General features: G+C 39.6%; 1 protein-coding gene across 2 annotated transcripts; it reads left to right on the plus strand.

Annotated features, from left to right (window-relative positions):
• The first annotated feature begins 4361 nt into the window (after positions 1–4361).
• Positions 4362–60129, plus strand: kcng4a (potassium voltage-gated channel, subfamily G, member 4a). 2 transcript variants are annotated; one of them, XM_055009271.1, is made up of 4 exons: positions 4362–4491; positions 25536–26218; positions 26311–26952; positions 58387–60129. In XM_055009271.1, the coding sequence occupies exons 2-4, from the start codon at positions 26111–26113 to the stop codon at positions 59263–59265; spliced, it is 1629 nt and encodes a 542-aa protein (XP_054865246.1). In that variant the 5' UTR covers positions 4362–4491; positions 25536–26110; the 3' UTR covers positions 59266–60129. The 2 variants fall into 2 exon arrangements, with proteins under 2 accessions (XP_054865246.1, XP_023153300.1); XM_023297532.3 differs by lacking the exon at positions 4362–4491 and adding an exon at positions 20947–21547.
• The last annotated feature ends 11960 nt before the right edge of the window (positions 60130–72089 follow it).

Raw genomic sequence — 72089 nt, forward strand, 5'->3', positions numbered from 1 at the left:
GATTGAGACGTGTCCTCATCGCTATAACTACAGCCAAAGGTGCATCTAATAAATACTGCCTTTAAGAAGGTGAATACTGATGCAATCAGTATTATTTTGTTTGTATTTTTTTATATTTCATATTTTTGATTAATTAGCATTGCTTTGTAGAAATCTATTTTCCAGTTTGACATTAAAGAGTCTTTTTTGTAAATTCTTGTCAAATAAGCCAAATTTAATTGATGAGGTTTTAATGTGTAAAAGGAAAAAAAAAGAAGAGGTAAAACTTGGAAGGAGTTTGGATCATTTTTACAGACACTGTATGCACATATTAAATATAGAATAGAATTAGATATACTAGCTTTATCAGCTCCATACAGGCTCTGAGCTGAGCTGGGAGTCGAGGCCACAAACTGCAAACACTGCATTTACTGCATGTCTCATTGAGCCACCGATTCAGAGAGCGGAAATTATTTGATCATCTGATTATTATGGATCCCTAGTTCCTTTCAACATATCATTTCAGGCGTGTGATATGTGACTCCTCTCCGTTTCACTGATAGCCTCTAACAGTCGCAGAGGGCTGAATATAGACTCCAGACAGGGATGAGGAAGTTGGACGCTTGAGTTTATGAACGGTCACTGGGGTTTTACTGTAAGGGCAGAGGTTTAGTGTTTTCAGCGTCTGAGATTTCTGTTAGCAACACATAACGCTGGATGGGAACAGACTAGATTAAACGGCTCTCCAGCGTGTTGCTAGGACAGAGCAGTTCATCTGTGGAGCAGCTTCCACCACTGCAGGACGTTTACCTCACCCAGGTCACACAGAGAGACCACAACATCACCAAGGACCACACCCACCCACAGAACACTGTTCACACCTCAGACTACATGAGGGTGAAAACAGCGACCACCAGACTAAAGAACAGTTTCGATCCACAGCAGGCACTAAATCACTGACTCACCTGCAACATCTTATAAATAACATTAATAATAATATTTTGCACGTATCCCTGTTTACATATGACAGTAGTGCAACATCGCCAACATTTGCACATAGAGTTTATTTGTAACTATTTTTTTTAGCTTATTTTATTTTTGTTTGATTCTATTTATCATTATTATTATTATTATTATTATTATTATTATTATTATTATTATTATTATTATTATTATTATTATTATTATTATCTAATTTTATTTCTTATTTCAGTTGTGTGAAGGGAACTCACAGAATAGGAATCTCATCCCTCAGGGTAACCGCCGTGTTTCTGTCGTATGACAAAGTTCTTCACTCTTGAATTTTGACGTGGATTATTCACAGAAAACGAGATATTTACTGTATATGTAACAGGATCAGTAATGCAGCAATGGTGTTATTATTAATTGTGGTATTAGTGATGTATAATATACCATATATGTTTTTTATTTTATTGCTCTTTTGTTATATTTACACAAAGTTTGATCTGCCTCCCACTTGTGTGGAATCTTTGCTGGGGGTTCCTGTACTCCTACGTGCACTTTTACCCGCCCCACAGCGCCCTATAAATGTGTTTTTCAAACCTTAGCACTCGCCTTTTGTTGTGTGTTCTGAAGGAGAGGAGCCCAAATTTATAAGTAGGATGATTTAGTGTTTTTTGGGTTTTTTTTTTTTTTTTTTTTTTTGTCTGGTGTAAAGAATAAACAGAGATCACCTCCAAAGGGATTTATGTGTCGGAGAGAAGCCACCGGTTGCATATACACTGTTGCATTTGTAATTAATTCCATTGCTTTAAGCACCAAAAAGAAAACTACAGTCACCTCCACTGTATTGGAGCAGAGGCAGATGGTTCACTTTGACAGAAAACTGCTGATTCTCCAGTGCAGCTGTGGTTGTTCTGTTTCTCACTTGTGATTAAATGTCTCGGTAATCTTTGCATAGTGAAGTTGTTCTCACCGATAAATTACTTTGAGAAAACAAAGAGTTTAGACAGCATTTTCTTGAGATAAACACCTGCCTGCTACCATTCTTATTTCCAGTAGATAGACACGTATAAATCATGGTTTTTGGTAGGGCCACAGTTTACGGGAAATACACCACATTAATATGAACTGGAATTATTCTTTAGGTGAACCTAAAGACCTGTAAGGTCTTAGTTTGTTCATATTCTGGAAATGCCTTTGAAACTACCAGCAGGAATGTTTAATGAAACTGCTTTAGATTTACAAAGATAACAAAGCACTGATCATGGTTTAAATGTAATGAATGACACATATTGGGACCTGGTGAGATAAAATGACATAAACTACATATGCTACATATGATTATGAAAACTGTACACCACTGTACTCTAATCAGCCACAACAATAAACCAGCAACTGAATATCCTCCAGTCATTTATGTTGATATAAATGCTGTTTATCTGTTTGTACATAAATAGTAAAAAGCTGTTTATATGGATATTTTGTATTCCTTAATCGTATGCCTCTACTGAGAAGGATAAGTGACATTAGTAATAGCGGCATGCCTACATTCTTAATGAAGTCTCATTCCATTGTAACACTCTGACAGTCTGCTCATGCAAGATTAACATTGCTCCAGAACTTAGATTATAACTGCTCTGGAAAGGCTGTTAAACTTCTCTAGACTAGCTTGCTTTGAGATTCTTTTCAGCAGTTGTACAGAGAACGTTTCTGTTGTTTTTGTTGCTAATGCTAATTTCCTCAGGTTTCTGGAGAGGTGATGCGATGAGAGAGAGAGAACTGTAATATCCCAAAAGATGTGACAAGATGTGACGAAGCCACCTGCCTAATATCATGTAGGTCCTTCTCATGCTGCCCAAACAGGAACCAGGATGCTGGTTGTGGATCCTTTAGGTCCTCTGGGTTTGGAAGTGGAACCTTTTCTGCTCCAGTTCATCTCACGGATGCTAACTTGGATTGGGATCTGTGTGGAGTCTGGAGACCAGGTCAATGCTTGGGCTTTTTGTCATGTTCCTTGAGCTGTTCTGGAGCAGTTTTTGTCTTGCTAAGGAGGGCAGATGGCATTAAAAAGGTGCTTTTAGCTATGGGGGCTGGTGTTCCTGGAGTGCAGCGACGTGTAGGTGGTGATGTGTGTCGAAGCAACATCCACATGAACGCAGGGTCCCAAGATTCACCACCAGGACATTGCATTTATGACAAGATGAACTAATGATTGTGATTTAGATAAAGCTGCATGTGTAGTTTGTGTAAGTTTTGTGTTGTGCTGCTGTTTGTTTGGAGTTTCTGGTCTATGAGGATCCAATCGTGCTGTTTTCCAGTTGACATTTTTTTCATGTTACAGCAGGAAAAGCTCAGGTGTTAATTTAAACAAAGAAAAAAATACACTGATGTCTTAATTCCATTTTAGTTTCAGGGTCTTTGCATTGTGCATCATCGCTCACTGAGACACCTGAACAGAACAGACTCAACGTTCCTGGTTTTAGTACTTCCTGGGCTGTTTCTGCTGAGAGAACGGCTGTTAGAATATGTTCTATCCCACACTCACCTTTACCTTACAGTTGCTTTTCAATAATAAACATCCAAAAAATAAACATGTACTGTATATACAGTATGTGTGCTGAGAACTTGTTTGGCTGAAACTGACTCCTGTCTAGCTAACGATGACACACTCAGCCTGATGTAGTTGAAGCTGTAGGAGGACAAACCTGTTCAACATGGCAGCCAACATCAGCTTTTGTTTTTACAATTACTCATTCCCTGCAATCGTGGCTCATTTCTTCTGTTGCTAACATGCTTCCTTGTGCCTCGAGCGAGATGTTTGTTCAAGGTAGACAGCTTATCAGGATGACTGACAAACGCTGGGGCAGAAACTTGGCCATCTGTGGGGGAGGAGGGCAGGGCTATATATACCTCCTTCTTCAAAGTGAAAAGTCGCAAATCACACGTTGAAAGAAATTCAAACATGGCCTTCAGCCAGCTCATTTATTATTCAGATAATATTCTCAAATCACCAGCTGAGAACTAAAATTAAAAAAGCAGGGAGTGTACTCGTTAAACTAGAGCGATGCTGGACATTATTTTGCATTTGCATGTCCTGATGGCTGCATGAGAGCAGCTTTTGTTTTCCAGAGGAAAGAACACGAAGCACAAGAATGCAGATGTGAACCAGAAAAGTTACAAATGAGCCAATTAGTGTCGTCTGCAGGTTTTATTCTCAGATATTGTTTACTCGTGTGTTTGGAAGAGGAACTAGAGCTCGTTTGTTTTGTGAATAAGAATGAAGAGATTAAAAATCATGGAAACCGGGTGAAAAAAAAGCTGTTAAATATTCGGTGAGTCATTAAAAGTTTCTCTTTCTTGTCACTGTTCTCTTTTTTAAGAACCGATTGTGCTGACAGGATGTCCTCTTCTGCCTGCAGTCCTCTCTTCCCTCGTATGGAGGTTTGCGTGACGATTAGAACAGTTGGCCTATTCTGCCTCCCAGAACAGCTCTGCCCATCCATATGCTGAAGCACCTCACAGCATCTCGGCACCATTCAGCAGTGAACAGTGAGTGTGGGTTAACTGTAATTTAATATGCCCTGTTCGTGATGTGTGCACGGCATAATCTGAGCAAATGAGAGCGAGAGGAGAGGGAGTGAAAGGTGGTAGAAGAGAGAGAGAAAACCCTAGAAAGAGGGAGGGAAGAGATGGACTGTGTGATCAAAGGATTGCCCTCGCTACTGTATGTTTTTTCTCTTGGCTTTCCTTCAGGCGGCTACAGAGTTCAAGTGAATTTAAGTCGTGTTTCATCACTCTTTCTCCCTCTCTGCACACACATACACACACTTTTTTTTCCTTTTTTGCTCCGGCAAGCTTTGAACACTGTTTCCTCTATGGTTTCCAGCACCACAGGTCAAAGAGCACACTTCAAACCTGGCAGAAATAACGATCCCCTCCCTCACAAGCTGCTGGGATGCATAGAAACACACATGTGCATGAATAGAAACGTCAAAATCACCAGAGAGGAGTCATTTCTGCAATTCATTTCACTGTCCAGGAAACTGAACAAACTCGCTGTCGGATAAAATCACCACGTTTTGGCAGGAATAGTTTGATATATTGGGAAATCCACTTCTTCATCATCTCGTCGGTAGTTGGATGTGAAAGCTGATGCCTGTATTTGAAATACGAAACTAGAACCAGGAGCTGAGCAATGCACTTAGACGGAGGCTGGCTCTGCAAATGAACACATGATACAAACAAATGCATTTCCCAACTTACTCCTTTGACCTCCATCCACTAAACCAACATTTAGTCACAGGGATCTGGAACTGAGACACAAAACGACAAAAGCAAGAAACAAAATGACAAAAACATGAGACAAACGACACGAAACAAAACCAAAAAGAGACAAAGAATTAGACAGGAAAGTTACAAAGCAAAAAAAAAAAAATGAACAGACAACACAAACGAGACAAAAAATGACCAAATCGTGAAACAAAACGATATACAAAAAAGGTGAATAAAGCAACACAAAAAATGACAAAAACACAAGTGAGACAAAAAGAGACACAAAATGACAAAAACGTGAGGAAAAACGACAAGGCAGACAAAGACAAAACGACAAAAACAAGACAAAATATTACAAGACAAAAAAATGACAAAAATGAGACACAAAATGACAAAAGCAAGAAACAAAATGATTAAAAAATGAGATACAGAACAACATGAAACAAAACAAAAAAAGACAAAAAAGTTACAAAGCGACAAATAAAACAAGTGACAATAAAATGAACAGAATGGGGAAAAAAATACAACACAAATGAGACAAAAAAGAAACACAAAATGACAAAAACATGAGGCGACAAGTCAGCCAAAAAAGACAAAAAAAAAACCAAAAAAAACCAAAATCAAGACAAAATATTACAAAAATGAGACATAAAATGACAAACGAACAATCTAGTATTTTACTTTATGACTGTCATGGTCTAGAAATTATTTTCAATTTGTAGTTTTACAAATTTATAATTTGCAGTTAATGTCTTCTCTGTAATTTTTACACTTTGAGACATAAAAGAAACTGACAAAAACGACAAAAATGAGACACAAAATGACAAAAGTGAGAAGCAAAAGGACAAAAACGATGTGTGAAAAGGTGACTAAAGCAAAACACAAACTGACAAAAATAAGACAAAAAAACACAAGTGAGACAAAAAGGAAACACAAAATTACCAAAAAGAGAAGCAAAACGACAAAAACATGAGACAAACGACAAAAATCAGACAAAAAAACCCTGACAAGAACAAGACAAAATATTACAAAAATGAGACACAAAACGACAAATGAACAATCTAGTATTTTACTTTATGATCAAAACTACTTGTCATGGTCTAGAAATTATTTTAAATTTATAGTTTTACTAATTTACAATCTGCAGTTAATGTCTTCTCTGGAAGGGCCTCATGTTGGACACCTCTGTGCTAAATTAATGTCTCTAAACCCAAACTTCCATACAGTGGAGGAACACATCAGAGGAAGAAGTGCTTGCTCAGGCAGATTGTGCATATAGGCGACTCTGGGATCAAATGTTTCCGCTCCCAGCTCTTTGTTTACTCCATTAATCTGAATCAATTGAGGAACAGAGCTACAGATGTTAGTTATGATGCATTATTGATGGCCTGTTCATGAGGGACCCCACAACATATGTTTCTCTCCAATGGAAACCCAGAGTGGTGGATGTTCATCAGTAGATGGTTTGTTTCGCTACAAACGCTTAATTATCGTCCACATTTCTGTCAAAGTCGCAGTTGATTCGAGAGTTTGTGCGAAAAGCCATCGGGGTTATGGAGAAAGCTGAAGGCCGATGGAGAGATGGAAATCTGTATGGTTTTTCTTTTCTTTCTTCCCACTTATGTTTGCCTGTAATTCTGCTCCATCCTCTCCTCACTTTGTGCTGTGTGGAGGGAGTTGATTGGTGCTGGAGCCGAGGATGCAGATGGATTCCATGAGAACGTAGAGATGTGGATGCAGATGTGTGTCTTTTCCACATGCGATGCCAGTTAGCTGACTCGCCACAGTCAGGTTCATTTAACCCTCCTGTTGTCTTCATTTACGGGCACCAAAAAATATGGTTTCCTTGTCTGAACAATATCCTAAAATTCAGCAAAAAAATCCCCCAAATTTCTGAAAATTTGCAAAACCTTCAGGAAGAAAATTCCAGTAATTCCTGAAAAGTTTCCCTTAAAAGTTTTATTTTAAAAAAATCCCCCAAATTTGGCAAGAAAATTCTTGTAAATATTTTCAAAAAATGAGGAAAAATCTTCCAAAACAATCTTAAAAATATCTAAAGTGATTCCATATATATCAGTAAAACTTCTATTTTCTTTAAGAACATTCGTAAAAAAAATCAACCAAAATCCAGTGAAATTCGCTGGATTTTGGTTGATTTTTTTGTGAATGTTCTGAAAGAAACATTTTTAACATTTCTTTTTTCCACCAAACAATATTCAAAGATTTCCCAAAAATGTTGAAAATGTGGACATCAGAAGTTTCACTGAGAAAATATATATTTTTTCCACATTTTCAAACTAAAACGGGTCAATTTTGATCCACAGGCCGACATGAGGGTTAAATTCTATTCTTGATCTTACAGCGAGCCAATGAAGAGAAGCTAATATGATCTGTCTTGTTAATTCCTGTCAGTCGTCTCGCTGCAGTATTTTTAGTCACTGGGAGTTAGTGGAACCTCCTGATATTTAGGAATTACATCAGTCCAGAGTAGAAGTACAAATGCATACTCTAGTTTTTCAGCATCACTTTCAAACAAGATTATAAAATCCACTGACAGCCTATTAACATTCTACCTAGCACTGACAATTGTTTTTGGCACCACTAAGGCTTCCATTAATAGTGTTCTGCCCCTGGCGTACTGGCACTCTCCTCCATCCATGCATGGGTCCTGTGTGCTGAAAACCTGTCCAGATATAAACAAAAAAAGTTGTTTGTAGGGGGAATATGGGGACAGTTGTCTCAGTTTTGTGTAGCGTGCTGTAGATAGGTAGCTCCAAATATCCTTCTGTAAGTGCAGCAGTAAATGCAGCAGTAAGTAACCCTTTAGTAACGTTTTCCTCTCTCTCAGCTCTGTAAAAGTATTTTGTATTTACTGCTTCACTGCTTCCTGCTCTTTCATACACTATCCTTTCAGTCTGATAGTGAATGCTGCCCTGTCATGATGCTCTTTGAGGTCCAGTCTTTGTATTTTGTTGGGTTTTTACGGTACACCTAAAGTTTAGAGGGAGCTGTGAGTTTCTTTGTCTCTATTTTCTTCCCTCCATGGTCGCCCTGCCGAGGCTCCACTTGTTTCTGTTGTGGCCCAGGCTCCTGTTCCTAAGGAGCAGTTAGCCGTCCAGGTCGAGTCCAAATGAGCAACGAGTGCACGAGCTACACCACCGCCAAGCCTCCAACATAGGAGAGGATCAGCCTCCAAACTGCTTCTGTGGAAACACTTTCTCCCCTCTTTTTCCTGATGTAAAACGCTTCAAGATTCTACATAAAAAGAATGATTTCAACCAAGTATCATCACCCTCCTGATGACTCTGGTGGCGTTGCTTTCTCTGATGACTCACCTCCTTGTTGTATCTTTGTTCGTTGCTCCTCAGACAATAGGTAGGTGTTTAACACAATCAAATCAGAGCAGAAGTACTAAACGCAGGCTGTTCGGTAGCAGCAGAAATACACACTTTTTGTGCATCGCGTTGGTGCAAATGAGAGAGGAAGAAGGCAGAGGGACAGACTGATGAGGCTGTCAGAGATGATAACAGACGCATTGTTGTCATAGTGAGGCAGAACGCGAGCCAGCTAATCCATTTCAGCCTGAAACATCAGATGAGTGAGAGCTAACAAGCTGCTGTGTGTTTGTGATCGGTCTCCTGCTAACCAGCCGTGAGCAGATGCTCTGCTGATGGCCACTGATGGAAAGATTTAATAAACCCAACCTGTCCCCGTCCTCACCTCCTGTTAGCACATTCTCAGCGCCCTCGCTCATTTTTTTCCCGTTTTCTCCCCTCTTGTCATGGAGACTGATTGCCTGCGAGCTCCAGGCTGTGAAAACATGGCAGCATTCGCTCGGCCCTTAAAAACCCTGCGGGGGGTGGCGGGGTTAAAGAACCGCTGCTGGACCTGCATTCTAACGTGCTTACATGTTTAGAGGGGACGGTCTGATTAGCAATGAGGGCAGCTCGAGCTCACACACTAGGCTGTCCAGATTAAACAGGGAAAAATGCAAACACACCCCTGGCAAGACACAGCGGCACGCACTGCAGCAGATCATGCTCACATAGGAGCAACATGTGCAGAAAGACGAGGCTGCATGCATGAACTATTCACACCGTATATCTGCAGCAAAAACAGACGAATCAGGCACTAAAATAGTCGATTTGTACCAGAAACTAATGACAGCTGACCACGTTGTTTTGCATTACATTCAGCAAAAATGAGGCATGTTTGTTTATTGATTTCATAACTGTCATGCAAGCAGAAACCAGCATCTACCCTAATTAGGAGTAAAGGATCAGAGGAATCTGAACTCTCCAGGTAGATTTCTCACTTATTTCTCCACCATGCAGGTTTCTGATTGGCCTTTTTCATGCCTGCATGTTCAAAGAGAAGCTTCGGTGTGTGTTCGTAGCCCACAGAGGCCCAGCAAGCTGTCACAGGTGGAAACAGAATTATGATAATGACTTTAATGCTGGATTTCCAGATGATCATCGTCAAAGAGAACGGAATGCAAATTTGTGGAGCAAAGTTCGTCTTTGTTTACGGCAGAGTGCAGATGCTCATCTGTATAGAATGGTTTTTGCCAATTATTGGCGAGCTCATGTATAAAGTACTGGAGTTTCTGAATTACCTGGTTCCTGCAGTGTCAGAAAGACCGATTTTTTACTTAAAAATGTTCTCAGTAATCAGATTACTCAAGGGCATGTGTGTGTTGGTGTGTGTCGATGACCACAGATCATAGGCCTACCTGCTGTTACTCTGTGATTTAGTCATACAGAATTCCACACAGAAGCCTTAGTGGGCAAGTCAAGATGTCATTTTTCTAGACGGAAAGCCAAAAGTTAAAACCAGTATTTCCACAGACTGCACTGTAGATGAAATCAAAGGTCACAAATGTTGGATTTGTTCTGAATCAAACCCCTAGAAAACCTCCTAGGATCTGATGTGAGACTCAATCTGAGGGTAACAGCCAAACCAGCAAGAACAGAACTGAGCATAACAGCAGCTCAAAATGTGCTGAAGCCAAAGAGACCCAAAAAGTAGAACACAAACACCAGCAGCAGCGATTAAAGCTAGAGTAGGCAATGTATTTTAGAAGGATTTTTCTTAAGGTCATCCGTGGTCTGATAAATGGCATCCATCTTATCGCATCCCTCCTTTAGAACAGAGCTGGTATAGAACACTGCAGCATGAGCCCGCATGGTCTTCTGCATGTTGAGCCTGATCTCAGAGGTTCTCAGACTTTCATTGGCAAACCTCAGCTTATCCAGGTTGGCCACAGACTCGTCTCCTGCACTGGGCTTCAGTGAGGAGTTTCTCTCCAGGTTTGTACTCTGAAGCAATTATGAGAGCGCAGGCTCTGCCAAACACCACCAGGTCCAGCAGTGAGTTAGCACCTAGCCTGTTAGCACTGAAAGTGTTCACATTTAAGAGCAGTGAGTTAGCACCTAGCCTGTTAGCACTGAAAGTGTTCACATTTAAGGAGTGATCCTTTTACAAAACATTATGAGCAACCTGAAATTTGTTCAGAAAAATAAATTCAAATTTCAGCAACATTCAGCCTCAGTTTATCATTTCCACATTACAACTTCCAGATCACAGAGTGTCTACAAAGGAACACAACATTTAGTCACAGCTATCTGGAACTGATGATATAGCATTTTACTTTATGATCAAAACGACAAAGTCAGACTAAAAAAAAGACAAAAAAACAACAAAAGCAAGACAAAATATTACAAAAATGAGACAGCAAACAACAAAAATGAGGCACAAAACAACAAAACATGAGACAAATGACAAAAGTCAGACAATAAAAGACAACAAAACAAAGACAAAATATTACAAAAATTAGACAAAAAAATGTCAAAAATGAGGCACAAAATGAAGAAAATGAGACACAAAACAACAAAAATAAGACAAAATGATGAAAATTAGACACAAAACAACGGAAGCATGAGACAAATGACAAAAATCAGACAATAAAAGACAAAAAATAACAAAAACAAGATAAAATACTATAAAAATGAGACAAAATGACAAAAGAAAAGAAAATAACAAAAGAATGAGCAATCTAGTGTTTTACTTGATGATCAAAACAACTTGTCATGATCTAGAAATTATTTTAAATTTATAGTTTTCCTAATTTACAATCTGCAGTTAATGTCTTCTCTGGAATTTTTACACTTTGAGGGCCGGATTGGAGCCTCTGGAGGACCACTTTTGGCCCACAGGCCTCATGTTGGACACCCCTGACCTCATGCATCACAAGAGTCTTCTACAGACTAAAGAGACACACCAAGCAGCTATATCTCACAGTTCCACCTGAACCTACGACATCCTGCTCTGCTGAACAGATCAGATTTGTGTCTTTCGGTGTTTTATGACTCTGTTCCCCTCCAGTTTGACTATTATATATTATAAATTTACATTTATCTGTGACCATCTGTCTGTGAGGCTTCAGAGGGAACGTTCTACAGATGTGGGGATGTACCCCATTTGTGTATTTCCAGACATGAAGTAGCTTTAATTCTCCACTCTCCTACATCAGTTGTGGATTAGTCCTCCAGCTGTGTTTTGGAGGCGTGGCTTTGGGAGGGGTGGAGCTATGAAGGGAGTGTTTGTGTTTATTTGTTTTCCGTTTGTCTGCTTTCATAATCTTCTTCCTGTTTCTGTGACCTCTCATACACTTTAATCCATTAACTAAGTCGATCAAGCAGCTGTTGTAAGAAAGAGGATCAATGTAAGAAGGAGGAGAATTAGTTTACATGGATGAAAAACGAATGGAATAAAAGTCCTGTTTCCACTCCCTACTGCCAGCTGCGATGATGGAACAGGAGCTGAAATGGAAGGCTTTGGGTCCATTTTATCTATATAAACGGTGTTTACAAGAGTTTTGATAGTCTCTATATCTCTACACAAAAAAGATTTGGAAATTAGAGGTAGATTTCAGCGCATGTTACTGGGATGATAGCAGCTTGAAAAATGAAAAATATCTAGTGATAAAGCTATTTAAAGTCAGTCAGGTTTAGCCTGATGTGCAGATTGGTGCATTGCATCACTCTTCGAATGTATAACATATAAATTAAAATGGTGATACCAACCAGAGCAGCTGAAACAAGTGAAGCAGCACCAGCTTTTGTAATTAATTCCACATCCGACTGATCGCCGGTCACTGAAGCTTTGCATTGACTTCTTTACAGGGATGTGTTAATCTATGCGGCTCTGTCGAGTATTCCAGATCCAATCATCAAGAATCCAAGTAACTCAAACTAGATCTGGTCAGCAACATTTAACTGAAAAAGAGGGGACTGTCTGCACTATATCTGCCCATGTTAGCTTCTGTTTGTGTGGCCGGAGCCATGATTTAAAATTACAGAATTAGAGTTTTACTACGAAAACACACACAGATCTGATGTTATCAAACAGCTGGTGGACTGCATATCTACACGTGTATGGTTGCTGTGTCCTGATAAACACGTTACATAAAGACATCCAAACACACTATCACATGCAGCAAAGACTCACATGCAGCAAAGACTCACATGCATGGGAATGTTAAGTAAGAGCCGCAACGTGCTGCGCTGTGAAACCCACAGAGTTCAAGCCAGTCCTTTAAGAGAATCAATATCTATTCAGTCACCGTAATGCTGATGAATTGGTGGCTGGAACTGATCACCTGGCTAGATTAGGTTCTTCTGCTTCTCGCTGGCGATATTATGAAGAGCTCTATTTAGATCCCAGAGCTGGGCTGCTGTGTGTTCTGTTACCTGTAACGAGAGAACTTGAGAGCGTAACGAGAGTTGGCAGGGATTGTGTTTCTAACTGTCCTGCTAGTGTTTCTTTTGTCTCCCGATAAGAAGAGAAACTTCCGCCGGGATCAGATCAGGGCCACGTGGAGGAAACAACGTTCGACCAGACATCTGAGGAGTCGCAGAAACGTCGCTTCATTGAACGCTCGGAAACTTTCAGACTTCTGAGTTGCACAGAAATCACTCTTCCAGCTCTCATGAATAAAATAAACGGACTCCCCATATGCGTTCATGAGATTTATTATGATCTAAACTAGGGGTGTCCAACATGGGGCCCATGGGCCAAAAGTGGTCCTCCAGAGGGTCCAATCCGGCCCTCAGAGTCTAAAAATTCCAGAGAAGACAGACAAACTGCAGATTGTAAATTAGCAAAACTATAAATTTAAAATCATTTCTAGACCATGACAAGTTGTTTTGATCAGAAAGTAAAATACTAGATTGCTAATTGTTCTTTTGTCATTTTGTGTCTCATTTTTGTAATATTTTGTCTTGTTTTGGGGGTTTTTTGTCTTTTTTTTGTTGTTTGCCTCAGTTTTTGTCGCTTTGTGTTTCGTTTTTGTCTCTCTTGTGTCTATTTTTTGTAATTTGTTCATTTTATTGCCATTTTTTGTCTCATTAGTGTCCATGTTTTTGTCGCTTTGTAACTTTTTTGTCAAATTTTTTGTATCTTTTTTGCTTTGTTTTGTGTCATTTGTTTCATTTTTGTCATTTTGTGTCTCATTTTTGCAATATTTTGTCTTGTTTTTGCTGTTTTTTGGCTTTTTTGATCTGACTTTTGTCATTTTGATCATAAAGTAAAATCCTCTATGGTTCAGTTCCAGATGACTAAATGTTGTGTTCCTTTGTCGACACTCTGTGATCTGGAAGTTGTAAAGTGGAAATGATAAACTGAGGCTGAATGTTGTTGAAATTGAACTTACTTTTCTTAAGAAATTTCAAGTTGTTCATGATGTTTTGTAAAAAAGATAATTCCTTAAATGTGAACATTGTCAGAATGGACTTTTTTGCACTAAAACAAAGGAAAAAACTGGAGTTATTTATAGGTTATTATGCTGTGGTTTTACTGGTCCGGCCCACTGGAGATCAAACTGAGCTGACGGTGGAACCTGAACTAAGATGAGTTGGACATCCCTGCTCTAAGCGATCTGGAACGTAGCAGTAATATTACATGTAGTGCTGATCCAAGATTTGACGAACAGGTCAGAAGTATTTTCTAAGCTTTGCCTTCTTTGGCTGAGAATCTCTCCAGAATGAGATCATTCATCTCACTCGGCCAGAAACATCTCTGCTCTTTTCTATCTGCTCTTTATTCCTGCCGTAGTAAAGAGCCCCTCACATCTTCAGGCTCTTACAAAATGCAGCAAAGCTTTCAGCCAACAGCTGAAGACACAAATTGAGTGTTGAGTGTTTTTCCAGTGGTTGCCTGATAGTCCGGGAAGAGTGTCCTTAAAGATACCTGGGCTCTGAGAGGGAAAGACAGCAGAGTGGATGGCTTCTTATTTTATTTCCATTTATTTCATTAACACTCGTGTTGTCCTGCGGGTCAAAATTTACCTATTTTAAAGTTTGAAAATGTGGGGGAAAAAAATATATATTTTCACAATGAAAATTTTTGACTTTATTGAATTATTGGAATTTTCTTCTTGAAGGTTTTGCAAATTTTCAGAAACTTGGGGAATTTTTCTGCTGACTTTTTGAATTTTTTTTCAGACAATGAAACAATATTTTTTGGTGCCCATAAATGAGGACAACAGGAGGGTTAATTAGCTGCTCAACTTCAAATCCTTCCTTCAGGAATCTGTTTGGGTAATAAGTGATATGTGCTGCGTCCAGAAGAAAACAGACACACTGAGAGATAGCGACCGGCTTTGTCCACCTGGTAGCTGCTGTATAGGATTCCCTTTTATGCTGGAAGGGATTTTGAAGTCAGCAGGGAGCCTTGTTGATAAGCTGGGAACCTGCTTTGAATGTAAATGATTTCACCCTGAACAGACGACACAACGCCGGCTCATTTCTGAGTGATTCGGCCCACTGGAGGGTGTGCAAGTTTGAATATTTTTCCATTAGATTCTATAAATCAGCCATCAGTCATCATTATGAAGACGGAGCTCACTAATGATTGCTGGATTTATGATTGGCGTTGGAGCCCCAGCTGAATGCTACAACTTTATTTAACGCAACAGTAACAAACAGTGGACTTCATAATGTGACACATATTTAAAATTTCATCACTAAAGAAAGCACAGCTGGTTCTACTCTATGTTGTTTCATGAGGCAAACTGTGTTATTTATTAGTACATCACCATAGGTTCCTTAAGAGGTGTAATGGAAACATAGAGCTCTATCTAACTTTAATGTTGGTGATGCTTCATATAGAAAGTCAGCATGTCTGTAGATTCTCATTAATTCTGGTCATAACTGCAGGAGCTTCAACTGGACTTCTTTTATAGGTTCTTGAAAGCGTTTCACATCTCATTCAGGAGCTTCTTTTGTTGTGTGGGTTACAATAGGACACAATCATGTAGTTTGGCAGCTACATTTTCATTTATAAGAATCCCTGATAACGCAGAGGTCGGTTCCCTGAAGTATTATGTTGTCACTGCTGTGAAATGTCAGATGTTAGGGGATGGAATTGACATTGTATAAGAATATAATATCGTTTTGTAACAGACTTTGCCCAATCCAGATTTGTTTTCAAGAGCAGCAATCAGCAAATCACATTATTAACCAGTCAGTTTATCTATTAACATGGCTTTCCATTACGTTCTGTCCCTTTCTGGCTCTTTTCATCCCCTCAGCCGCCTCTCTCTCACCTTTTATTCCATCCTGGGTGCTGAGAGTTAATCTGTGTATTCACACCGTCCGCTGAGAGGGCAATTAACCTGATCAAAACTCGCTAGCACCAAGATCAAACAAACTTCAGCAAGGGAGGGAATCCACAGAGAGATGCTGGGAAATCAGAGGACAGACAGTCACAGAGAGGTGGGTTTTTGTCATCAGGTGAGGCCTTCATGTGGCCATCGGTGTGAAAGTGTGTTTTCAGATGGTTTTTAAATAGCTGAGTGACTCATTGCCTCCCTCCTCATCAGGTCTCGGCACGCTGGCTGCTGCGATCTCATCTCAGCCCCTCTTGCCTGTGAGGGATTAAACTGTTAATCCGCCGGGCTGAGGCTTGCTATTAGTACCGACAGGGCTGCAGCTATCTTTGTGTTTTCTGGTGCATGTCTGTGTCGGCTTCTGGTGTGCTGCATTGTGGTGTTTGGAAGTGATGGAGGGGTGGGCAGCTGCAGGTATGACATTAATAATTCTTTAAAAAAAAAAAAAAAAACACACTAAACAATGACGCAGTGAAAAAAGAGAACATTCAGTCCAGTCTGATCTCCAGTGGACCGGACCAGTAAAATCACAGCATAATAACCTATAAATAACCACAACTCCTAATGTTTTCTTTGTTTTAGTGCAAAAATGTACATTCTAAAAATGTTCACATTTAAGGAATTATCTTTTAACAAACATCATGAACAACCTGAAATTTCTGGAAAAGAAAATAAATTCAATTTCAGTAATATTATACCTCAGTTTATCATTTCCACATTACAACTTCCAGATCTGTGAGTGTCAACAAAGGAACACAACATTTAGTCATCTGGAACTGAATGATGAAGTATTTTACTTTAAAATCAAAATGACATAAGTCAGACAAAAAACAACAAAAACAAGACAAAATATTACAAAACTAGACACAAAATAACAAAAAAATGCGACAAAAAAGCCACACAAATGACACAAACAAGACCACAAATGACAAAAGCGAGAAACAAAACAAAAAAGTAGACAACAAAAGAGACAAAAAGACACAAAATGACAAAAATAAGACAAAACAACACAAGCGAGACAAGAAACACAAAACGGCAAAAACATGAAACAAACATGTCAGACAGAAAACAACAAAAACGAGACAAAATATTACAAAAATGAGACACAAAACAGCAAAACAATGGATAAAGAACACAAGCGAGACAAAAAAACACAATGACAAAAACGATGCACAAAACAACGAATAAAGCAACACAAAATGACAAAATTAAGACAAAAAGGAAACAAAACAACAAAAAAGGAAGCAAAAGGACAAAAATATGAGATGAACGACAAATGACAGACAAAAAAAGACAAAATATTACAAAAATGAGACACAAAACGACAAAAAAAGCCAAAAAAGACAAGAAACTAAACAAAACAAAAAGACAAAAAATTAGACAAAAAAGTTACAAAGGACGACAAAAACGAGGCAAAAAAATTACACAAATGACACCAAAAATGACCAAAGTGAGAAACAAAACAACAAAAAAATGGACAAAGAACACAAGTGAGACAAAAAACAAAAAACACAACTATGCACAAAACAAGAAATGAAGCAAAATACAAAATTAAGACAAAAAACATGAGAGACAAAAAGGAAACACAAAACAACAAAAATAGGAAACAAAAGGACAAGAACATGAGAGGAACGACAAATGACAGACAAAAACAAGACAAAATATTGCAAAAATAAGACACAAAACGACAAAAGAACAATGAACAATCTAGTATTTTACTTTATGATCTAAACAACTTGTCATGGTCTAGAAATGATTATGAATTTATGGTTTTACTAATTTACAGTCTGTAGTTAATGTCTTCTCTGGAATTTCTACCCTTTGAGAACCAGATTGGACCCTCTGGAGGACTGCTTTTGGCCCGCGGGCCTCATGTGGGACACCCCTGTGTTAGAGGACTGGCACCTGTGCCAAATCCAGTCTGAAAAAACTCCATGTGAAGAGTGTAGCATTAAAAAATGACAGACAGAATTAAAAATGCGTATTACTGTCACACTGAGGCTCCATCATGTTTCCCTCCACAAGGACAACCAGCTGATTGAGAGCTAACCGCCCAGCATGTGTGATCAGTCTCATGTTGCATCCACTAACCAGCCCTCCTGCTCTGTAGGTTAATGAATAGTGATGGAGGGAACGCTCCTCGGTTTCCATCTCTACCTTCACTAATGTTCTGTCAGCTCCGTTAGCCGCCAGAAAGGCCCCGGACAAAGTGTTTGCTTGTTTTAGCAGCTCCCTCAGGCACATGCGGCCTAATGAGCTGCTACTTAAGGACAAAGTGGGCGTGCGTTGGACCAGCGATCCGGATAAATCTGCAAACATGACCATGTTCTACCTGCTGAACTTTCACCTCCTGCAGAATTGGGTTCCGTGGTTGCAGCGGTTGGCGTGAAGCTGCACACTGGAAAAAATGCCCCTCTTAAAACAAGAAAAATATACTTATTTCAAGGAACTTTTACTTTGAAATAAGTGGAAAAAAAATCTGCCAATAGAACAAGTGAAAAATGGCTTGGTAAGATTTCTAGAAATAAAATATGATATTTAGAATTTTGAGATCTTAAGATTAGCTGGTAAAACTTATTTGAAGCTATATTTTACCAGGATTGTCGAGCTTAGGTGTCTTAAAATAAGCCAGACATGCTTAAAAAAAAATAGCAGTTTTTCACTCAAAAATAGATTTTTGCTTTCATGCAACCTCCTAATTTGAGATGTAGTAAACTTATGAGTTTTCTTGTAAAATTCAACTCAAAACAAGATAATTTTAAGATTGTTTGACTTAACAAGAAATTTAAGATGCATTGTCTTAAAACAAGTCCCTCCATCTGCTGAAATGTCTCTTGTTAAGTGAATTTATCTTCAATCAATTGGGATGAGACATTTTGACTAAAAATAAGACAAATAGACTTGGTAAGATTTAGAGTTTTTGCAGTGCATGAGTAGAGCTGGAACGAGTCGGAGGTTTCCAGAGTCAGAGTGAACGCTGAGCTCTGTTTACTCATGATGCAGACAAAAGTTTGGCCAGTTGTTCAGTGTCACTTAGATTTATCTGTGAGTTCCTCTCCTCTGCTGTCAGCTGGTTCTTAGTTCTGTGTCGTTCCAGCTAGGATGAGAAAGTTCTGCCATTATTTTCACTGAGATTGTTCTTCTTAAATGTATGAGGACTAAAAATGTTCTCATAAAGTTTGGTGAAACATTGTCCCTAAAGTTCCCAAAACTCAATGCTGCACTGAGAATGTTCTTTCTTGGTTATAGTGAAACATTATGGGAACATCTACATGATTGTTCAAAAGTTTGGGGTCACCCAGACAGTCTCATGTGTTCCATGAACTCTCCCACTCCCAGTGTAATAAAATACCTTAAAATACAGTAAAAAAAAAAAAAAAGGAAAAATATAGTACAATACAATAAATACAATATATATCGTACAATACAATAAAAATATAGCAAAGATACAGTAAAAATATAGAAAAAATATAGTAAAAATACAGTAAAAAATCATAAAAATACAATAAAAATCTCATAAAACATAGTAAAAATACAGTAAAAATATAGTGCAATATAGTAAAAATACACTAAAAATATACACTACTCTTCAAAAGTCTGGGGTCATCCAGATAATTCCATGTTTTCCATAAAAACTCCAACTTTTATTCATGTACTAACATAACTGCACAAGGGTTTTCTAATCATCAATGAGCCTTTCAACACCATTAGCTAACACAATGTAGCATTAGAACACAGGAGTGATGGTTGCTGGAAATGTTCCTCTGTACCTCTATGGAGATATTCCATTAAAAATCAGCCATTTACAGCTACAATAGTCATTTAGCACATTTACAATGTCTACACTGGATTTAGCATTCATTTCATGTTATCTTCATTGGGGGAAAAAAACAGTTTTCTTTAAAAAAGGACATTTCTAAGTGAACCTACATTTTTGAATGATAATGTATAGATAACATGTTGCATCAACAACATCCCCAAAACATTGTCAATATATTACAGGAAGAGTATTCCATCTTTGTTCATAAATGACATTACAGGATCGTCTAATAAAAGAACGTTCTTTCCTCTGAGGATTCAATAGCGTTTTCCAAACATTGGATTGAGAACATACTTCCTTTTTTTTATCATTAATGAACGTTTTATAGAAGAACGTTCTATAATGTGTTCCCTCAACAACATCCCCAAAACATCTTCAAAACATTGGAGAGAAGAATGTTAATGTCACATTACAAGAATGTTTCAATAAAATAAAAATTATAAATCACCTGAGGCCTCGATAAAGTTTGAAGAACATTTTTGAAATGTTGGTTTGAGAAAGTTTTCTCAAACACATAGTCTGTGTTTCTAATGGTCTCTGAATGTTGGTATAAGATCAATATATTAACTACAGAGGAACATTATTGGAAATGAAAATATTCCTAAAACATTCTCTGAACTTTTGATTAAAAAGTTTTCTTCAAAAACTTGCTGTAAAGTTAGCAAATGCTGCAGGAACTTCCCAAAACATTCAGCTCATCCCAAGAGGATTACCAGACAGTTATTTAACACGGCTTGTATTTTCCAAAATTACACATAATGAAAAAGAAAAGCATTAACAACTGAATATCCAAAAACTTAATGTGCTTCAATTTAACATAATTAAGTAGAACAATCCTGACTTATCAAACTGAAAACATCTGCTGATCCGGATAAATGATTTTTGTTGATTAAGTGGATAATAATAGTGTTTCATTTTTGAACAATTTTACAGCATTCCATACACTATTCATAAAATGTATTTCTGTTTTTCTGCCTCCAAACAAAAGGTGGAGCAGTATCTGTTGAAAAGAGACAGGAGAAAACCAAACAATTTAATTTCAGTTGGACTAAATTAGTGAATCTCAGCGGGTTTTATATCGATCCCTGCTTTTCATGCAATGTGTGTTTTCTTTAATGGCACGATTTCACCATTTTCTTCTCATGTCAATTATAAGAGACCCACTGCTTGCAAACATTTTCCTGCGGGAGGGAACCGCGCCCCCTGTTGCGCGTCGAGCATCAGAGTCGGAAACATGGAAGGTCTCGTCTCCTCGGTGTCCTTGAATTCCACACTATCTTAAAGCAAAAAGGGAGACGAGTCTAGCGGAGACTCAGAGCTTTACTCCTGCCTGCAGTTCTGTTAAAATGTCCGTTTTCTCTCTACTTAAACACACGGTTTCCTGCGGCCGCCGCACCTCGCGTCACCTTTGCGCAAACTTGAACTTAAGCTACCCGGAGTCTTCTCTGTTGCGCACCGCGGCTCCGACTCCCCCCCTCCTCCTCCCCTGCTCTTCCTCCTCCTCCCCTGCTCTTTCTCCTCCTCCTGCAGCACCACTAGTCGAGCTGTAACGGGACACTTTTCCAGTGCACCAGACCTTCACCCGCTCCCCCTCATCCCCGGTTCGTTCACACCAGTCTGCGCGCCTTCCACCGGCTCGGATGATGCCACAGACGTGTCCCTGTGGTGTGGGTCCCCCCCCCCCCCCCTTTTTTTGGACATGTGGCTGCCGAGGATGGTCGCTGACAGCCTGATGTGCTGCTGAATGATCATCGGAGGGACGGCGAGGCGATAGAGAGGGATTTTTATTTCATTTTCTTGTTTTTCTGAGAGCTGGTCTGGAGACAAGTGAAGGGCTCAGGATGGTAAGCAGCGCTTCATAAGTTCTAATGATGTCTGCAAGGTATCTGGCATTTATGTGAAGTTGGAATATGATGGTGGAATACTTAAAAAGGAAGATCACTGGTGCCTTCTCCTCTCAGCAGTAGTGCAGTAAACCGTAGGATGAGACAAACTGTTACTGCCTGAGCGCTTATTTGGAAGTAAAATACTTGCCAGGTTTGAATTCATTGGAAGTTAAGGGCTGTGAAATGCCCTTTAACACACATTTGACTTTGACTTCAGGCATCCCATTATTTGTTTTCCTTCCCACAAGATTATCTAACCACGATTTGGTTCTATGATCTTAATTAATCGCCCAATTTAACCGAGTTTAATTATGAGGGCGCAAAATTGTGCTTTATAAAGTGTGTGTGTGTGTGTGTGTGTGTGTGTGTGTGTGTGTGTGTGTGTGTGTGTGTGTGTGTGTGTGTGTGTGTGTGTGTGTGTGTGTGTGTGTTTGTGCTTCTTCAAGTTGGTGGGAGATGAAAAGACAGAGAAGGAGATAGAGAGAGGAGAGTTTCCTTATGGTACATTAAAGCAGCTCAATCCATTGGAAATGCAGATCTCTCAAACAGCTCCAGACAAATGCAGTCACTGTTGACTGAATGTCCTGAATACAGAAAGTCATAGAAAACATCTAATCTCGACATAATAAAACAAATATATTATGAAAAGCAGTAATTTTCATGTACTTTGACAGATTTCTGATTCATTCATAAAGTAGAACCTCTCATAAATTCCAACCGTCACATGGAGTTAAACTCCAAAAGACCAAAAAAAGAGACAACAGTCTGGATTTACTGTCCACCACTGTCTGTGTCAGAACTTATTAGTGGTCCAGTCCAGAACCGAAGTAGCTCAGGATGGTCTGATAAAAACACATCTTTCAAATTAACTTTCCACCTGGAAAAAGCAGCCACTTCCACAGGGGAAAACGAATCGATTAATAAATAGTTTATCATGCTCTCTGCTCCCTGTGAGGTGGAAATGGAACACCAGCATCGTGACAGAAGTGATTTGTTGGTTCCTTCAGTGGAGGATCTTATCCTCCAGGATCTGAATTAATGACGCATGTTGGTGCGATCCGTGCTTCAAACCAGCAGCTCTGTTCAGACACACATTCAGTCAGCCTGTGGATAGATACCTACCGACTGTCTGCTGGTGATATTCATGTATTAGTGAGCTCTGACAACCCCACAGCTCCTGTACGGCCGTGGGGCGGTATTAGTCGTACAGGACATCATGCTGTGCCAAGCATCAGAGCTGTGAGTCAGGACTAGTCACACTGACAAATGAGGGTTGGAATTATGCAGAGAATCCTTCACCTACATGCCTTTTTAAACACATTTTTAGAGATGGCTATGGAATTGAGATGGAGATTCTGGCTTGCTTAACCCTCCTGTTGTCTTCATTTACAGGCACCAAAAATATTGTTTCCTTGTCTGGAAAAAATCAAAAAATTCTGCAAAAAAATTCCCCAAATTTCTGAAAATTTGCAAAACCTTCAGGAAGTAAATTCTGATAATTCCTTAAAAGTTTCCCTTAAACATTTTATTTTAAAAAATCCACCAAATTTGGCAAGAAAATTCTTGGAAATATTTTCAAAAAATGAGTAAAAATCTTCCAAAAAAAATCCTAAAAATATCTAAAGTGTTCCAAAAAATGTTCAAAAATTTCCAAAAAATGTTGAAAATGTGGACATCAGACGTTTCACTGTGAAAATATTTTTTCCTCATCTTTTCAAACTTTAAATTTGCAAAACCTTCAGGAAGAAAATTCCAATAATTCCTTAAAAGTTCCATTTAAAAAGATACCCCAAACTTGGCAAGCAAATTCTTGTAAATATTTTTAAAGATGAGTAAAAATCTTCCAAAAAATCCTAAAAATATCTAAAGTGATTCCATGCATATCAGTAAAACTTTTAATATTTTCTTTAAGAACATTCACATAAAAATCAACCAAAATCCAGGGCGCCCGTATAGGTCAATGATTTAAGTGGGTGACCTGTGTCCAGGGGCTGGTCCCCGATGCAGCGGCCCGGGTTCGATTCCCGCTTGTGGCCTTTTGTTGCATGTCTTCCCCTGACTCTTCTCCCACGTTTTCTGTCTGTCTCTCACTACGCCTATCCAATAAAAAGCTGAAAAAGGCCAAAAATAACTTTAAAAAAATAAAAAAATAAAAATCCAGCTGGATTTTGGTTGTTTTTTATGTGGCTATTCTTAAGAAACATTTTTAACATTTCTTTTTTTCCACCAAAAAATGTTCAAAGATTTCCCCAAAATGTTGAAAATGTGGACATCAGAAATTTCACTGTGAAAATATTTTTTTCCACATTTTCAAACTTTAAAATGGGTCAATTTGACCTGCAGGACGACACGAGGGCTAAATTCCTGTTACATGTGTAGAAAATATATTCCAGCATTGTATTCACGGCTAGAAGCTGGCAGGAGGAGAGAAGAGGGCAGGCGTCCAAATGTAAGTCAGCTTTATTGTCAGTAACGGGATGGAACAAGCAGCAAACAGTGTCTCAGAGGATGATTCCAGATGTTTCATCTGAGATCCATTCTTTCATCTTTCGCTCGGCATTCGATACTAAAAACATTCTCACCTGCGGATCTTTACAGGAAAATCTGTGCACTGAAGAAACACCTTCAAAAGTGTGGAATTATGTGATTTTAACAGCAAATTAATAGTAAATAAAGAGCTGAATTTAACTGCAGACTTCCCAATGCAGAAGAAAGTGGCTCATTAGAACACAGTCATTATTAAACACATCTGCACTACTTCTGTTGTCAAAAAATGTCAAGAAGTCCATATTTTGTCTTTGTCAGAGGTTTATTGACAGCCTTCTAGCTGCTGGTTTTAATGCATTGAACTGCTGCAGCTAATAAATGTCAGATAATGTGATAATAGAACCCACAGCTCAGAACCATTACTATTAAATGCTTTGATATCAAAGCCATCCTGGGCATCTCTAACAACTGACCGTGCCAGTAAGATTCAAACCAGTCGTATTGCCAAGAAAAACATTTTGGACCCGGTGTCTCTTACTGGGATTGTCGCCCATTTATGACAGCCAATAACTTATTCCAAGTGTGAATAACGCCATGCAACCTGAATGTTCTTTTCTGCAGTTATGTCTAACTAAAGCAGCCAGACCATCCTTATTGGATGTTGATTTGGGTGTAGATTCCTTTGCCATCTGTTCCTGACCACTGACGGGTCATTTATAGCTGTAGCGTTAACCTTCCTGTCATCCTGCGGGTCAAACTGACCTGTTTTAAAGTTTGAAAATGTGGAAAAAAATATATTTTCACAGTGAAAACTTCCACATTTTAAACATTTTTGGGAAATCTTTGAACATTTTTTTGGTGGAAAAAAAATCAACCAAAATCCAGCGAATTTCGTTGGATTTTGGTTGATTTTTTTTCTGAATGTTCTTAAAGAAAATATTAGAACTTTTACTGATATATATGGAATCACTTTAAATATTTTTAGGATTTTTTTGGGAAAATTTTTATAAAGTTTTTGAAAATATTTACAATTTTTATGTATTTTTTTCTTTTTTAAATTTTTATTGCCAAATTTGGGAACTTTTTTTGAATAAAACTTTTAAGGGAAACTTTTAAGGAATTTTTGAAATTTTCTTCCTGGAGATTTTGCTAATTTTTAAAAATTTGAGGATTTTTTTTTGCTGAATTTTTGGATTTTTTTCAGAGAAAGGAACAATATTTTTTGGTGCCCATAAATGAGGACAACAGGAGGGTTAAAGTGTCCGTCTGGTTTCTCATTGAAAGCAGGAGAAAGAGGAGGGAGGAGCTTACAGTGCTGCAGTCCCATTTAGGTCTGCTGTTTCTCACTCCTGTTTTCTCACCATTCTTCGCCCATTCTTGCTCTGTGTTGTGGCACCTGCCTCAATCTCGGTCCATCCTTACTCCCGTTCTGACATTTCTCTCTCTGCTTCCCTGACAGTGCCTGCATGATGCCACCATGTGTCTCGGCCCTCCCTAATCCTGTTGCAGCGACACAGAGGATCCCCTTCAGCCCTCGGACGCCTCGCTGCTACACATTTGGCTCCTTGACTCATCCAGTTCATCCTCTGCAGCCATAAAGCGCTGATCAATCCTAACCCCCTTTCTGTAGACAGGCTTTCCTTTTCTGTTCTCTGGAATTACCTCCTGATCTCATGCTAAATCCTAAAACACTAACCCTGCATATTGTGGACCTTTGACGAGGAAACTCATATTCAAATGGGTTTTTGGTTGTTGTGTGGGAGCCAAAGCCATAGCTGGTTTGTTACTGAAAGAAAAGAAAAATTTGATACCAAAAAAGACTGAAGGCCACAGACCTTATTTGTTCAGCTCCTCTACAGTCGATGTGGGTCGCAGCAGGAAAACTTTTCTCAGGCACAACTTTTAATGTAAGTTGTTGCAGGCTGGACTTCTCCAGACTGAAAAGGTTAGCAGGGCACCGTCTGTAGACTCTTTTGTCTTCATTACTTGCTCTGAGCTGCCCTTTCAGGAGTAGCGTGTTTTCCAAATGCTGCCATGCCCATCATCAGCAACGCCAACCATGACTTCAGCAACCTGTCCGTCAGCGATGACAGCAGTCTGGACCGCATCTTCACCGAGATCCCCGAGACTGAGACCATCAAGGTATGGATAAGACCGCCAGTTGTTGAAAACTCTTTGAGAACTGTGTCTTCTCCAGCTGCTTATGTGTTGAATTTTTCATTTTTACGCTCCAGGGTGTTTACTACCAGAGGGCTCAGTTCATCCGCCGGCCAGAGGACCTGGTTTCCATTGACCATGCCCTGTTGGCGGTGATCAACGTCGGGGGAAACCGCTACACCTTCCCCTGGAGCACGCTCGAACAATTCCCCCTCACGCGTCTTGGCCGACTCTGCGACTGCCGATCGCCCGAGGACATCGCCAGCGTCTGCGACGACTACGATGAAGCCCGCAAGGAGTTCTTCTTTGACCGCTCGCCATCCGCCTTCAGGGTCATCCTCAACTTCCTGGCGGCGGGGAAGCTCCGGCTGCTGCGGGAGATGTGCATCCTCTCCCTGCACGACGAGCTGACCTACTGGGGCGTGGAGATGGCCTACATGGAGCGCTGCTGCAAGAGGAAGATGTACACCCGCATCGAGGAAGTGCACGAGCAGGAGAGGCGGGAGGAGGAGTGCCGGCAGAGGAACGCCATGCAGCGGGTGCCGGTGGAAGAAACACAGTGGCGGAAGGTGATGAACTGGCTGAGAGATATGGTGGAGAATCCACAGTCGGGCTTACCGGGGAAGATCTTCGCCTGCATGTCGGTGATCATGGTGGCAGTGACGGTCATCAGCTTGTGTATCAGCACCATGCCGGACCTCAGAGAAGAAGAGGACAGGGTGAGTGACCTAGAGTGTGTTTGTGAATGAAGTCTCTGAACCAAAGTCAGATTAACACGAAACTATCAACTGTAATCCCTAAACTTAAAATAGGGGCCATAAATCTGAGGGTTTTTTTGTGAGATGTCTGCAGCAGCTCTGTCTGTCTGGGAGATATATCTCAAGTGGTGTGAGTGATTACAGCTCCTCTGTGACTAAAGGTGATCAACAAGTAACAGAGCTGCTCATTACTTATCAGGACCAACTGAAGGCTCATTTAGACATTACCTCCAACGTTAACTTTGTTTCCTGAAAACTACCTTTAAAGGTTGAGTGTCCACTGAGTAATATGTTGGAGTTTTAGTAGGTTTTTAGTAAAACCCTGCAGTTTGTACACAGGTTTGTCCAGATGTCTCTAGTCTGACTAACCAGATGTAAACCTCAGGTATTGGCCTGCGATTTCCACCACACATTTCGTGCAGCTTTCTTCTCCCTTTCTACTGTCCGTATGTCACAATTTTCCAAATCCCTTTCCTTATGAGTTGCAACAAGCAGCAAACTACATGCTGAAAATGGCAGTTTTCTAAATTTTTGGATTGTGCAGTAAGACACCCCTGCTTTTTTCCTGTGAATTAGTAATTTTAAAGACTTTCCTGCATGCACATGTTCCCAGTCATTGTTATGAAGGGACACCAGTGCTACATACTGGGCTTAGCACCAGCCAAAACAGCTGTGATTGTTTTAAAGAAATACAAACAAGTCAGAGAATGATAATAAGAATGGAGGTATGAAGGCAACCAGACTGTTCTCCAGCACTGTGGAGATGAGTGAAGCCACACTAAGACTCACATTATGCGAATGTAGTGAAGACTCTGACAGATTAATAGATTAGTGTCACAATCTTCCCTTCTGCTCCTGATTTATGGCATGAATAACGGATGGGGAAGTGTTGCACAACAATATGATGTCATGTTTTGGATATTAAATGTCTTCATGACATCATTTTATTCTATTAGACGTTTGTTGTCATAATTAGGGAGTGAAATTTCGAAATTTTCGTCATAACCAGGAACACATCCTCTGAGGGCACAGTGACCTTTGATAACAAAATCCAATCAGTTCATCGTTGAGTTCCAGTGAGCGTTGGTGCCAAATTGGAGGAAATTCCATCAAGGTATTCAGCCAGCTGGACCGACATACGTGCACGGACGGTCAACCTGAAAATATACTGCAGCTGTCGCCAAGCATTAAATCAAACCTGTAAGAGTCCTGTTTTATTCATTTCAGATCAGGGCAGACACTGTTCTCCAAAAGAGACAAAATTCTAAAATGTAAAACTTTGTCACACCGTCTTAAAAATCCCAGCAGGGATGCTGCTGTGCACGTGTGTGTCCTGTGATCTGTGTCTACCGATAGCAGGATGAGATAATGAAGCTCGAGCTGCTCACCGAGGCCTGTCCACTATCTGAAGAATAAAAACACTGCAAAGAAGACACACGAATGTGCATCAGTAGACACATTTACGGGTTCACACACATAAAAAAACGTACACATACATGCACCGCCGGTCACATCCCTGCACGTGCACATGTGGGCATTTGCACATCCGACAGTAATAAAGTCATCCACTGTAACCGATATGGTTCTCTCTGAATTATGCACACATTTACTCTCTAGTCTGCTGTTCTCCTGACTGCAGCACATCCACTCTTTAACCCTCCTATTTTCTTCATTTACAGACACCAAAAAATATTGTTTCCTTGTCTGAAAAAAATCCAAAAATTCAGCAAAAAAATTCCCCAAATTTCTGAAAAATTGCAAAACTTTCAGGAAGAAAATTCCAATAATTCCTTAAAAGTTTCCTTTAAAAGTTTTATTTAAAAAATTAAAATCCCCCAAATTTGGCAAGAAAATTCTTGTAAATATTTTCAAAAAATTAGTAAAAATCTTCCAAAAAAATCCTAAAAATATCTAAAGTGATTACATATATATCTGTTAAACTTCTAATATTTTCTTTTAGAACATTCACAAAAAAATCTACCGAAATCCAACGAAATTTGCTGAATTTTGGTTGATTTTTTGTGAATGTTCTTAAGAAACTTTTTTGTAACATTTCTTTTTTTTCCACCAAAAAATGTTCAAAAATTTCCCAAAAATGTTGAAAATGAGGACATCAGAAGTTACACTGTAAAATATTTTTTTCCACATTTTCAAACATTAAAACGGGTCAATTTGACCCGCAGGACGACACGAGGGTTAGTAATGGATTGTTTTCATCTACTTTAATGATAGTACCTATATATTTATTACCTGTGGATGATGATTTTATTCTTTTTTCTATATTTGCAGCAACTTTCCTTTGTCTGTTAACCGCTGCATCAGAAAAGGTTTCCCATTCTGCTCTTACATAAAAATAAAAAAGCTTCTCCAGGCGTCTTCCCGCAACCTTTTGCCCTTAGATAGGAATTAACAGGTAGATCTAGGTTGTATATGTGCACAGAGGCTGGTTGCTGCAGGAAAACTCCACTCACCTGTGCAGCAGAGAGGCTCCCTGAAAAGTGGTGAACAGCAGCGTCCTTGTATCGATTTTGATATGAGCAGTCACAGGCAGCCAAAGGATCGAGTGCAGGAGGGTGTTATACTGGAGAATTTAGTGAGGCGAGAGCGTCAGTTGCAGAATACTTGATGAGTTGTAAAGGAGAGGATTGTGAGAGGCCTGTCAGGAGGAGTCCGGTGGCTGGTGGCAGTCACAGGAACACAGATGGAGGAACTCTCTGACTCACTGGCTGCTTGTAAACTTGCAGGATTGACTGATGGTTCTGATGTGGGCATTTTACAGCATATGATAGGCCGAGTCTCAGCATTAGCCTGGAGGGAGAAAAAAAACTCACATAGTGGCGTCGGATGCTGTTGTAGATTGATTTTCTGTGCAGTAGCAACGCCCAGTGAAAAGGTTTACAACAAAAGAATGTGATGAATACAGCAGGATACACAAGAAAGCAGATATTCACGAAGCAGAAGCAGAGAATGCATGGAAGGAGATTGTGTTTCCGGATGTATAGCATCATGGTTGCATTTTGGATGTAAATAGGTAAATGGGTTTTGCTGCTTGTCGTTCTCTCAGGTGAACACAGACACAGAGAAGCTCCATGGGAGAAATCACACTTCAGGAGGGGATTCACATTTCTGCAAACTCAGCACACATCCAGACCTCGAACAACTCTGGCCTTTAGTGTTTTAGGAAAAAGCAGAGATTTGTGAAACTCTCATGACAATCCCTTGTGACAACAGGTCATCTTAGGTGTATTTAATTGTGTCCAACATAAGGACTGCCCAGTGTGGGTTTTTAAGGGCCAGTACCATTGCTGATTATTGATGGTTGTGTTACGCCCAGCCTAGGGGTTCTCGAACGGAACATGAAGTGCCGTCTTTCACTGAAGTGCTGAACAAAGGATGTGGTTGAACAAAAGAACAAAGGAGTGGTGATGTTTTGGCTTCAATTCAGTGAGCAAAATAACAGACAAAAACCCCACTAATCTGTGAAGAAAGACTGGTCTCAGTCAGTCAGTCAGTTGCATCCGACGGAATCGGTGACGTGAATAAAGTTCTTCCTCCAGCTCCTTCTGTCCAGCATTGCAGTCAAAGGATCTTTGCCTTCCAGACCAGTGTCTTCTCCTAGAACCTTCCTTAATGTTGTGCTCGGCCTGCCACCCCTTCTGATAGTATCTGGTTTCCATAGCAATGACCAGCTGCTTCGTTGTGTCTCACCACATGTCCATCCAGGGCTGGTCTACTTTTCCTAATGATGGATGACGTTGGTGAGGTGTAATTTCCAGGAGATGTTTTGTACCATCCGTAGCAGTCTGGTATAAGTTCCATCAGTTCTTTTTGTGAGAGTCTTCCTTAGTGACCAGGAGTCAGATCCATAGAGTAAGATGGATTCCACTGAAGCCTTGAATCCTCTCATTTTGGTTGTTGTTTTAATAGGAGATACCCATATTTTTGACAGTTTAATGCTCCCCAAGCTTTACCAGTTTCTATTTCTATATCATGTGCTGTGTTGGTGGACCCTCCAAGATCTAGGAAATCAGCAACTTTTTCGATTTCAGACCCATCTAGTTCTGCAATGTCTCCTCAGATGTTGGGTTAAGGTGCATGAAGTTCGTCTTTCCAGAATTCAGGAAGATACCAATCTGTCTTGTTTCCACCCAACTCGATGCAGAAGGTCTTCTGCTTCACTGAGGGTGTTTTCCAGGAGGGTGATGTCATCTGAGAATGCAAGTTCTGGGAGGACTTCTTCTTCTACTTTGACGGTGAGAGATCTTGAGAGACATTTTTGACCACAGAGTGACAGCAGACAGAGAGAGGAGATGAAGTAGTGCATGTAATTTATTAACCCTCCTGTTGTCCTCATTTACGGGCACCAAAAAATGTTTTCTTGTCTGAAAAAAATCCCAAAAATCAGCAAAAAAATTCCCCAAATTTCTGAAAATTTGCAAAGCCTTTAGGAAGAAAATTCCAATAATTCCTTAAAAGTTTCCCTTAAAATTTTTATTTGAAAAAAATCCCCCAAATTTGGCAAGAAAATTCTTGTAAATATTTTCAAAAAATGAGTAAAAATCTTCCAAAAAATAAATCCTAAAAATATCTAAAGTGATTCCATGTATATCAGTAAAACTTCTAATATTATCTTTAAGAACATTCACATAAAAATCAACCAAAATCCAGCAAAATTCGCTGGATTTTGGTTGATTTTTTTTGCATTTTTAACCTTTCTTTTTTCCCACCAAAAAATGTTTAAAGATTTCCCAAAAATGTTGAAAATGTGGACATCAGAAGTTTCACTGTGGAAATATTTTTTCCACATTTTCAAACTTCAAATTTGCAAAACCTTCAGGAAAAAAATTCCAATAAATCCTTAAAAATAATTTATTTTAATTTAATTTAATTTAAACAAATTTAATTTAAACAAATTTAATTTAAAAAAAAGTTTCACTGTGAAAATATATTTTTTTTCCACATTTTCAAACTTTAAAACGGGTCAGTTCTGACCCACAGGACAACACGAAGGTTAAAAATCAGTCGATGGGCACCCGTATAGCTCAACGGGTTAAGCAGGGTGACCCATGTACAGGAGCTGGTCCCCGACGCAGCGGCCTGGGTTCCATTCCCGCTCGCGGCCCTTTGCTGTATGTCTTCCCCCAATTCTTCTCCCCTGTTTCCTGTCTCTCTCTCACTGCGCCTATAAAAAATAAAGCCGAAAAAAGGCCAAAAAAAACTTAAAAAAAAAAAATCGGTCGATAAAAATACAGATAATCAGAAAAATGCCAAATATCAACCACAATAATTGCCCAGCATTCATTCACTCATCTTTTTGCGTGTCTTTGTGAATTCTTGGAAAGACGATGTTCACTCCGTCCACATGTAAACACATCCATCTGCTACTTTCCATGTCTCTTCATTCTCTTGAGTTTCAAACTATCCTTCGACTTTCAGCCGCTGAGCTCCATCCTCAGCGTCGGCTAGCGAGCCCAGGCAGCAGCAGCAGGACTCCTGTCATCTTTAATTCACATGGCCCTGCAGTTTGTCTCTCTGTTCTGCTTTGTGCTGGAGCTGGCCAAAATTCCCTCGTCCACTCATCATTCATCCTGCTGCTCTGCCTGCCTCTGTTTGGGTAGAGAGTGTAGAAAAGGAGAGGTAAAGTCAGTGAAAGACGGAGGAATAGGTGGGTAAACAGAGGGAGGTAGAATTAAAAAAGGTGAATGGATGAGAAGAAGGAGAAGAAAAGCAAGCGACAAACAGGGCTTCATTCTCCCCTCTGTCTAGGTAAGTTGCTGCTGCTCATCCTCAGCTGATCCCGTCTATCAGGCTGGATATCTCCATGAGCTAAATGCTTTGGGAGGGGCCTTTATCTTAAGGCTCAGTGTCAAACCCGCTGATAATAAGCGCTCTTTCATCCCTCCGTCTCCTGCTGAGGATGTTTGTCTGCCCAGCTCTTTATGCAGAGGAACTTCATGTAAATGGGGAACCTCTATTGCTCCTTCAGGCCACGTACAGTTGCGACATTTTGACAGAATGCACAACGCTGACTTGTTTCAGCAACGCAGGTCGATGCATGAAATATTCAGTTTTTCATCCCTGCGGACGTACCTCAACAACAGCCTGATTGCCTTAAAGTAAGAAACTGGACTACAGGGAAATTTCAGTGTCTTATGCACAAAATAGACCGATTTGCTTTCTGTCATGGGAACATTAAGAGAACAGCAAGATGTGGACTAAAGCTGAATGCATAAAACAGCCATTTATTACATGAGTTTATTGCACTTACACTAGCATCATTTTATTTGTTGGCCAACGAGGAACGACAATTCTCAGTACAAAACACCAAGCTAGCTGTCTCCAGAACGATGACTTCTGAAACATTCTAAATCTAAATATCATTATTGAAAATATACTACCAAATACCAGTATTGTTTTGGATCTGAAGAATCCAGAATTGATTGCAATCAAATTTTATTCTTATTTCATCTACATATGATGTAAAATTTTGTAAGATTTTGGAGATACATTTTTTTGGGGGGGAAATTTTCTTTTGTCTTTGATGGTTTTAAACATTCACAACATGGTATTTTGCCCATTTAATATAAAAAAAAATCACTGAGGTACTTGTGTAACTACTATTATATAGAATGTTCTGTAACTTCTGCAAATAATCTGTCAGTAGGATTGTATTTTAGGATTCATGTGTTTTACACCACATGGAGATATAGCTGCTCCTGTTTAACGCGGCGTCACTTCGTAAGAGAAGATAAAAATCCAGCACGTTGTTGACTCAATAGAAAAGATGATTGACAGCCACTTTCCCCGGTAGGAGAAATAAGATCTTTGTGGTCAGGACTAAGAATCTTCCTGTTTAGCTGCAGTATCTGACTTTATTTCTCAGAAATAGCAACAGGAGAAAAGCACAGATTAATGCTACAGTCCACTAGATGCGTTTTTCCAGCATGTAAACGTGCCGCATCTGAAAGTCGTCCTCTTGGTGGGCATGTACTTGAGGCCAGTAGCCGGTGTTCAACTCCTGCTTCCTTCTTCTCCAACTATCCTGCCCCTGATTGGATAAACTCACCAACATGGCAACTCGGTCACAAACTTTCCCTTTTATTACGAAAACAGTTCAGCAAAAAGTATTTCTGAAAGCATCTGAGGCCAGAAATAATCTGTGCAGCAGCTGAAACTGTCCTGGTTTAAGTTCACTGACGGCTAGTTTAGATGTTTGACTAAAGCTTCACGTTGGACCTCCGGACACCGTATTGAATTTGCATAAAGTAGAAGTTGAGTCTATTTTATGCGAATGAGCTCCGGTTAGACACATTGGATCACAGCTCCAAACGCACCGCAACCGGACCAGCATGCAACGTGGTACGTTTCACATAGATAATGAATGGGAAGCAGGAAAATGCTCTTCTGCAATAAGTGTGCGCCGTCCATCCATGAAAAATAAACAACCGAATTATAAACGGAACTCCTACAATCACAGGGAAACTAGCCAAACATGAACCCTACAATCACAGGGAAACTAGCCAAACATGAACCCTGCAATCACAGGGAAACTAGCCAAATATGAACCCTACGATCACAGGGAAACTAGCCAAAAACGAACCCTACAATCACAGGGAAACTAGCCAAACACGAACAGAGCCCTACAATCACAGGGAAACTAGCCAAATATGAACCCTACGATCACAGGGAAACTATCCAAACATGAACCCTACGATCACAGGGAAACTAGCCAGACATGAACCCTACAATCACTGGGAAACTAGCCAAACATGAACCCTACGATCACAGATAAACTAGCCAGACATGAACCCTACAATCACTGAGAAATTAGCCAAACATGAACCCTACAATCACAGGGAAACGAGCCAAATATGAACCCTACAATCACAGGGACACTAGGCAAACATGGACGGATTTAATTTTTATTTATTTATAACATAAACTAAGTGCTGTGACCACTATTTACAGCGATGTTTGCGTGTTTGCTAGCAGCTAATGTTCGGTTACTAACCTGGGAGCCGCTATAGCCTTCCATGCTTCGCCCTTTTTTGTCCGGTTATGGTCCGAGCTGGAGGACACGTCTAAAAGGCTTCTGCTGCCACAACTCTACTAGGCTGTCTTCTTAGTTTAAATCCCACATCCTTGTTTTGATACGTTTTGTCGCCGTAAATCATCTATGTGGGTTTAGCTCCAGTGATCAGTACGTCATTTCATCCTGCATTTCTATTGGTTAGTTCGTTGTCGTAGGTCCAGCAGCATCACACTATGAGATGATCACCCAGAATTTTATGCCAGCTTCTCTTTGTTTGCCATGACAACGGCCGTCCTTGAACCTGTCTCACAGTGCGACGTAGGACCACCGATTTGGAGCCAAGACCAAAGATATCGCCACCATTCTCTCACTGTTGTTATCTTTCGTCTGGGACCGCCGAAAATCACACAATGTGCAGAGACCTTCAGAGACCTTCTGCATGGAGTTTGCATGTTCTCCATGGGCGGGTTTTCTCCAGGTTCTCCGGCTTCCTCCGCCAGTCCAAAAACATGCTGAGGTTAACTGGTGATTCTACACTGTCCGTAGGTGTGAATGTGAGCGTGCTTGGTTGTTTGTCTCTATGTGTAGCTCTGTGATAGACTGTTACCTGTCCAGGTGTGCCCTGCCTTCGCCCTCAGTCAGCTGGAATAGACTCCAGCCCCCATGACCCTGATGAGGACTAAACAGTGTATAGATGATGCATGGATGGATGATTTAGGAGCAGTCTGACACCAATATTAAGTGTAGATTGAGGAAACAAGATTGGTTCTCATTTGATCTTTTATCAATAACAAAACCTCAAATCTCCTCTGTATCTTAGTGTGACATCAGTAAGTCAAGAGTAGAAGACAGATGTATGATCCTATCACTTCACTTTCACTATTTCAGTGTCCACCTGGATTAAACCATTATTGGTCATTGGTCCTTAAGATCGTCCTCCTGTATTTGAATCATGTATATTCTCTATCTTTTTCCCATCAGTGTCACACTTTGAGTCGACACTTCCAGAACATTCCCAGTTATTTTGGGGGGGATTGTTTAGTTAATGAGATCATTTTCTACGCAAACGGCTGTCCTCACCTTTCACTGACCTCACTAATCTCCTTTAGTCAAATCTCTGGCTGCAGTGTTCACATTGGAGGGAACAGGGTGTGTGCAGTGTTTTAAAATTTAACTCTCTCTGGAAAGCATCAGATCTCAGCACACACTGATAACTGCCTGAGTTTATGTCTTGTTGTTGTTGAAATGTCAAACATCCACCAAACACTGTGACGTTCTTTCTTCATTTTTCTCACTAAAACTTTCCTTAGCAGACTTTTTCCTCCGCATTCATTTTCATTCATTTCCTGGCATATACATCAAAGTGTTTTACTCCCAGCGAGTGTCGCTTGGATTCATGTCTTTAATATCCTCGCCGGGTGACGGGAGTATTTTCAGACAGGCTCATCAGATTTGCTCTCCTTTTCCTAATTCAGTCATATTCTGGCCCGGGGAGTAATTGAAGTGGCCGCTTTATGTCCTTAATGCCATAAATTGAAGTAGGATTTGCTGTTCAATAATGACGTCCCGAGGCATCAATCACGAGTATCTGGAGAGACAGGAGCAGAAAGAAGGAGGAAGAAGGCAGACTGTGACACTTTAGCATCAGGCTGAGAGTTTTTTTGATTGACTATCTGCTTGTTCTCGAGCAGAGGCTTGTCAATAATCTTATTGAACCACAGAACCTGCCATGGGCTTTGATTATAGAGAGGGGAGGCGGCGTATGATTTCTCTTTTTATTAGGAGACAATGAACAGAGATGCTGATAATGTGGCTCGTGACATCCGGAGAAAGATAAGGTAATTCCTGGCGTGTTAGAGAGGAGGGGAGGGAATGGAGGAGTCTGGATGAGGAGGAAGAGGAGAAGATCAGAGAAAGAAAGGAGGAAGACTGAACCAGTCGTAAAGCTCTTTGTCTCCTGGAGGAGCTCTTCAAAAGTTTGTCTTAGGAAAGATGATATAAGAACGAGAGTGCAAGGAATGCACATGTACTCTCAGTATACCTGCTGTTTGCCATTGTTTCTATGTTTCAGGACAGGGGTGTCCAACATGTGGCCTGCGGGCCAAAAGCGGTCCTCCAGAGGGTCCAATCTGGCCCTCAAAGTGTAAAAATTCCAGAGAAGACATTAACTGCAGATTGTAAATTATGTAAATTAGTAAAACTATAAATTTAAAATCATTTCTAGACCATGACAAGTTTTGATCATAAAGGAAAATACTAGATTGTTCATTGCTTTGTCGGTTTGCGTCTCATTTTTGTAATATTTTGTCTTGTTTTGGGGTTTTTTTTGTCTTTTTTTTGTCTGACTTTTGTAGTTTTGATCATAAAGTAAAATCCTCTATGGTTCAGTTCCAGATAGCTGTGACTAAATGTTGTGTTCCTTTGTAGACACTCTGTGATCTGGAAGTTGTAATGTGGAAATGATAAACTGAGGATGAATGTTGATGAAAATTAATTTACTTTTCTTAAGAAACTTCAGGTTGTTCATGGTGTTTTGTAAAAAGATAATTCCTTAAAAGTGAACTTTTTGCACTACAGAAAAGGAAAAATTAGGAGTTGTGGTTATTTATAGGTTAGTATGCTGTGATTTTACTGGTCCGGTCCACTGGAGATCAGACTGGACTTAATGTGGAACCTGAACTAAGATGAGTTTGACCCCCCTGTTTTAGGATATTATTTCAGAAAAAAAAGACATTTGCATGCCTCCACTGTACTACATAGACATTAGAAGAGTTAAAAAGTAGTTTAACAGACACGGCATTTGAGGTTATTCATTATTAATGTGAAGAAATGTACCTCATTTCTGACAGCTGATGGACTCATATTTTAGTATAATATCCCAGAGAACTACCACACATCTAACAGGATATTCAGCTGTAGGACAACTAGGGTCAAGTAACTCAGATTTTTCTACATGCAGCAAATGACACTGTAGAACAAGAAAAGAAATAACTGCAGAAGACTTCAGCTTTTGCTTTAAATGGTCTGTTCTCCAACTATCAGCAGCAAAAAACATTCTGTTGTGTGAGTTTGTGTCCTTATCTGGCGTTTTACACCGAAGTCCAGCTCCACTGAGGACCAATTGGATAGGACGAGGAGCACAGGCTGTGATAAAATCTCACAAGAATTTCTGATTACGCATCTCCTGCTTCTGAACTGTGCAGAATTCCATTATGTGAATCAACAAAGCTATTTTTTTTCTCTCTAAGTTGCTGTCTGTGAGGGGGAGTTGGGATTTGGTATCTAACATTTTTTGACTGCCTGGAATGAATTTCCCCTGCAGCTCAGAGCAACACAGCCTGATATGAATTTTATTTTGTGTTAGCAGAATATAACTGAGGGCCTTCCCAGCATATCATTTTATTTTGCATAATTTGCTTCCACACCTGAGATATGAGTCACGTACTGTAACAGGACATGGTGAGCCCGAACAGCAAGGCTCTCAAATCCTGCAGACAAAGCACCGTCATCCATCACGAGTCTGTTTGACTGTTTGACAGCAGGGGCACTAAATGCATTCTTTCTGCAAAATGCTTTTATCTGCCCCCTGTTCATAATTTCAGCCTCCATTAAATGAACCAGAAGGGAGCATAAATAGTTGTCAGTGTCTGTAAACTCTGGAGCCTTGGTGGGGTGACGCTGAGGCTGGCAGTCAGTTGGAGAGACTATAAGTCAAGGAAAGTAAATAAGACTTCCCAAGAGCCTCTGGGTGGAGAGTAGGAGGACGGAGGATGTAAAAATGATGATAATACTGAGTCCTCATTCACCCAGGGGGTCCTTTAACTTCATCTACATTTGTACTCAGTTGACTAGAGCAGCTTCAGATTACTTCTTTAGAACTGAGATGATATAAAGCGGAGGTGATAAAAAAATAAATTAAAAAAAGCAGCGTGTATGCTCAGTTCTTGCTCAGACGAGTTCACACTTTAAACTCTGTAGCCGTCTTTAACACCCTCGAACCAGAAGACGATCTGTGAATGTGTGACTGAATGCAAACCACCAGGCTCCATGCAGTACAGCACATATAACTAGATGCACACACGCTAATAATGAGCGTGCACGTGCACCCTCTGTATGCTCCCATCCTCGGCTACGTTCTCTGACCATATCAGTGCACAGCAGATTCCATGCCCATTACAGCCCATCTGGCTATGAGCTGGATTCCCTCCGTCTGATGGGTGCCAAGTGGGATTATTAGAGACCAGCGAAGTACGAGGAGTGTGTCCCGTCCACGGTACGAGGAGTGTGTCCCGTGCACAGTACGAGACGTATGTCCCGTCCAGAGCCAGGATAGGGTTTCACAGTGCAGTGGTGCCATGTGTGAGACCCTGAGGAGTTTGGAAGTTAAATTCAAACTCAGCTTGTCTAGACATTCCTAATTTGTGATGTTTCTCCGTCCTTTGATGCTCTTGTGTTGATGTTTTATGTAATTCAATTCAATTCAATTCAATTTTATTTATATAGCGCCAATTACAGTCAAATTGTCTCGAGACGCTTTACAGAACCCATATGCCTGACCCCCAGAGCAAGCCAAAAGGCGACAGTGGCAAGGAAAACACCCTTTTAACAGGGAAAAAAACCTAGAGCAGAACCCGGCTCTAATGTGGGGGGACCCATCTGCCTGCTGGCCGGGCGGGTTGAGAGGGACAGAAGAAGTAGAGAGGTAGAGATAGAGGGGTAGAGGTAGAGATAGAGGGATACAGATAGAGGGGTAGAGATAGAGAGGTGGGGGGGTGGGACACAAGGACCATAAAACACAGCCACACATCTGAAGCATCCAGCATCCAGCTCTGGGACCAGGGACACTCGGAGAAAGGACACAGAAAGAAACAGAGTGAATGTAATGCAATAATGGTATATATAGTAAATACATAGATAGTTAGAGAAGGGCTCAGTGCATCCAGAGGGGCAAACTAAAGGGACGTCAAGAGGGGAAGTCAGTTGTGCAAATGAAAACACCAGCTCACCCCGTCAGGGTCACCCAGTCAGCCCTAACTATAAGCTTTGTCGAAAAGGAAGGTTTTAAGCCTGGTCTTAAAAATAGAGAGGGTGTCCGCCTCCCGAACCCAAACTGGGAGCTGGTTCCACAGGAGAGGTGCCTGATAACTGAAGGCTCTGCCTCCCATTCTACTTTTAGAGATTCTAGGAACAACAAGTAAGCCTGCAGTCTGAGAGCGAAGAGTTCTGCTAGGGTAATATGGTACTATCAGGTCTTTAAGATATGATGGAGATTGGTTGTTAAGAGCTTTATATGTCAGAAGAAGGATTTTGAATTCTATTCTAGATTTAACAGGGAGCCAATGAAGAGAAACCAATATAGGAGAAATATGATCTCTCTTGCTAACTCCTGTCAGTACTCTGGCTGCAGCGTTTTGGATCAGCTGTAGATGTTTCAGAGAGCTATTGGGACAACCTGATAATAAGGAATTACAGTAGTCAAGCCTAGAAGTAACAAATGCATGGACTAGTTTTTCTGCATCACTCTGAGACAGGATGTTCCTGATTTTCACAATATTTCTCAGGTGGAAAAAGGAAGTCCTACAGATTTGTTTTATGTGCGAGTTAAAGGACATGTCCTGGTCAAAGATAACACCGAGGTTCCTCACAGTAGTACTGGAGGCCAATGTAATGCCATCCAGAGTAACTATATGCTTTGAAAGCAATTCTCTAAGATGTTTGGGGCCAAATACAATGACTTCAGTCTTGTCTGAATTTAGTAGTAAGAAATTATAGGTCATCCAGGTCTTTATGTCCTTAAGACAATCTTGCAGTCTAGCTAGCTGATTAGTTTCATTTGGTTTCATAGATAAATACAATTGAGTGTCGTCAGCATAACAATGGAAATTAATACAGTGCTTCCTAATAATGTTGCCTAAGGGAAGCATGTATAATGTGAACAGTATTGGTCCTAAGACAGAACCCTGAGGATAATTATGTGAGATACATGACCCACAGTGGCAGATATGCCAAGCAGCCTTCACGGTTCTTCAGTAAGAACAGAATAAGCCTTTCTTTGATGTTTCTGGTATCCACAGAGGAGCGTCCTTCATGGATCGAAGACCAGCTTGAAAATGTGGGGAAAAAAATATTTTCACAGTGAAACTTCTGATGTCCACATTTTTAATATTTTTGGAAAATTTTTGAACATTTTTTGGTGGAAAAAAAGAAATGTTAAATATGTTTCTTAAGAGCATTCACATAAAAATCAACCAAAATCCAGTGAATTTCACTGGATTTTGGTTGATTTTTATGTGAATGTTCTTAAAGAAAATATCAGAAGTTTTACTGATATATATGGAATCACTTTAGATATTTTTAGGATTTTTTATGGAAGATTTTTACTCATTCTTTCTTTTCTTGCCAAATTTGGGGGATTTTTTTTTTTTTTTTTTTAAATAAAACTTTTAAGGGAAACTTTTAAGGAATTATTGGAATTTTCTTCCTGAAAGTTTTGCAAATATTCAGAAATTTGGGGAATTTTTTTTGCTGAATTTTTTGATTTTTTTCAAACAAGGAAACAATATTTTTTGGTGCCTGTAAATGAAGACAACTGGAGGGTTAAACGTTTCAGTGATGAACCGGGAGAAACTGATCCATCTTTCAGGCATTATCGTGTCTTGAAATGCAGATGGTGAAAAAAATGCCCTGTCTGAATGGAAAAAAGCAGAGTGATCCTCGCTGAGTATCTCTGGAGACTGCAGAGCTTCACTAATTTGACAGCAGAAGTTAGAAAAAGAGAAAACTACAACAACAGAAAACAACAAAATCCTAAAACACACCACCAGTGGACAGACTGGAAGGAAATGATTCCAGGACAGTAAAATGCAGTGAACATTACAGGGAAGTATTTGTGTTTCTCTGCCGTTGTTAACTCTGCATCATTTCTGCACTGGGTTTTGTTTTCTTCTCACTTTGCCACCTTTTGTCTCCGTGCAGCATGCGCTGTCAGACTGGTAAAGATGTTCTTGTTTGTTTGTCGCGTCTTTTTTTACATTTACGTGTGTTTTCTCCAGTCGCGGTGTATTGAGTTCTCAGGGTCGCCGTGCCAGCGCCAGAGAATAAACAAATTAGTCTGAAGCTGAATGATATTCAATCATTTTCATGTAGAAAGCTGGAATGTATTCAGCGTGTCAATCTTTTGATTTACAGAATCTGGAATCTGACTTTAAATCTCATTATTAAAGCTCATTTTGCCCAAATATAAGAACACAATGACACTGAATTTGAGCATGTTTCATTTGCAGCATCCAGCTCAGTTTTAGTGTAGAATGAGGGCTTTTCTTGACATGTTACCACGATTCTGAGTTTCAGGGTAAAAATATTGACAAATTCAGCAGCTGTGGTTTGACTTTAAATTAAAACCTGCTCACATTAACCCTTCTGTTGTCTTCATTTACAGGCTCCAAAAAATATTGTTTCCTTGTCTGACAAAATCCAAAAACTCAGCAAAAAAATTCCACAAATTTCTGAAAATTTGCAAAACCTTCAGGAAGAAAATTCCAATAATTCCTTAAAAGTTTCGCTAAAAAGTTTTATTTAAAAAAAAAAAAAAAAAAAAACTAATTTGGCAAGAAAATTCTTGTAAATATTTTCAAGAAATGAGTAAAAATCTTCCAAAAAAATCCTAAAAATATCTAAAGTGATTCCATATATATCAGTAAAATTTCTAATATTTTCTTTAAGAACATTCACATAAAAATCAACCAAAATCCAGTGAAATTCACTGGATTTTAGTTGATTTTTTTGTGAATGTTCTTAAATAAACATTTTTAACATCTTTTTTTCCACCAAAAAATGTTCAAAGATTTCCAGAAGTTTCACTGTGAAAATATTTTTTTCTCCACATTTTCAAACTTTAAAACGGGTCAATTCTGACCTGCAAGACGACACGAGAGTTAAGGTCAATTCCTCTTATCTGTGTTCTCAAGGCTTCGCAGATGAATAAATAATTTAAATTTCATCCTATGAATCCTCGAAAGTTACACGTGGACTCCTTTACAAACATACATGTGCAGCCTGAAGTTTGTGCGAGCTCACGGCCCATACACGTGCCTGGAAAACAACCATGCCTTCACGCTCCATCATGAAAAAAAAGCTGTCGTTTAAGCAGCCACTGCCAGGTGGTGATTTGATTTGCTTTTTCATCAGCGGTGCCCAAACACAGCAGGAAGTTAGAATTCTTCAAAAATCCTGCGTCTTGTCGGCCCGCTGTGCTCGGCACCCCGCAGGAATAATCACTAGGACTCAGGTGTCGCAGCTCAACCTGTAACCAGCTGCTCTGTCCTGGAAAAGAACAAAGTCAGAGCTTGACAAACATTTACTGGAACCCTGCATGCTTCTACTATAGGATGTATATTCTACTATGAGTGGAACGTGCAGCATTCAAAGTCCACACTGGTGAATGCAGTCAATCAGTCACAGTAATGTGAAGCAGAAAGACAGCAAGGTCACCAGTAATTCATTCAGGAATAATCATTTACTGTCAGCGACTGTCTGTTTACTATTCCTCCTATGTGCAGCTGTTTCTGCTAACTGATAGATTTTACTGTTGTGGACGTTTTAGCACAGGGGTGTCCAACATGAGGCCCATGGATCAAAAGCGGCCCTCTAGAGGGTCCAACCCAGCCCTCAAAGTGTAAAAATTCCACAGAAGAATGTCATTTTGTCATTGTTTCTCATTTTTGTAATATTTTGTCTTGTTTTTGTTGTTTGTTTGTCTGACTTTTGTGTTTGTGTTTTGTTTTGTATTTCCTTTTTGTCTCGCTTGTGTTTTTAGTCTTTTTTTCTCATTTTGAGTTTTGCTTTATTCATTGTTTTGTGCATCGTTTGTATTGTTTTGTGTTTTTTTGTCACTTTTCTTTCTCACTTGTCATTTTGGTCTCATTTTTGTAATTTTTTTGTCTCTTTTTTGTTTTCTTTCGGGCCATTTGTCTCATTTTTTGTCATTTTTTTGTGTCTCCTTTTTGTCGTTTTGTGTCTCATTTTTGGAATATTTTGTCTTGTTTTTGTTGTTTTTTGTCTTTTTTTTTGTCTGACTTTTGTCATTTTGATCATAAAGTAAAATCCTCTACGGTTCAGTTCCAGAAGACTAAATGTTGTGTTCCTTTGTAGACACTCTGACCTGGAAGTTGTAATGTGGAAATGATAAACTGAGGCTGAATGTTGTTGAAATTGAACTTATTTTTCTTCAGAAATTCCACGTTGTTCATAATGTTTTGTAAAAAAGATGGTCCCTTAAATTGTGAACATTTTCAGAATGTACTTTCTTGCACTAAAACAAAGGAAACACTAGGAGTTGTGGTTATTTCTAGGTTATTACGCTGTGGTTTTACTGGTCCGTCCCACTGGAGATCAAACTGGGCTGAATGTGGAACCTGGACTAAGATGAGTTTGACTCCTCTGGTTTAAAACTTCAAAAATGGCAAAAAGCAGAACCCGACTGCACACACACACACACACACTCACACACTTACTGTACAATTTGAACAAAGCTTCCATTTTCTCTCCAGAACACTATAAAAGTAATGTAGTGATTCTCACCCCGTATTTTAAAGTGTTTTGAGTCTCATCAGGCTGCAGGTACATCAGCAACCTGCTCAGAAAAGAGACACGCCAACGCACACACCAACACACTCCATCTACTTTTATTATCACAACCCTGTGTAAGCATATCTGCCCTTTATCTGTTTGCAAGATACTGAATATATCCCATCAGGAAATTAGATTGAAAAGGAGACATCAGACACCATTTAGTGCCGTGTGCAGGCGTGCTGATGACTGTGTGGGTCTGACTCCAGCTATGATGGCGTTGAGTGAAGCTGCTCTTTGGTTTTTCAGTAGCTGTGGGCAGATATGTAGGGAAACACAGTGGTGGACACCTGCTGCTGTGTAAATAACCTCAGGGAACGCAGCGTCTGTTGTGTTGTTTGTATTAAATGTGTGTATTTTGTTTCTGCTTTCGTTGCCCGTGTCGTTCCCCACCTGTCCAGCAGGCGTCCTTTGGGTGCCCTCTCATTCTGCATACCTGAGGTTCACTACTAATCGGCTCTAATCTGCTTCTTGTCTCTCCAGCTGCTCCACATCACAAATAACTGAGAGTAAAAGTAGAGCCGCTTGTTTGTTGGCTGCCAGACTGCCTGCTCTTTCCAACAGCCGCTTCACATCAGCATTTTAAATGGGACTGTTGCAGATAAATGAGCTTAAAATCATAAGTAAATACATGCAGATTTTTCCGTTTCCCCAATCTGTTGAACTCCCATCATGCTAATTTGCACTATTGACCAATCCTGAAGCAGAGGAGTCAAACTCATTCTAGTTCAGGTTCCACATTCAACCTAATTTCATCTTCAGTGGACCGGACCAGCAAAATCACAGCGTAACCTATAAATAACCGCAACTCCTAAGTTTCCCTCGTTTTAGTGCAAAAAAGTACATTCTGAAAATGTTCATATTTAAGGAATTATCTTTTTACAAAACATGAACAACCTGAAATTTCTGAAGAAAAATAAATTCAATTTCAGCAACATTCAGCCTCAGTTTATCATTTCCACATTACAACTTCCAGATCACAGAGTGTCTACAAAGGAACACAACATTTAGTCATCTGGAACTGAATGATAGAAGATTTTACTTTATGATCAAAATGACAAAAGTCAGGAAAAAAAGACAAAAAAATAACTACAACAAGACAAAACATTACAAAAATGAGACACAAAATGACAAAAAAGAGACAAAACGTCCAAAAATGAGACAAATGACACAAAACAAAATAAAAAAGAGACAAAAAATTAGACCAAAGAGCTACAAAGCATCAAAAAATGTACAAATAACAATAGTGAGACAAAAAAAAATCCACAAATGACACAAATGAGACAAAAAATGCCAAAAGTGAGAAACAAACCGACAAAAAAGTAGACAAACAATGCAAGCGAGACAAAAAACCAACAAACGACACAAACGATACACAAAACAATGAATAAAGCAAAACACAAAAATGAAAAAAATAAGACAAAGAACACAAGCGAGACAAAAAGGAAACACAAAACGACGAAAATGAGAAACAAGACGACAAAAAGGTGAGACAAATGACAAAAAACAAGACAAAATATTACAAAAATGAGACATAAAACGACAAAAGAACAATGAATAATTTAGTATTTTACTTTATGATCAAAACAACTTGTCATGTTCTAGAAATGATTTTAAATTTATTGTTTTACTAATTTACAATCTGCAGTTAATGTCTTCTCTGGAATTTTTACACTTTGAGGGCCGGATTGGACCCTCTGGAGGACCACTTTTGGCCCACGGGCCTCATGTTGGACACCCCTGATCTAAACAATACACACCGTTTTCCACAAAACACTCTTAGGAAAAAAGGAGCCTAACAATGTGTGTGTGTGTGTGTGTGCGTAGGTGTGCGTGTGTGTGTGTGTGTGTGTGTAGGTGTGTGTGCGTGCGCGTGTGTGTGTGTAGGTGTGTGTGCATGCGCGTGTGTGTGTGTGCATGCGTGTGTGTGTAGGTGCATGCGTTCCTGTGTGTAGGTGTGTGTGCATGCGTGTGTGTGTGTGTGTGTGTGTGTGCGTGCATGTGTGCATGCGTGTGTGTGTGTAGGTGTGTGTGCATGCGTGCGTGTGTGTAGGTGTGTGTGCATGCGTGTGTGTGTGTGTGTGTAGGTGTGTGTGCATGCGTGTGTGTGTGTGTGTGTAGGTGTGTGTGCATGCGTGTGTGTGTGCGTGCGTTGTCTGTAGGTGTGTGTGTGTGTAGGTGTGTGTGCATGCGTAGGTGTGTGTAGGTGTGTGTGCATGCGTGTGTGTGTGTGCGTGCGTTGTCTGTAGGTGTGTGTGTGTAGGTGTGTGTGCATGCGTAGGTGTGTATAGGTGTGTGTGCATGCGTAGGTGTGTGTGCATGCGTGTGTGTGTGTGCGTGCGTGTGTCTGTAGGTGTGTGTGGGGCGTGCGTGCGTGCGTGCGTGTAGGTGTGTGTGCATGCGTAGGTGTGTGTAGGTGTGTGTGCATGCGTAGGTGTGTGTGCATGCGTGTGTGTGCGTGCGTGCGTGTGTCTGTAGGTGTGTGTGGGGCATGCGTGCGTGCGTGCGTGCGTGTAGGTGTGTGTGGGGCATGCGTGCATGCGTGCGTGTAGGTGTGTGTGCATGCGTAGGTGTGTGTAGGTGTGTGTGCATGCATGTGTGTGTGCGTGCGTGTGTCTGTAGGTGTGTGTGGGGCGTGCGTGCGTGCGTGTAGGTGTGTGTGCATGCGTAGGTGTGTGTAGGTGTGTGTAGGTGCGTGCATGCGTGGCAGGTGGAGAATAGAGATATATGGGCTGTGCAGGGATCCCCGTGCTTCAGATGTCACCTCATCTTTTCCCTCTCTCCTCCATCCCTCTGCACCACTCAGCTGCCCACTCTCCTTTCATCTATTCTTCCATCCATCCTGCCCACCTTCCCTCTTTCCTTTCTCTCCGTTTGGGTGAACAAGCTGTTGCTTTGTCTCGGCGACGGGCCTCTCTACCTCGCCTCATATGGAGATAAAAGTGTGGCAGCTCTGCTTTCACACCCCTGTCCATGTTGTTGTGCTCAGCGTGAGCCGCGAAGTGTCTCTGGACAGTGTTTCTCTGGAGACTGGGTGGAGGTTTGCAGCTCTTTTATCATCATACACTATCAAAGATTCCTGCAAACTAATGACAGCACATGAAACACGCTACATTCCTTCCGTCCCGTGAGCATTTTGCGCCTAAATGCAGCTATCAGGTGACCGGAGAACAGCCTCCTGACGGATGGAGGTGTCATATAATACAAGGTCTTTAATAAGGCATGACTGGTGAACACGGTGCTTCATGTGCAGTATTCAGGTTAAGGTTCAGCGCTGTGGCTTCAACCACACCCCCTCATTCTTTCTCCATATCTTCCTCTCTCTGTCGTCCTTCATCCGCCCCTTCTCTCCTCCTCTCAATCCGTCTTCTTCAGAGCTTTAAGCTTAGAAATAGAGGGCGAGGTCAGTGCAGAGAAAGTGTTCTGCAGTGCAAAGTTTGTTCAAGGTCTGTGGTGTTCTAAAACTGATTGATGGGCAGAATATTTTCCTTTCTCTTGCTGCTTTTTGTACCCACACCTCTTGATTTCGGTGGGATTCAGAATCATCACGGGAGACGAGCCCAAGAGAAAGAGATGAAGAGTCAGCTCTGGAGTTATACTGTGGAAGAGGTATAGAATGAAATGTAAAGGAAGAACATCAGATCAGGGAGCGTTCCTAAGAATGGAAGGAAGCTGCAGTAGAGTGAATAATCACGCAGTGGTTAGAAATGCACACGTCTTCATATCATTCATGGATACATGTAACAGCTGCACACAGGAAAAGTTGTCCTAATTAGCAGCTGGAGGCAGTGGAACACGGAGCTCCGTCTGATCCACAAGTAGAAAAGCCCACATTCATAATTCACAGCTGTAGAAGCTTTCTCTTGTCCAACAATAAAGAGACGCATTTACACTTCAAACCCGCGGTGACCCTGCTGGAGACACATCCAGCAGCTGGATGGAAACCATGAACAAGAATGGAAAAATCCATCGGTGTTGACACAATTTATAAAGATATAGAGATTTATAAAATGAATGATTTATTTAACACCATATACTGTCGCTAAGCTTTCAAAGCGAGACAGCCAAAGAAAGCATAATGCTCTAATTGAATTCTTCTGACCACCTGCCCCGCCGGGAGCACAAACATCACGTAACACGTTGGATATTATCGTAATTATGCAGCGAAAGCCAGATGTTTAATCAGGGAGATGACAGAAAACCATTCATCTGTGCTGCAGAGTCAAAAGCAAACATTAGCTCATCAGTGTGAGGATCATTCGCTTTCGGCTGCAGCACGGCAAACTGTCTTCAGATCAGTATTCTCTCAGCACTAATGTCAAGGTCACAGCAAAGATTTGGGATTTCAGGTCTGGCTGCTTTAGAAATATTAACCCTCCTGTTGTCCTCATTTACAGGCACCAAAAAATATTGTTTCCTTGTCTGAAAAAAATCCAAAAATTCAGCAAAAAAATTCCCCAAATTTCTGAAAATTTGCAAAACCTTCAGGAAGAAAAGTCCAAGAATTCCTTAAAAGTTTTATTTTTAAAAAATTCCCTAAGTTTGGCAAGAATATTCTTGTAAATATTTTCAAAAAACCTAAATATTTGGTTGATTTTTATGTGAATGTTCTTAAGAAGCATTTTTAACATTTCTTTTTTTTCCACCAAAAAATGTTCAAAGATTTCCCAAAAACGTTGAAAATGTGGACATCGGAAGTTTCACTGTGAAAATATATTTTTTTCCACATTTTCAACCTTTGAAACGAGTCAATTTTGACCCGCAGGACGACACGAGGATTAAGCTCCACACTACTTTTAATGTCAAAGCTCAAAAAATATCCATCTGCAGCCCTCTTTTCTGCAGTTACCAACCAACCTCATTACACACATTTAGTTTCTAATTGTTTCATAAATCGAAGGGTGTGAGTTTAATTATGCGTAATTACCTTTTGCTGAGTAGAAAAATCCTTTTGGGACATTTCAGTCCAATTATGGAAGATCGTATTGCACCATGAGTGTAATATTTCTGTTAGGAAAAGGCGGAATCCGGTGTAAAGTAGTTCATTCAATTAGAATTATAACTCCACACCACTATAAGTCGCATTTGGGGTTTTCAGATCCTGTGGAGTGAAGACGCCTCATTTGTAACAGATCTGCATATTTCTGTTCTACTTGCACATTTGTCACGTTTGTCTTCTTTTACTTTAGTTTATGTTCAGTTTTGGGGCTTGAAGTGTGGTCTGCACAAACATTTTGCATGATATTACATATTTTTGTAGTAGAACAAGGGGTCCAACATGAGGCCCGCAGACCAAAACCGGTCCTCAGAGTGTAAAAATCCCAGAGAAGACATTAACTGCAGAAATTTAAAATCATTCGTTTTGATCATACAGTAAAATACTCGATTGCTCATTGTTTTTTTGTCATTGTGTGTCTCATTTTTGTAATATTTTGTCTTGTTTTTGTTGTTTTTATGTCTGATTTTTGTCATTTGTCTCATGCTTTTGTCATTGTCATTTTTGTCATTTTGTTCCTGATTTTTGTAATTTTTTGTCAATATTTTTGTCGTTTTGGTTCTCATTTTTGTCATTTTATTTCCTTTTTGTCTCGCTTGTGTTTTTGTATGTTTTTTTGTCATTTTGTGTTTTGCTTTATTTGATCATTTGTGCATCATTTTTGTTGTTTTGTATTTTTTTGTCTTGTTTGTGTCATTTGCGTAATTTTTTTCTTGTTTTTGTCCATTTTCATTGTCTGTAAATTTTAGCAATTTTTTTGTCTCTTTTTTGTTTTGTTTCATGTTGTTTGTCTCGTTTCTGTCATTTTGTGTGTCATTTTTGTAATATTTTGTCTTTTGTGGTCCTTTTTGTAGACACTCTGTGATCTGGAAGTTGTAATGTGGAAATGAGAAACTGAGGCTGAATGTTGTTGAAATTGGAATTACTTTTCTTAAGAACACAGGTCCTCTGGAGATGAGACTGGACTGAATGTGGAACCTGGACTAAAATGAGTTTGACTCCCCTAATGCAGAAATTCAAGCTAACAAGCAGTGTTTGGACAAAAAGCAAAGGCCGTGATAATAATGTGGTAGTTTCCACTGTGCTTATTCTGCTCCCTCGCTGTGGTCTTTGTCTGAATTTGACATTGAGATGTGTTAATACAGACGATAACGTGAAGCCCCGTGTGAGACAGCTGCTGGGGGGAGTAGAAATGTGCTGTCGCTGACATTAGATCCACAGAGAGTCGTACGGAAGAGATAAGGTCAGGGAGATGGTTGGTGTTGTGGAAGGTTATTGTGTGTGTGTGTGTGTGTGTGTGTGTGTGTGTGTGTGTGTGTGTGTGTGTGTGTGTGTGTGTGTGTGTGTGTGTGTGTGTGTGTGTGTGTGTGTGTTTAAAAAGGGAGAGAGAGGGTAAAGCTTCTCGCTGTAACAAATGGCCTTTCCTGCAGAGGGTGAGAACAGAGTTGCTCCGATGGGCCTAAAATGAGCAGCAGAGAGGAGGAATAAGGGGAAGTGACAGGTAGAAAGTGATGTGAGACACAAAACCTATCCACAGTGGAGAAAAAGATGAATACAGGACAGACAGCGGGGAGGACATCAGACAGGAAAAAACATGAGGAATGCAGGTGAGATTGAGGAGGAAGAAGAGCAGCGTAAAGGTTGATATTTAGTTAAAGATTTAAAGCATCTTTAAACTATCGAATGTGTCTTTTCCTTTTGTAAATGTCCTCTGCTTGAGGAACAAATATCCCCCAGTCAGTGCTTGAGACCTCTGGAGAAATCGTGGGATGAAACCATGATGGTTCCACTTGTTTTACTGTGTGGTACGTTGCTGTGGACTCATGCATCAAGTCTAAAACGCCAAATACAGTCATGAATCAATATAAAGAATATCTGAAAGAAGCACAGGTAAATGAGTTTTTAGTGGCGGTATTTTAAAGGTGTTATATCTGATATGTCTCATGCTCACGAGGGATTAAACGGCATGTGATTGGATGTGTAATGAATGGTAAAGATGTCTTGAAGAATTACCTTCTGGAGTTTCCATCCTTCAGCTCTATAAAGCTTCTGTTACACAGCATCAGCTGACTAGATGTACTGTAAGGTCGATAAACCCTCTGAGACGTCACACGTATGTTTCCTGAGGAGTGGAACTGAAGTGGGCGATGCAGACGTCTTCTAGCCGTGGACAGTCTGACGGTACCTGTCCTAATGATGCTTAACTGTAAGCCTTAACCCTGTAAAACCCACCGTTGCAAAAATATATCAGTTTTATTTATGTTTTAATTAATTTCTATTGTGTGTATATATATATATATATATATATATATATATATATATATATATATATATATATATATATATATATATATAAATAAAATTCTCATAATTATTATCATCTATTTTTTGGTTTTATTTATTTTTTGCTCTTTTTTGGTCTGGGTTAATGCAGTTAAAATGGGTGAGTTATGTAAAACGTCACCCCCTACACAGTTTTTGTGAAATAATCTATAGAGACAAAACTGTTTCAGTGCTGGGCTATAATCGGGTTTATTTCTGTTGTAAAGTTCTTCCATCTAAACATGGGAGTCTACGGGGATTGACTTTCTTTTAATCCCAGCCTCAAGTGACCAGTGAAGAAACTGCAGCTTTTCTGCTTAATTTGTTGGTCCCAAAGGTTGCTGCTTGGTTCCAGCACACAGATTAACAAGCACATAAAGCACAGTAAAGCACTGAGCAGTTAACGAGACAGATCTGTTAACAGGCAGTGGACACTGAAAGAGTTGAAATGTGAGCTCAGAGGGGGTGTTTGTCAGTCGATGGTTTTCGTTTGTATTCCACCACAATATTCCACAGGTATGAAACAGTTTAGCTCTGCTTTGGTGAAGAACATCAGGGAATTTGTGTTAATTTCTACCTCACCGTCTTCTGTAATCAATCCAGGGAACCAATCCTGACTTCCTGCAGGGGGAGACTTTCCGTACCATCATTCTTCTTTGGAATCAGTTCCTGGTTTGAACATGTATCACTTTATTACTCCGGTATTAGGACTTGCCATTGTGTAGCATGGAGCGGTTGCACACAGTTTGAGATGAATCACTGGAGAGCCATTGTGAGTGTCAGAGTGTTGAACAGAGTTAGGGGCTTCATAGATCCAGATTCCTAAAGAGGCAGCGTTGCAGAGTTACGTCTGAGCCATTTAAAGGCAGGAAGACTTACTTTTCAATGTAATACAAACTTCTAAATGTGTAATTTTGATACACAGACATGAGCTTTTAGTGGTCTAATGAGTGCCTGGAGAGGTACTTTAAACTGTTGCTCATTCAAGGAGCATTTTCTGGTCTTTTATTGTAAAGTGGCATAAAAAGCTATCCTACGATTTAAAGTCCATTTGGTGCAATTATTATACACCGACAGACATCTGCTTCATGATTTTGATCTGCAGAAGTCTGGAAACCCCAATACAGAGAGATTTCTATCTATCTTTAGAGTCATTTTGGTACTTTTCAGCTCTTAGTAAAAATTCGGCACTTTGTACATTCAGTGTTATGATACAGGAATAAGATTTAAGTTATTGAGTAAGTTTTGTGCCTGAACTTAAGAGATTCAAACTAAGACATTATTCACTCACAGAGCTGGAATTTAAATACTGCTTGAGATACTATAGTTTCCAAAGATCAAATTTGGTTTTAAAATTGGTTTAAAATGATGTACAACACCTAGAATATTTCCAAAGAATGGACTGTTTTAGCCATGAAGAACATGGGGTCTTGGATTTGAGGATTTTTTTCTGTAAAAAACACTGTAAAGCTTCAGTGAGCAGCAGGATGTTTTAAAAAGTTAAAGCCACAGAATGCTGCTTTAGACAACTTCATTAAAGGATTACTGCCTCACTCATACATAAAATGAATGTAAAGCTTGAATTCTGTAGACCAGGGGTGTCCAACCTGCGGCCCGTGGGCCAAAACCGGTCCTCCAGTGGGTTCAATCCGGCCCTCAAAGTGTAAAAATTCCAGAGAAGACATTAACTGCAGATTGTAAATTAGTAAAACTACAAATTTAAAATCATTTCTAGACCATGACAAGTTGTTTTGGTCATAAAGTAAAATACTAGATTGTTCTTTTGTCGTTTTGGGTCTCATTTTTGTAATATTTTGTCTTGTTTTTGTTGTTTTTTTGTCTGACTTTTGTCGTTTGGCTCATGTTTTTGTCTTTTCATTTCTCATTTTGTGTTTCCTTTTTGTCTCACTTGTGTTTTTTGTCTTATTTTTGTCATTTTGTGTTGTGCTTTATTCGTTGTTTTGTGCAGTTTGTGTCATTTTGTGTGTTTTTGTCTCGCTTGTGTTGTTTGTCTACTTTCTAGTCGTTTTGTTTCTCGCTTTTGTCATTTTTTGTCTCATTTGTGTATTTTTTTGTTTCGTTCACTTTCTAACTTTTTTGTCAAATTTTTTGTTTCATTTTTGTCTTGTTTCATTTGTCTCATTTTGTGGTCATTTTGTGTCTCATTTTTGTATTTTCTTGTTATTGTTGCTTTTTGTCTTTTTTTTGTCTAACTTTTATCGTGATGATCTTAAAGTAAAATCCTCTATGGTTCAGTTCCAGATGACTAAATGTTGTGTTCCTTTGTCGACACTGTGATCTGGAAGTTGTAATGTGGAAATGATAAAATGAGGCTGAATGCTGCTGAAAATAGTTTTTCCTGAGAAATTTCAGGTTGTTCATAATGTTTTATAAAACGATAATTCCTAAAATGTGAACATTTTTGCACTAAGAAAAAGGAACCATCAGGAGATGTGGTTATTTCTAGGTTATTATGCTGAATATGGAACCTGAACTAAGATGAGTTTGACCCCCCTGCTGTAGAATATATGATAAAATAAATAATCCTCATAAAACAGAAAAAAGATGGGTTTTCCATCTGCTTCTCTCAGATCCTTGGTGAGATGGTTTCATGAGCATCAAAACTTTTTGTCCTGCGGTTTAAAAGAACGAAAAGGCTCCAGCCTGCTTACCTGGAAGGCTGTCCTTGTTCATAAATTAGATGCAGACTTTAATTTCTGCGGGTACAGTATCACTGAGTGGTGGATGCAGCGGCTGCAGAACGGCATGTATTTTAAAGTCAGAATGTCACATCGCTGCACATTATGCAGATCCACATCAGTCAGCAGCAGTGGAGTGAGAGGCTAAGAGTCACAGTGGGGATGAGAATCAGTGGAAAAGGCAGAGAGGACACGAATGATGAATGAGGGCAGGAGAAATGGGACACGTATGTGAAGGATGCATCGAGGGAGCGTGGAGGGAGTTGCGCTTCACTCGGAGGAACGGTGAACGAATGAAGGATTTAATGCGGAAAGAGGGCAGCGTGAGGGGCAAGAGGAGGATGAAGGATGAGAGGGGAGGGAGTCCGGAGAGGGTGATGGAGGAGGAAACGGAATGAGTGATGAGAAGGTGGAGATGGAGGCAGGAGGAGAAAGGAGAGGGTGGCAATGGCAGAAAAGAAGGATGAGACAGAAGAGAAACAGATGAGACGCAGTGCAGGGAGATAAATGCAACAACGAGAAAAAGTGGAGGGAATGGGGAGAGGTTGATGAAAGAAGAGGCAGAAAGACGACAGAAACGGTGTCTGTCTTAATAATGAATATAATGTCATGTGGTCTAATATTCAGCATGTTATCTTTGTTAAAACAAGTAAGAAATTCTGCAAATCACTGAAGAGAAAAGATGTAAGAACATTCTTTAGGATGAGAAATACTTTTAATGTTTAAAAATGTGCATGTGGTGTCTGCTTGGGGACTCTGGAGCCTGGAATTAACTACTTGCTTCCATTTTTGTCAGTTACTGCAGGCAGAAAATCCAAATGTGGAGCCCAGGGAGCCTGAGGAAACTGTTATCTCCAGAACAACACCAGCATTAGTTCTGTCAGCTCATAGCAACACGTGTGCATTCAGAGATCTCTGCTGGCTACAGGAAATTCAGCTCTTTGCAAAGCAACTCGTGAAATGTACAGATGGGTAGCAAATTAAAGGAGAGCATGAATAACTGAAGCCTACACAGAGGGGTCTGGTGGCTTTGTTCTGCTGCTTCCTGCCAGCAAAATCAATCCAAAGTTGTTTTTAGTGATCACCTTCATGCTGTTGGTGATCCTGGTCTGTTCCAGAAGAACAGTGCTCTCATCCAAGGTGTCACTGAATAGTTTGATCAGTACAAAAATGATGTGTGTCGCTTGTTATGGCCTTTGCTGTTAACAAATCTCAACCCAGATGAACACCTCTGAGCAGGGGAGTCAAACTCATCTTAGTCCAGGTTCCACATTCAGTCCAGTCTGATCTCCAGTGGACCAAACCAGTAAAACCACAGCATAATAACCTATAAATAGCCACAACTCCTAATGTCTCCTTTGTTTTAGGACAAAAAAGTACATTCTGAAAATGTTCACATTTAAAGAATTATCTTTTTACAAAACATCATGAACAACCTGAAATTTATGAAGAAAAATAAATTCAGTTTCAGTAACATTCAGCCTCAGTTTATCATTTCCACATTACAACTTCCAGATCACAGTGTGTCTACAAAGGAACACAACATTTAGTCATCTGGAACTGAACCATGTAGTGTTTTACTGTATGATCAAAACGACAAAAATCAGACAAAAAATGACAAAACATTACAAAATGACAAAAAGATAGACGAAATATCCCACACAAAAAAATAGAAAAGTTTCAAATCAACAAAAAAAATGGACAACACAAATGAGGCAAAAAAAACACGAAACGACAAAAATGACACAAAACAGCAAAGAAAGCAAAACACAAAATGACAAAAATAAGAAAAAAAAACCCACAAGCGAGATGAAAAGGAAACACAAAACAACAAAAATGAGAAACAAAATGACAAAAACATGAGACAAACAACAAAAGTCAGACAAAAAAAGACAAAAACAAGACAAAATATTACAAAAGTGAGACACAAAACAGCAAAAGAACAATTGTGATCAAAACAACAACAAAAAGGACAAAAAACAACAAAAAGAAGACAAAATATTACAAAAAGGAAACACAAAACAACTTGTCATGGTTGAGAAATGATTTTAAATTTATAGTTTTACTAATTTACAATCAGCAGTTAATGTCTTCTCTGGAATTTTTACACTTTGAGGACCGGATTGGACCCTCTGGAGGACCACTTTTGGCCTGCGGGCCTCATGTTGGACACCCCTGCCTATGAGGGACATGTCCACCATCATCATCAAAACACCAAATGTGGGAATATGTTTTGTAAAAATGGTGTTCTGTCCATTCAGTAGAGTTCCTGACACTTGGAGAATCAATACCTGGTGAAACAAGGTGGATCAACACCTTGATAAGAACCTGTATGCTGGTTTCACGTCTGTAGTTATAGAATCATGACGATGGTCGGCTTTGGTAGAAGGGTCAACCAATGATTGGATTTGACTCTGGAGACTGCCGTTTCTCTGTCTCTGATTTTCTGACTCAACTCTGGGTTGTTTTTTTGTCCCCAAACGTTCTCTAACCTTTACCAAGTGTTTGTTGTTGCTTCATGATTACAGAAGGTCCCCGAACCTTTACGGATGAGTAATTTCTTCTCAAACACAAGACAAGTTGTGTTTGTCCCTAAATCTAACCAGGAAGATCAGGAGATAAATGCCAGAGGTTCACATTAGAAACAATTAGTTATCCGCTGCACCCCTGTCCCTGTATAAAACGTTCTGTTTGCCTCACTAACTCTGCTGTATATTTTCCACCCCAGTAGTTTCAGAGTGAAACTGTCCCGCCTTCGCTTCAACAGCGCCAATTAATCCACATTTACTTTAGTCTATGTGACACATTATACAGTTTATAGATCAAAACAGTAACTTTTCCAAATGTCGCATGTGATATATGAGTTCTTAGTGCACTTTAATTTCGTTATAAACTGCAATGATTTTCATTCTGCTGTGGTTAAAGTGTTGGAAACCAAAGTTGTTTCCTCTGCGACGGCATAGTTTGTCAATTCATAGCATCCCTCAATCCCATTGGTAGACACCTCAATCGCATCGCCTTAAAGTTGAAATCAGTTTAACTCGATGCCCGCGCCCTTCTCCATGCCAAATATTATTTCGTCTGTCATCACTACGTGTCCCCGAACGTCACTGGCATTCTGTGGTCTCTGGTTACAGCACTGCAAAGTTAATTCCAGATTCATCGTGTTGTTCCCCACCGGCTTCAGCACACTGAGTTTTCTTTGGCTTCAGGACCAGTTTTCATTGTCATACTCAACATTAAATGAAGTAATTACAGATGTAGTTTCTGGAAATATGAGGAGGTGGAGTACATTTATTGGTTTGTTTAAAAAAAGTCTCAGTTACCAGCCGCGTTCTTCCGCAGAGGTTTCTGTCACTGCATCGCTTTTCCTTCATGCTGTGGTTGGAGGGCATGGAAGCCTGATTGCATTTTGTCACCACACCCCCAGAGTGTTAAATTAATCTTTGAAGTCTTCCCAAATGAAATAATTGATTGATTGTGTCACTGTGTTATCTATCAGTGCAGCTGCAGTGGTTTTAGCATGCTGAGTGACTGGAACTCATGATTTATTAATGATTCAGGATGATTATCTGACCTCAGGATTTCTGTCTTCTCTCCATCTCCCCGTGCCCGTCCTCCCATCCATCTTGCTCCCCGTCCATCCCTGCTCGTCTCATCCTCAATCTTCCTTCCTCCTCCCGTCTCCCCAACCCCTTCGCCTTCTCATTCCCCGTCAGGGCGAGTGTTCCTCCAAATGCTACAACATGTTCATCATAGAGACGGTTTGCGTGGCCTGGTTCTCCCTGGAGTTCGTCCTGCGTTTCATTCAGGCCCGCAGCAAGTTGGAGTTCCTCCGCGGTCCGCTCAACATCATCGACGCCATGGCCATTCTGCCCTACTACGTCTCACTTGTGGTGAAAGAGGAGGACCCGGACTTGGCGCACGAGAGGCCGGGAGGAGGTAAGGGCTACTTAGACAAGCTGGGCCTAGTGCTGAGGATCCTGCGGGCGCTGAGGATTCTCTACGTGATGCGGCTGGCTCGCCACTCCCTTGGCCTGCAGACGCTGGGGCTGACGGTCCGGCGCAGCACCAGGGAGTTCGGCCTTCTGCTGCTTTTCCTCTGCGTGGCTGTCACCCTGTTCTCCCCGCTGGTCCACTTGGCTGAGAGCGAGCTGACGGGCGCCCACGACTTCAGCAGCATCCCCGCCTCCTACTGGTGGGCCATTATCTCCATGACGACGGTGGGCTACGGCGACATGGTGCCAAGGTCCATACCGGGACAGGTGGTGGCGCTGAGCAGCATCCTCAGCGGCATCCTCATCATGGCCTTCCCCGCTACCTCCATCTTCCACATGTTCTCCCGCTCCTACCAGGAGCTCAAGATGGAGCACGACCGCTTGTTCAAAGAGGAATGCGCGGCTGCTGCGGCCGCTGCAGCTACGGGGGAGCTGCAGGAGGCGGGAGGTGAAGCAGGGAGGGAGGACTCGGCTCCACCTGGACTGGGATTACATATGGACAAGGATAGTGTGCACTCTCTGGAGTCTCTGGCTCTGCTGGGGAAAGGCAGTGAGGCTGCAGGAAACAACAACCACAGCCTTCCAGCTGCAGCTTTTTGAACAGTTTTCTCACTGACTGACTCAATCCTAAACTTCCAAGAAGATGTGAGTCCACTAATCTGTGTTACATACAGCTGAACGTACTGCAAAGTGACGATTGCAACAAAGACTTCACTATCCATGACATTCTGAAGGAATCTGTGCCGCGTTGGATAGAAAGAGATCAGACGAAAAGCATTTCTGTTCTTCCTCAGTGTTTTAATAAGGAGCACGTGTGCATATCGCAGACTGCATGGAAACTGAAAGACATAAAACCCTTTAAATTGGACGGTCCACTTTGCTGGACCAGAAAGCCTCTGCAGCAATATTAGTAACAGGCTGCTTCCATAAACATGCAATATTCAATCCAAAGTTGCTCTTCCTTCCACTGTGAAATACTTCTAAGCCTGACTGCAACTTTTAGTTTCGTTCTCATTTCTTTTTAATAAGTTGCCTCCAGTATGATCTCAGATGTGTGTCATATGGTATACTCTACTTTTCTGCCATGAATTCAAAGAAGTGCTTCTCTCATTTTTTTTTTGGAGAAGCTTAAAGCCATGTTCTGAGAAGAAATAGAAACAAACTCATAGTTTGACCTATATATAACGTAGATCGACCTCCCTTTCATGTATATTTATATGCTCGAACATAAAGAAGCGATAGTTTCTCTAATCTCTACTATAAACTCCAGGTACTGTGTTCAAATATTGCAGATTCATCCAAGTTGTTTTTTAAACCAATGAGGAAATGAAAGGATGGAGAGAAAACATTCGTGCTTGTTTTAGAGGAGGATGTCTGAGTGAAAGAGAGTGAACGCTAACAACCATGAAATGTACTTTGCAGCGCTCCAAATAAAAGCTCTCCTCGTAATCTGAGAGAAATCCATTCTCTGGGCTGCAGCATTTTTGGTTTGTTCCGGGTATGGCGGTCTAATCTCCTCGGCTTGTCCGGGATGCTCAATCAGAGTCCTGCCGCTGAGCGTTTGAGAGGAGAAGAAGCAGAAGCAGCTGTCCCGGCCACACAGATCAGTATTCAGTGAATTCTGTCACAATCCCCCTTCTTACATCACCTCCTTGTTTTCATGTACACAATTACAGCACACTGGATGGGAGCCACGTTTCTGCACACATCTGCGGTTTTAACCCTCCTGTTGTCATCTTTACGGGCACAAAAAATATATATATTTATTTATATTTATTTATATTTAAATATTTATTTAAAAGTTTTATTTTAAAAACATCCCCCAAATTTGGCAAGAAAATACCTGTAAATATTTTCAAAAAATGAGTAAAAATCTTCCAAAAAAAATTCTAAAAATATCTAAAGTGATTCCATATATATCAGTAAAACTTCTAATATTTTCTTTAAGAATATTAACAAAAAAAATCATGATTTTTTTGTTAATGTTCTTAAGAAACATTTTTAACATTATTTTCACCAAAAAATGTTCAAAGATTTCCCAAAAATGTTGAAAATGTGGACATCATAACTTTCACTGTGAAAATATGTGTTGTCAATTTGACCCTCAGGACGACACGAGGGTTAAGACGGAGATGTTGGGTGATGCAGTGCAACTAAAGAGGCTGTGCATACCGTTACTTTAACGTTTCTTCAAGTGTGGGATAAACCGATCCCTCCCTCTCTGCTAAGTCCTGGGAAAGCCTCCATGCCAGTTGAGTCATAGTTTTTCTGAGAAGAGTGGTCCGCCTCAGCATGGAGCCCAAGAAGGATGATGAGGCGTGCAGGGACATGCCAGATGTGGATGTAATCTAGATTAAAGTTGGGATTAAAAAACCCCACTAGGCATTGCCTAAAACTCAGCTTCATGAAGGAGCTTTGAATTGGATTTTGCTTTTTTTTCTCCCCAGAATCCCAGTAAGTCCAGAGCAAATACTTTGGGTATAAAGTTGTCCTGTGTGTTGCCCATATGGCATCTAATTTCACTGCCTATAGATGCAACAGGATTTTTAGACATGGTATAGGAACATATGGGCCCGAATATATCAGTCCCAGTGACACAATCCAGTGTTGCACAGTTAGATGTGCTGGATTACACAGGCTAAATTCATTATCCATCTGTGTACCCAAACCCTGAAGAGATGCTGATTTCCTAAGTAAAAGAATATGCATTTTATTCCCCAGTAATGATCATAACTCTGATTCATTATCCTCATATTAGCAGTACATATGCACAGCAGGTATTAAGTCAGCTTATAGCGGATCTGATGGTGGGATTAGTCAGGCTCAGTAGCTTTGTTGTTGTTTTGCCACTTAAAAAAAGGCTACAGGTCATTATGTATGCCAGTCTAATAGCTAACTAAACCCCAAGTCACATCTTACTTCTCATTCACAGAAATATCAAAGGAGAATAATATTTTTCATAGAATTTATCATTATCATCACATTTTTTAAAAGTATTAAAGGAGTCTTCTGACTTTTTTTGGTGAAAATATTTTCATTTGCTGTCTTGCAGGATTTGATTCTTCTCTCATGCTTGTATTCTATGAAGAGTCAGGAGCAACTCAAAGAGGTAACAGCAGTTTTTAACTAATCAGTACCAGCAAACGAGCCAAAGTTTAAGCCCACTGTTCACTCTTTTCCACTGCTGTCAACTGAATAATTTACTTTCTGTCTGCAGAAATGTCGATCAGTCATTTATTAACTGGGAATATACATTTAGGTATTTCTATGTGTGCTGATATTACTGGAAAAGTCATAGATACATGATGATGTCTGAGAAAGCGAAGGCCATTAAGCCTCACAGAAGACTCTGTCATGGTGCCCCTGTGCTGAATAACCCCCCACAATGCTCTCTGCTCAGAACTGCCCACCTCCTCTGGTTAATACAATATTAAACTGTAAGTACAGCAAGGTACAACAGCTCATGTGTGTAATATCTAGGAAAATTGTATCTTCACATTCTAAGTGTTAAATGAGTTGGATTGGGGCAAAAACAAGAACACTTGATTGGGAAATGTGTAGTAAAAATGACATTACACCTCATAGAAAGTTACTAACTTGTGGGCTGGTGGCGAGTTTTCTTTTTCTAGACGGTCATGAAAAAAATCATTAATATTCATGGGGAAAATGCTATTTGACTGGCAGCTGTTGAGCCCAGCCTTCATGCTAAGCTAAGCTAATTGTCTCCTGGCTTTTTTAGCTCCATATCGAACATTTAAACAGACTGGCCTCCCTTCTCTTCATCAAACCCGCCGTGAGAGAGGACATTAAGTGCATTTTCTAGACTTTTCAAACTTCTTTTTAAATGTTAGCTAGCTCAGGTAACTTATAAAAGGTCACCAAAATATTAAAAACTGCTCATGCTCAATGCGATTTTATAATAGTGTTGGCAAACCATTACAAAAGCACTACATATAAATTATGCCATTTTAGACAAAGCAATGCCACAGCAAAGCTCTTACAAAAGATCATATAAAGGATCAGCTTAAGTTTTAGTCACGTCACTGCAGTTTACAAAGCTCATTTAAAATAACAGTTGAGCCAAACAGAAACTGCAATTTTAATATCAAGGTTTTTAAACTGAGACGTTACAGTGTGATTTATGGTGTTAATTTACCTGAGCATAATAAATATTACAAAGTCCTAGAAAATTCTGTAAAATACAGGTTTACCAGACTAAATTAAGACCATAGATTTTTAGTAATTATGGAGGTTTAGCTGACTAATTAGAAAAGTAAATCATGCAAATACATGCATTGAAAACCAAACAAATCCAAAGATTTCTTATGGGTTTGCAGATTTGCACCAGTTAGGAAGAAAAACCATTTATCCCGACTCAGCTAGGGTCAGAGAAATGGGAAAGGATAGCAGATATAAAGAGACAACAGAGAAGACTGGAGGGTCCAGATCCAGAAACTCCTGCAGAGAGGTGAAGGCAAAGGATGAAACACAAACTACTGCAAACACAAGACACAACGTTAATAATGAGCACAAATAAATGGAAGAAATGGCAAAGATGAGCACATGTGAAGATGGAACTATAACGGAAAAAGAGAAAATAGAGTGATATCAGGCTAAATACCCACAACTCCAAATTTTTCCTTTGTTTTAGTGCCAAAAAAGTACATTCTTCACATTTAGGGAACTATCTTTTGCCAAAAAAAATATGAACAACCTGAAATTTCTTAAGAAAAATAAGTTCAATTTCAGCAACATTCAGCCTCAGTTTATCATTTCCACGTTACAACTTACAGATCACGGTTTATCTACAAAAAGCTCCAAAAAAAGACAAAAATAAGACAAAATATTACAAAAATGAGACACAAAATGACAAAAACAAGACTAACAACATGAAACAAAACAAAAGAATGACAAAAAATGGCTAAAAAATACAAATTGATTTAAAAAATGGACAAAAACAAGACAAAAAATTACATAAATGACACAAACAAGACAAAAAATTACAGAAAAGAAACAAGATAAAAAAAAATAGACAAACTACAAAAAAACACAAAATGACAAAAATGATGCACAAATCAACTAATAAAGCCAAACACAAAATGACAAAAATCTGACAAAAAGCACAAGTGAGACCAAAAGGAAACACAAAATGACAAAAAATGAGAAAACAAAAACATGAGATGAATGACAAAAATCACACAACAAAAGAAATAAACAACAAAAACAAGACAAAATATTTAAAAAGTCAGGGACAAAATTACAAAAAATTTGACACAAAATGACAAAAACAAGAAACAAATGATAAAAATCAAACAAAAACGACAAAATATTACAAAAATGAGACAGTGACAAAAGAACAATGAACAATAGTATTTTACTTTATCATCAAAACAAATAATTTAAAATTTCTAGTTTTACTAATTTACAATCTGCAGTTAATGTCTTCTCTGGAATTTTGACACTGAGGGCCGGATTGGACCCTCTGGAGGACCGCTTCTGGCCTGCGGGCCTCATGGTGGACCCCCCTGCTATAGACCAACAAGGCTTATTTAAACTGAAGACAGCATCCTGACTTTCATACATACAGAAAAACATAATACAGCAGCTGGTGTGTGTCAGCAACACGGTGGGAAAACAAATAAAAATGATACACAGCTCTTGTCAGCCGATATGTTGCTGTTGTAATACTTCAGGGGTTTGGTGGATCAGGTAAGTACATATCAGAGACATGTTTCTGCCGTTAACTGTCAGTGTCATGATCGTAGCTAATATAAAAAAAAAAAAAAAGGTTCCTCATATCTTCAGCAGACACCATACCTGCCTCAGAAGTTCTACATCCCAGTTCCTCATCATTCAGTCAGAGGGCTGGACGTCATTGTATCCACACAAACCTCTCACTACGTTTACACTTGATAAATGATTGGCCCTGCTGCTGTTAATTGACTGTCCTCCAACTGCAGCCGCTGGAAATAAATGGAGCTGAGTGTTTTTAAGGCCCTCGTCTGAACGCTCTCTAAACAAATGAGGGTGATATTATAAGGCTATTAAGCCTCTTTTATTAAGCCTCTTTTATTAAGCCTTTCTATTCAGCCTGGCAACAAAAAAAGAAAAAAAATGATGCAACTGTTTCCCAAATTACAGAAAAAAAAGCTTAAATATCACCAGGAAGAGCCAGTTAATGTAAGTAAGATAATTAATGTTTGCTTTAGTGAAGATTCATGATCCTAAAACACCAGATTAGGCTTTTACACACAAACAGGCTCGTTTTTTTCACTCTGCTGCTTGTAAAATCTCTGTTTATTGCTTGAGTGCAGGCAGGCAGGTACAGCAGAGGGTGTTTCTGTGGGTTTCATTGGGATGGATCTCCTGTCTGGTCCTTCTTTCAGCCTTCGCTTTGGATCTTTTCAGCAGGCTCATCACATACTTCGCTGCTTCCAGACACATCTGCACTCCCCTGCTCAGCACAAATTGCATGACTCTCAGTTTTCTCTGCACGACCAGAATGAGGACAGAGTTTCCGTCTTTATTTTCCCCCTTTTCTGTCTTTCTTCATGCTTATTTTCTCCTCAAATTCCTCCGCTGCTCCTCTTTGTTTTCTTTTTGTCTCATTTAAATGCCTGCTCGGCTCAAACAAACCGAGAAAAATATATTTTCACAGTGAAACGTCTGATGTCCACATTTTCAAGAAATTTTGGAACATTTTTTGGTGGGAAAAAAAAAAATTCACAAAAAAATCACCCAAAATCCAGCGAATTTTGCTGGCTTTTGGGTGATTTTTGGTTGTGAATGTTCTTAAAGAAAATATTAGAAGTTGCACAGATTTTTACTCATTTTTTGAAAATAATCACAAGCATTTTCTTGTCAAATTTAGAGGATTTTTTTTTCAATAAAACTTTTAAGGGAAACTTTTAAGGAATTATTGGAATTTTCTTCCTAAAGGTTTTGCAAATTTTCAGAAATTTGGGGATTTTTTTTTTGCTGAAACTCCTCTGCTGCTCCTCTTTGTTTCCTTTTTGTCTCATTTCCATGCCTGCTTGGCTCAAACAAACCATTTTTCTGAACACCACCACATAATAAATTCCCCATCTAATTTATTCTGAAAGTTAAAACATCTAAACAGATCAATCAAAAGTTTGTAAAGCCATGTCTTCCTCCCTCTTTTTTTCCCTGCTTCCACATGCACACACGCTAAAACGCTCTCTAACACACCTACTCAGATTTGAAATTGAGGTTCTTAGTGGGAGTATTTCTTGCTCATCTCGAGTCTAAAGGTCGAGGAGGTCGCTGCATGCGTTCATTGTTCCGTACCGTGGGCGTCAGGAAGCCCTTTGAGACTGCAGCTGTGATTAAGGAGGCTGTGCAGATAAACTTGGCTTGCTGCTGGGGAGGCTGACGTGGTGGAGTGTGAGGTGTTTTCATGGAGTAAGGTGACGATGGAGACTCAGCAGAAACACCAGATGGATGGTCTGTCGTGTGGATCATCATCCTCCCTCTCAGCGCCGTGACGCTAAAGGGGAAAAACAACACGGCAAATGCTTCTTACAGTACAAGAGAAATGAGTAAAAATGACAAGAAAAAGAAAGTTTCAGATAAATGTTCCCTCTCGTGCTCCACGTCTCTCCGGTTCCACTCACGACTCATCAGCCGGGGGGAGAGCTGGGAAGTGTGACTGAATGACTCAGCCCCGTGGTTTTACATTTTTATTAAAAACCACTTTGTTATGAATGGAACTGCTTGTTTCCTGCAGCCTCAGAAAGAGCAAAGCAGCTTAAAAATGCAAGTAAATGAATTTGAATTAAAGTTAAGTCAGTTTACGACCTATGGGGTTTCGTCGTTACATGGGACTAGTTGATGAGTGGATGAATACGTCGTCACACGGCGCCATCAGACGGCTTTGTTTCTATTCTCCAGTTGTACACCACCCTGGATTGTTATACATTCACCAACTTATTGCCCTTCATTATAGGCGCTGTTCCACCAGCACCGACTCGGCTCGACTCTACTGGGTTTGTGAGGTTTTCCATCAGGACTAGTAGCTGGAACCAGCTACTATTTTATTACCTACTGGACCGGGTTCTGGGTTAGACCCTTACATTTTTTTAGTGGAAAAAAAGAAATGTTAAAAATGTTTCTTAAGAATGTTCACATAAAAATCAACCAAAATCCAGTGAAATTCGCTGGATTTTGGTTGATTATTTTGTGAATGTTCTTAAAAAAAAATATTAGAAGTTTTACTGAAAGTAATGAAAGTCATTGGTGTTCATGACTTTATGAAGAACTGATTGATATCGTGATGCACAGAACGGCTTTGTTTACATTTTCACTGGAAAATTGACGTACATCAATCCGTAGGAACGGAACTCCGACGTAAGTCTTGGACCTCCTGTGTACGGAAATGTTCTGTCAGATGTTTGATTCTGTTTCGCCACTGTTTGGTGACTATCTGGAGTGAGTGTTTTCATTTTATGCAAGAAGTCAAATAAGCATATTTCCAACACAATACTTAACTCTTCTTTTAGAATTCCAGATGCGTGCTGCATGTGTTGCTGTAGGCTGCAGCTGTATCCAGAGAGTTCAAACTCAATTAGCGAGCTGAGTGATCTTTTCCAGCCCGGTCTGATTTTATGTTGTTTCACGCTGTGGAAACCCACCAGTCTGCAACAACCCAAAGCCCCGAAAGGCAAGAAGAAGCCAGTGGAAGCAGGATAGGGAGGAAATTCTTTAATATTCATAGGCAGCTCTACTTTCATCCTATATTTATATACTGATGGCAGCTCTGCAGCTACAGCTAAGTGGCGCTGGCTTGTCTGAGCTGGAAGAAGTGCTGTAATTTTCATAGTGAAGCCAGCACTTGACTTTCAGTGTTCTTCAAAGACGAACTCATCACAGATTAAGAGAGGAGAGAGAGTCTTTGTGTTTTTGTAAGGACGAGTGAAGAGTTGTTTTTTTGTTGCAGACCTTGTGCCAGTTTTTGTGATTTGGAAATAATGAGCGGCTTAAAAGTGTTTACCTTTGTTTTTTCTGGAGACATGTCTGGAGAAAGAAAACTCTCCCATCATCCTGAGGAAGAAAAATACTGACAAATAGCAGTTCAAGGAGGAAAAAAGCTCCATGCTTTCACCTGATGTGCTGCGACTGTGTAGAAAAATGGTTTTTCCACCAAACCTGCAGCCGGTAATCTGCAGGTCACAGTCTGATCGTCGTTAAAAACCTTCTAACTCAATCTGAAGGCTGATATTTGCAGCTCATTAATTTGCCTCCTGCGACATGAACAGCAGCCTTCAGCTGTTGTCTGACGAAGATCACAAATTCTGTAATGCAATCGCTGCTGCTGCAAAATGCACGTTCATCAGGAGGACTGGAGGAGGCAGAAAAACTGTAAAAACTTGTTGGATACCACTGCTGTGGAGGTTGTAATTCTGTAGAACATATCACTGAAATCATGGACTGTATTTTGCCTTGATGCTCCTTTTTTCACCAGTTTCTATGCTAAGCTTTGACCCTTCAAGCATCAATCAGAATACAGATGACTCAAAAACTCCAAAAGTAGATGTTAATAAATCTCATTCTGCTAACAAGCTGAAGAACTGAACCATCCTGGAGGTCAAGTCAGTGCAAACTCCCAAATCTCCATTAGTCTCAGCTCATCGTCGATGCCTGGAGCTCAGAATGGCAGAAATCTTGTTATTTTTATGTGCAGCTTCGCCTTAGAAAAACACATCAAATCAACACTTCAGTCTTGTTTTCTGCTTTTCTGCATCTCCGAGGCTTTTCAAACATTTCTTCTCTGCCAAAAAAAAAAACTGGAAGCCGTTCTTCACACCTTTCATTACCGGTCGCTGGTTGTTCTCTGGAAAACTCTCAGTTCATCTGAAGCTCAGCATCTGAGATTTTTAATTGGAATGAAGAAATGTCATTCTTTTTCACACACCGAGGCCCCCAACGCCGGCTACCTGCTCTCTGAGTCCTGCTGCCCACAAAAGTCCTGACTCCAGTTATTTTCTAGCTCTTAGTTACCTTAAGATTCGGCTCATATTCCTGTTCTTAACCCTCGTGTCATTCTGCGGGTCAAAAGTGATCCGTTTTAAAGTTTGAAAATGTGGGGAAAAAATATATTTTCACAGTGAATCTTCTGATGTCCACATTTTCAACATTTTTGGGAAATCTTTGAACATTTTTTGGTGGAAAAAAGAAATGTTAAAAATGTTTCTTAAGAACACTCACAAAAAAATCAACCAAAATCCAGCAAATTTTGCTGGATTTTGGTTGATTTTTATGTGAATGTTCTTAAAGAAAATATTAAAGTTTTACTGATATATATGGAATCACTTTAGATATTTTTAGGATTATTTTGGAAGTTTTTTACTCATTTTTTGAAAATATTTACAAGAATTTTCTTGTCAAATTTGGGGGATTTTTTAAAAAATAAAACTTTTAAGGAATTATTGGAATTTTCTTCCTGAAGGTTTTGCATTTTTTCAGAAATTTGGGGAATTTTTTTGCTGAATTTTTTTAAAATAAGGAAACAATATTTTTCTGTGCCCGTAAATGAAGACAACAGGAGGGTTAAATGAAGGTTTACTCTTAGACATAAAGATGACAGAGAGAGGAACAGAACATGGAATGAACTGCCCGAGGAGTTCAGTGTTTTCCAGTTAAGTGAATTCATTTACTGTCTTTTTAGGAATGATTTTCAGTGAATTATTTATTATGTTTTTGCTATTTTGTTCAGTTTTGGTCTCATGTGTTCTTCCTGCTCTTTTTTTGATAATTTTGTTCTAAAGCACCATGTCAGTGTGAGATAGATAGATAGATAGATAGATAGATAGATAGATAGATAGATAGATAGATAGATAGATAGATAGATAGATAGATAGATGCAACAGCAGTTTCATAACAGTCATAACAACACACACTTTCACACATAAGCTAAAAAGAACAATGAATAAATGCTAAAAACCATAAAAACCAAATAAAAAAGGCAAAGTCATTTTTGTGCATTGTAAAATCTGACAGCAGCTGGAATAAAACACTTTCTAAACACTTTATAGTGTTTATTAATAGAAAAATTACAGAAGTTTATGATTATTACACAGGGAGACATGTACATCTACACATCTACAGGGTTTTACAGCCAGTCCTGCCACATAAAAATCACATAAGAGCTAATTTGATGCCAAAAGTTTTCATTTTATAAAAATGTTCTAATCTGTTCTGTTCTCTTCTAGAAATAATCACACATTTATTTCAGCCACTTGTCACAAACTAAAAATCCATCAGAAGTGAGAAAAATTGCACTGAAATGATCAAAATTGCTAAATCTGATCATTTTTTACAAACCCGAACATGAGGTAGAGGATTTCTAAAACAGATTCCTGCTGTATTCCCACATATAAAGATGGGATCATCACAGATGCCACACATTTAAACATAGTGAATTTTACACCAGTGTGAGATAAAGCACTGAGTCTGTCTCTTCTCTTTGAGGCTGTAAATGGTTCCATACAGCAGCTCTCCTCTTTGTTGTAGAAAATGCCTGCTTGAGTTCCCTCCCTGTCAGGAGATATGATCAGTCTCCCTGCTGTTTGCATCGTGGCGGATGCACACCACAAGATTTCTGATAAGACTCGGACCCAATTAAACCCCACGGACAAGGAATATGAGAAGAGAAGCCCCTATAGAGGCCACATCCCAACATCTAGATGGAGAGCACACAGCTCAGACTGCAAATGTAGACTTTAATCAGCTGAACAAGTCTTCAAGGAGTGCTGTGTCTTTCCCCACTAATTTGAAGGAACAAAAAGAGTTGGAATCTTCCAATAGAACCCAGCCGTAGGGATACAAGAACCAATTTACTGAAAAACAAAAGCTGAAGGTCAGTGGACAAGAGAGAGGGAGTTTGTTTTTGTTGGATTTCCAGGTAATTGGAAATGTGTTGGTTTAGGGGTGAAAATAAAAGGAGGTGTTTAGGTTTTAACCCTCCTGTTGTCCTCATTTACGGGCCCCAAAAAATATTGTTTCCTTGTCTGAAAAAAATCCAGAAATTCTGCAAAAAAAAATTCTGAAAATTTGCAAAACCATCAAAAAGAAAATTCTAATAATTCCTTAAGTTTTTTTTTAAATCACCCAAATATGGCAAGAAAATTCATGTAAATATTTTCAAAAAATGAGCAAATATCTTCCAAAAAAAATCCTAAAAATATCTAAAGTGATTCCATACATATCAGTAAAACTTCTAATATTTTCTTAAGAACATTCACAAAAAAATCAACCAAAATCCAGTGAAATTCGCTGGATTTTGGTTGATTTTTTTGTGAATGTTCTTAAGAAACATTTTTAACATTTCCCAAGAATGTTGCAAATGTGAACATCAGAAGTTTCACTGTGAAAATATTTTTTTCCCCACATTTTCAAACATTAAAACGGGTCAATTTTGACCCGCAGGACAACACCAGGGTTAAATTAATGTAAAATTACAGAAGAGAGACCACTTGAGCCTGAAATAACACATAGAATTATCAAAACTTGCTTCATTTTTATCCTTAGGGCATTTTATTTTACTTCCTCTGTCATTCATTTGCTTTTAATGTTAATTTCTCTAATTATTCTGAGTGGTTTTATCATTTTTCTTATCCCAGTTCATTAATTGTTTTCATCTATTTTCTTACTTGGTTATCTTGGTAATGAGGCCTCCATTTCACAGTTTATTCTGAATTCAAGTCAAGGTTAAGTGAACAAATGAATGAATATTTTTGGATGACAGAAATGAGAAGAGACACAGAGAGGGGTGAGATACCAGAGAGAGAAAAGAGGCTGGACAGAGAAAAGTCTCTTTATCTGCCAACTCTTCTAAAGCCACAGTTTCCAGCTCCATAATGAGCTGAATTATGTGCTGGGACTCAGAATTATCCCTTCATGCCGTGTCAACATCACTCTGCTTTTAATACCTCATAGTAGCAGACGGCACACAAACTTTGACAAAGATAAAAAGATAAGAATTTGCTGGATTTTGGTTGATTTTTTTGTGAATGTTCTTAAGAAACATTTTTAACATTTCTTTTTTTCCACCAAAAATGTTCAAAGATTTCCCAAAAAGGTTGAAATGTGGACATCTGAAGTTTCATTGTGATTTTTTTTTTTTTTCCCCCACATTTTCAAACTTTAAAACGGGTCAAAGTACGACACAAGGGATAAAGTGGTCCGAGGTGGGGGGTGATATTGTAGGAAATAATGTACGAAATGTGGCTTTTTCAGGGATTTTTCTATGTAAATAACTTATCCTAAACATGAGAAAAGATTGCTTCCTCTGTCTCTTCATCTCTTCTGAAAACCCCTTTTCCTTGTCCTTCCTGATCATCATCAATCTCCTTCAGTCTTCTTTTGAATCTCTATTGAATACACTAGAAAAGGATCAAACAAAGAAA

The sequence above is a fragment of the Amphiprion ocellaris genome, chromosome 3 (assembly GCF_022539595.1).
Source record: "Amphiprion ocellaris isolate individual 3 ecotype Okinawa chromosome 3, ASM2253959v1, whole genome shotgun sequence".
Taxonomy (NCBI): domain Eukaryota; kingdom Metazoa; phylum Chordata; class Actinopteri; family Pomacentridae; genus Amphiprion; species Amphiprion ocellaris.

Bases quoted from the DNA above. Each gene is read 5' to 3' on its own strand.
- kcng4a (XM_055009271.1), top strand. From the start codon at position 26,111: ATGCCCATCATCAGCAACGCCAACCATGACTTCAGCAACCTGTCCGTC. The intron at 26,219-26,310 runs GTATGGATAAGA...TTTACGCTCCAG, and splicing joins CCGAGACTGAGACCATCAAG to GGTGTTTACTACCAGAGGGC. The intron at 26,953-58,386 runs GTGAGTGACCTA...ATTCCCCGTCAG, and splicing joins TCAGAGAAGAAGAGGACAGG to GGCGAGTGTTCCTCCAAATG.